This window comes from Apodemus sylvaticus, chromosome 12 (assembly GCF_947179515.1).
Source record: "Apodemus sylvaticus chromosome 12, mApoSyl1.1, whole genome shotgun sequence".
Lineage (NCBI taxonomy): Eukaryota > Metazoa > Chordata > Mammalia > Rodentia > Muridae > Apodemus > Apodemus sylvaticus.
In genome coordinates, this window is record NC_067483.1 from 3,750,302 (window position 1) to 3,822,390 (window position 72,089).

Consider the following 72,089-nt stretch of genomic DNA (forward strand, 5'->3'; position numbering starts at 1 on the left):
TGTCTCAGAGCCATCCAGGATGAGCAACAGCAACAGGAAAACTTTTAGTTAAAGAGTAACTGGCAAGAGCTAGGAATACTCAGCTCATAAATCTTTATTTCAGAGAGATGAAAGACTGGTCAGCTCAGTGTTTTGAAGCACTGAAATGTGTGGGAATGGGGATAGACAGTGAACTCCTACCAATGTATCAATTTTTAGTGTATGCATGATTCCTTGAATTATTTTATGATCTCCAAAGGTGTTGTCTTTGTAAAGTCTTTATCGAATCTATTTTCCTTGGAGGACACTAGAGCCCAGAGGGACAATGGAACTTTCTCAAGATTGTAGATGTGACCCAAGTGTGTGACCCTCTGACTTGCCTCTATGGAGTCTTAATTTTTTTTTTTTTTACTACTGATAATTTTTGAGACAGAATCTCTTGCAGCCTAAACTGACCCTAAATTTGACAATCTAGAACTCCTGATCCTCCTGCCTCCACCTCCCAAATACTGGCATTATAGGTGCATTTCACTGAAAATGTTTATGTAATCTGCGGCACAAACTTAGGGTTGCATGTATTGTAGGAAAGCACTCAGCAAACTGAGTCATATACCCATTCCCACCTTTCTCATTTTGGTTAGTCTCAATTCACATGGGACTGCATCTGTTCTCTATAGAAAGATTTAAAGACAAAGAGGGATAGATGACAAGGCAGCTCTGACAGGGAATTCTCAAAAAATGACATTAATGTTAAACCTGTAGGTGACACTGAGAAACAAGAAAGAGCAGCTTGCTTCACAAAATACCAGAAAGCTTCCCCAAAAGCACAGGAATGATGGATGTATCACCTTGGTGGAGGCAAATGCACACAGTTAACTCAACCTATTACATTCTCTGTGAGGCAAGAGGGAGGAGAAAGGGCATCACCCTTCTTTTTTTCCTCAGCATTCATATGGATGTTATGAAGAAATGAATGGGTGGGCTGGGAGTCTTCTTTCTGCTGAAGTTACTGGTCATGCAACACTGTGTTTAAACAAGGATGGATGGTCATTTAGGAGAAAGGCCTAGGTAGTAAAAGGAGGTGGGGCTCCTATGCTGTCTTCCCCAGAGTGGGTACCTCTTGAAAATTCAGAGCAGGAAAATGTGAGGCAGGAGTGAGGAAGAAATCACTTCCTTTGAACAACACAGTAGACAGGTTTTTGAAACTGGAGGAAGAGTCAAGGATGCTGTTGTTACTGGGAAAGAAGAAAAGTAGCTTTAGCAGGAAGGACTGGCCAAGAAACACTTTGTATGTACTTATAAAGCATGTGTACATATGTGTGTAAATGCATGTGAAGGCAGAACACATCCACATGATAGGTTCCTCAGGTGCTGCTTCAATACTTTTGTTATTTAAGGTAGCCTTTCACTAGCTTTGAACTCACCAGGAAGTCCAGATTGATTGGGCTGTAAGCATGGGTTGTCTATTTCTCTTTCCTCAGAGCTATCCTTACAAATATGTACCTAGGTTTTTATATGTAAATTCCAGAGACCAAACTTTATTCATAAACCTGTACTACACTGAATAATCTGTGTCTGTAACCTAGAGGGATTTTTGAGAATCAAGTACACTTCTATCCAAGCTTGGTACAAAAATAGTGAGAAATATATATTATTGACTTTTCTGTGTGCCCAGTCGGCCTCCTTCCCTAACTCAAGAATGGTGGTGTTAGCAAAGGCACTGAGTACAAAAGATTATATTTTGTTCCTTGGTAACCAGGATAGGTTTCCTTCCATCATCTCCAGCTATCAGGGGAGCCAACTAAGTCTTGCTGTGTTTCTCAACTACTTCTTGTCCTCCTGGAAGCTGAACTTACCCATGTTTTCCTGCTGGCATGACACTCATTTCTCTTGGTTCTTCTGAAGTCATTCATGAACATGTATAGAAAATCCTTTGAGTGCTTTGTATTATAGAATTTACAGAGCAATTGCTGTAAAGACAAGTCATCTTGTAGAAATTTGTATTTTAATTACTATTTCAAAAAACATTTCTCCTTAAGAAAATTTATCATTTTACTTGTTTGTGGACTTGGAACAAACCAGTTATCAAGACACTGATGTGGCAGGGTTCTGGACATCTGTGGTCTCTGTTTGGCCTATCTTATCTTTCAACATTCTGGTGGCTTGGTGCCTGCCAATGGTTCATTTGAGAAGGGTTGAAAAATTCCTAATGTGTTTCTTAAAAGAATAATATGTTAGAGTTGTTAGCTAATTGATGGCTGAATACAAAAGGGTTCTCTAAAAATTTGAAGGTATTTGAAGGCGCTATTTGAGCCTTTCCATTTTTTGTAGTTTTTGAATATCATTGAAATGCACATAAATATATATGTTATAAATATTTATGTTTATTACAATAGTCTCATCATCCTAAATAAGAAAAGAAGAAATCAATTGCATATTTATACTTCAAAGCCTGTTTGATTTTAAAAGAAAGCCTTATTGTAACATAATCATGCTTTTCTATGGACAAATTGCCTATGGCTGCTCTTGTACTGTACTGGCCTTGCTGAATAATTAATGCCCAAGATTATATGGCTTACAAAGGAGAAAATACCAGTATACATTCACATTTTATTTTAAAGGGATGAGTTTTTATTCTATTATCTAGTTTGGAGATGACTTTTATTTATTTTTTTAGTGTCTTCAATAATTTTTTCTTTTTTTATTGAATATAATCTTCATTTACATTTCAAATGTTTTCTGGTTTTCCCTCTCCCTTAAAACCCCCAACACTTCTTCCCACCCACTGCCTCCAAACATATGTCCCTCCACAGACTTAGTTCCACCTACCCACTCCCTCAATTTCCCTTTGTTGGGGCTTTTATTGAGCCTTCACTGGAACAAGGACCACACCTACCACTGAGGCCCAACAATGTATTCCTCTGCCACATTGTTGACAGGAACCATGTGTACCCCTTGGTTAATGGTTTAGTTCCTAGAAATCTTAAGGCATCTGGGTGACCAACATCTTTGTTCTTCTCATGGAGCTTTAAACCCCTTCAGCTCCTCCAAACTACCCTCCAACTCCTCCATTGGGCACCTCATACCAAGTCCAATGGTTGCCTGCTAGTATCTGCCTCTTTATGTGTAAGGCTTTGTCAGAGACCCTCCAGGGACAACCCTGACATGCTCCTTTTGGTATGCACTTCCTGTCGTCCATAATAGAGTTCGGGTTCAGTGACTGTTTATAGATGAATCCTCGAGTAGGGCAGTCTCTGTGTGGCATTTCATTCAATCTCTGCTCCATACTTTGTCTCCAAAACTGCTCCTGTGAGTATGTTGTTCCTTTTTTCAGAGGACCCAAAGCACCCACACTTCTTGAGCTTCCTGTAGTCTGTGAATTGTAACTAGTTTATTTTGAGCTTTGGAATAACATCCACTTATCAGCGAGTACATACCATGTGTTCTTTTATGATTTGGTTACCTCGCTCAGGATGACACTTTCTAATTTCATCCATTTGCCTAAGAATGTTGTGAATTCATTGTTTTTTTTTATTCTATATATTTTTTTATTTACATTTCAAATGATTTCCCCTTTTCTTGCCCCCCAATCCCTGAAAGTAACATAAGTCCCCTTCCATCCCCCTGTTCTTCCATCTACCCCTTCCCACTTCCCTGTTCTGGTTTTGCCCTATACTGCTACACTGAGTCTTTCCAGATCAGGGGCCACTCCTCTGTTCTTCTTGTACCTCATTTGATGTGTGGATTATGTTTTGGGTATTCCAATTTTCTATGCTAATATCCACTTATTAGTGAGTGCATATCATGAATGATCTTTTGAGACTGGGTTACCTCACTTAGTATGTTCTCCAACTCCATCCATTTGTCTAAGAATTTCATGAATTCATTGTTTCTAATGGCTGAATAGTACTCCATTGTGTATATATATCACATTTTTTTGCATCCATTCCTCCATTGAGGGATACCTGGGTTCTTTCCAGCTTCTGGCTATTATAAACAGGGCTGCTATGAACATAGTGGAGCACATATCCTTATTACATGCTGGGGAATCCTCTGGGTATATGCCCAGGAGTGGTATAGCAGGATCCTCCGGAAGTGACATGCCCAGTTTTCTGAGGAACAGCCAGACTGATTTCCAGAGTGGTTGTACCAATTTGCAACCCCACCAGCAGTGGAGGAGTGTTCTTCTTTTTCCACATCCTCACCAACACCTGCTGTCTTCTGACTTTTTTTTAAAGATTTATTTATTATATGTAAGTACACTATAGTTGTCTTCAGACACCATAAGAGGGCATCAGATCCTTTTATGGATGGTTGTGAGCCATCATGTGGATGCTGGAATTTGAACTCATAACCTTTGGAAGAACAGTCAGTGCTCTTACCCGCTGAGCCATCTCTCCAGCCCCTGTCTTCTGAATTTTTAACCTTAGCCATTCTGACTGGTATAAGGTGAAGTCTCAGGGTTGTTTGGGTTTGCATTTCTATAATGACTAATGAAGTTGAGCATTTTTTAAGATGCTTCTCAGCCATCCAAAGTTCTTCAGGTAAAAATTCTTTGTTCACCTCTGTACCCCATTTTTAATAGGGTTATTTGTTTTTCTAGGGTCTAACTTCTTTAGTTCTTTGTATGTATTGGATGTTAGCCCTCTATCTGATGTAGGGTTGGTGAAGATCTTTTCCAAACTTGTTGGTTGCCGATTTGTCAGTTCGATGGTGTCCTTTGCCTTACAGAAACTGTAATTTTATGAGGTCCCATTTGTCAATTCTTGATCTTAGAGCATACACTATTGGTGTTCTAGTCAGTATGTTTCTCCTGTACTGATGTCCTCAAGGGTTCTTCCCCAGTTTCTTTTCTATTAGCTTCAGAATGTCTGACTTTGTATGAAGGTCCTTGATCCATTTGGAGTTGAGCTTAGTACAAGGAGACAAGGATGGATCAATTTGCATTCTTCTGCATGCTGACCTCCAGTTGAACTCCATGGTATAAGTGCATACCATGATTGATCTTTTTAGAATGGGTTACCTCACATTGTATGATGTTCTCCAGCTCCATCAATTTGTCTAAGAATTTTATGAATTCATTTTTTCTAATAGCAGAATAGTACTCCATTGTGTATATATATATATATATATATATATATATATATATATATATATATATATATATATATATATATCCCAGTTTCTGTATCCATTCCTTTGCTGAAGGACATCTGGTTTCTTTTCAGCTTCTGGCTATTATAAATAAGGGTGCTATGAACAAAGTGGATCATGAGTCCTTTTTACATGTTGGTGCATCTTCTGGGTATAAGCCCAGGAGTGGTATAGTTGGGTCCACAGGTAGTACTATGTCTAGTTTTTTGATTTCCAGAGTGGTTTTACCAGCTTGCAATCCCACCAACAATGGAAAAGTATTATTCTTTAACCACATCCTCTTCAGCATTTGTTGTCTGCTGAGTTTTTCATCTTGGTCATTCTGACCAGGGTGAGGTGGAGTTTCAGTGTTGTTTTCAGTAACGTTTCCCTGATAACTAAGGATGCTGAACATTTCTTTAGGTGCTTCAGAGTCCTTCGAGTTTCCTCAGTTGAGAACTCCCTGTTTATTTCTGTACTCCATTTTTTAGTAGGGATATTTGACTCTGGAGTCTACCTTCTTGAGTTCTTTGTATATATTGGCTATTAGCCATCTATCACATGTAGGACTGGTAAAGATCTTTCCTTTCCATTTTTTCCATTTTTTTTTTAAAAAAATTCTATATTCTTTGTTTACATTCCAATTGATTTTCCCTTTTCCTGTTCCCTCCTCCACATAAGTCCAATAATCCCTCTTCCCTCTGCCTTTCCCCAATTAACACCCTCCCAAATCTCTGTCCTGGTAATCCCGTACATTGCTGCATCAAGCTTTTCTAGGACCAGGGGCCTCTCTTTCCTTCTCCTTGGGAATCATTTGATATGAGAATTGTGCATTGGGTATTCAGGGCTTCTGGGCTAATATCCACTTATCAGTGACTGGATTCCATTTGTGTTCTTTTGTGATTGGGTTACCTCACTTAGGATGATATTTTCCAGATCCAACCATTTTCCTAAGAATTTCACGAATTCATTGTTTTTAATTTGCTGAGTAGTATTCCATTGTGTAAATATAGCACATTTTTTTGTTTCCACTCTTCCATTGAGGGAAAACTGAGTTCTTTTCAGCTTCTGGCTATTATAAATAGGGCTGCTATGAACATAGTGGAGCATGTGTCCTTATTGCATGCCAGGAAATTCATTGGGTATATGCTCAGGAGTGGTATAGCAGGGTCTTCGGGAAGTGTCATGCCCTGTTTTCTGAGGAACCACCAGACTGATTTTCAAAGTGGTTGTACATCTTGCAATACCACTAGCAGTGGAGGAGTGTTCCTCTATCTCCACATCCTTGCCAACACCTGCTCTCTCCTGAGTTTTTATCCTCAGCTATTCTGACTGGTGTGAGGTGAAATGTTAGGGCTGTTTTGATTTGCATTTCCCTAATGACTAAGGATGTAGAACATTTCTTAAGATGCTTCACAGCCGTCTGAAGTTCTTCAGGTGAAAATTCTTTGTTTTGTTCTCTACCCCATTTTTAATAGGGTTATTTTGCTCTCTGGAGTCTACCTTCTTGATTTCTTTGTGTATATTGGATATTAGCTCTCTGTTGGATGTAGAGTTGGTGACGATCTTTTCCCAATTTGTTGGTTGCCATTTTGTCCTATTTACAGTGTCCTTGGCCTTACAGAAACTTTGTAATTTTATGAGGTCCCATTTGTCAATTCTTGATCTTAGAGCAAAAGCGACTGATGTTCTGATCAGGAAATTTTCACCTGTGCCCATGTGTTCAATGCTTTTCTGCAGTTTCTTTTCTATTAGTTTCAATGTATCTGGTTTTATGTGGAGGTCCTTGATCCACTTGAAGTTCAGCTTAGTACAAGGATAGATTTGAATTCTTCTGCATGCTGAACTCCAGTTGAATGAGCACCATTTGTTGAAAAGGCTATCTTTTTTCCACTGGATAGTTTTAGCTCCTTTGTCAAAGATCAAATTAACATACTTTTGTTGGTTCATTTCTGGGTCTTCAATTCTATTCCATTTATCTTTCTGCCTATCACTGTATCAATACCATGCAGTTTTTAACATTATTACTTTGTAGTACTGCTTGAGGTCCAGGATACTGATTCCCTAAGACGTTCTTTAATTGTTTAGAGTAGTTTTAGCTATTCTGGGTTTTTTGTTATTCCAGATGTATTTGAGACATGCCCTTTCTACGTCTATGAAGAACTGACTTGGAATTTTGATGGGGATTGCATTAAATCTGTATATTTCTATGGCAAGATGGACATTTTTAATATATTAATTCTGCCAATCCAAGTGCATGCAAGATCTTTAAATTTGCTGAGGGTTTTTGCATTTGGAGCATAGATGTTAAGAATTAAGAGTTCTTCTTGGTCAATGTTTCCTTTTACCAGTAAAAACTGTCCTTCCATGTTTCTTTTGATGACTTAAGTTGAAAGTCAATTTTATCTGATATTAGCATGGCTACTCCGGCTAGTTTCTTAAGACAATTTGCTTGTAAAATTGTTCCCCCGCCTTTTACTCTGATGTAGTGTTTGTCTTTGACACGGACATGTGTTTCCTGTATGCAGCAAAGTGTAGGGTCCTGTTTACATATCCAGTCTGTTAGTATAAATATTTTTATTGGGGAATTGAGTTCATTGATGTCAGGAGATATGGATTATTACTTCCTGTTCTTTTTATGTTCTTTTTATGTATGAGTGGTTATCTTCTTTTGGGTTTGATGAAAAAAGTTTACTGTCTTGCGTTTTCCAGGGTATAGTTTCCCTCCTTGTTTTGTTATTTTTCACCTATTATCCTCTGTAAGGTTGGGTTTGTGGAAATATATTATGTAAATTTGGTTTTATCATGGAATATCTTGGTTTCTCCATATATGGTGATTGAGAGTTTTGCTGGGTATAGTAGTCTTGGCTGGTATTTGTGTTCTCTTAGAGTCTGTATGAGATATGCTCAGGATCTTCTAGCTTTCATGGTCACTTGTGAGAAGTCAGGTATAATTCTGATAGGTCTTCCTTTATATATCACTTGGCCTTTTTCTCATACTGATTTTAATATTCTTTCTTTGTTTAGTATATTTGGGCTTTTATTTTTTTATGTGATGGGAGGTATTTTTATTCTGTTCCAGTCTGTTTGGAGTTGTGTAGCCTTCTTGTATCATGAGCATCTCTCTTTCTTTAGGTTAGGAAAGTTTTCTTCCCTAATTTTGTTGATGATATTTGCTGGCCCTTTAAATTGTAATTCTTCACTCTCATCTATACCTATAATTCTTAGGTTTGGTATTTTCACTTTGTCCTGGATTTCCTGGATGTTTTGAGTTACAAGATTTTTGCATTTTGCATTTTCTTTGACTGTTGAGTCAATGCTTTCTATGGTATCTTCGACATCTGAGATTCTTTCTTGTAATTCTTGTATTCTATTTTTGATATTTGTGTTTATGACCCCTGGTTTCTTCCCAAGGTTTTCTATTTCCAAAGTTGTCTCCCTTTGTGATTTCTTAGTTGTTTCTACTTCTGGTTTTAGATCCTGAATGATTTTGCTCAGTTCCTTCACTTATTTGCATATGTTTTCCTGAAATTTAATTTCCTGAATCTCTTTAAGAGATTTTTTGTTTCCTCTTTCATGACTTCTGCCTGTTGACCCAAATTCTCCTGTATTTCTTCAAGTGATTTTTGTGTTTCCTCTTCATTGGCTTTTATCTGTTGACACATATTCTCCTAAATTTCTTTAAATAATTTTTGTGCTTCCTTTATAAGGACTTGTACCTTTTTTTCATGTTCTCCAGTATTTCTTTAAGAGATTTATTTACATCCTTCTTGTACTCTAATACCCTCATGATATGTGATTATAAATCCAAATCTTGTTGTTTGTTTTTTTTTTGTTTGTTTTTTTTTTTTTTTTTTTTTGATGTTTTGGGATATCCAGAATTTGCTGTTGTTGGAAAATTGGGTTCAGCTGCTGCCATATTGCCTTGATTTCTGTTAGCAAAGTTCCTACTTTTGCCTTTTGCCATCTGGTTATCTCTAGCATTAGTTGGTCCTCTTGTCACTGGCTGCTGCTTAAACATCCTGTGAGCCTGTATGGCTATTTTCACACCTTTGGATGGCTGGATTCCCCTGGCAAAAATTGAAGATGGGCTGTCCTACTCTTGGGAGCTGTTGGAGCCCTGGTGCACCTTGCCCCTAGCAATGTTATGCTAGGGTTGTCTCTGTGTACCTGGTGTTGCCTGTCTGGTCTATCCAGGAGCAAATATGTCAGAGGCTGTGGGCACCTCTTCCAAGTGCAGATCACTCTGCAGGGCAAACATTCCATAGAGCCACCCAGGCCTTGGTGGGCTCTGTCCTGAGTGATGTTGCACTCAGGATATCTCTGTGTACCTTGTGTTACCTGTCTGGTCTATCTGGGAACAAAGATCGATCTTTTCTTTCTTAACTCTGACCAGTGTGTGTGTGTGTGTGTGTGTGTGAACTTCCCCAGTCATCGGCAATTCTGGCTTTGGTCTATGCAACAGGCTCTACCTGCCCAATTACAATAAGTGATTCATGTTTAATCTAATTTTCTCTAAGATCTTTCTATCACTCTGTGCAGAAGATAACATTTTTTAACTTTAGTGCAACATGGAAAAGGCATGTTATTACTCTACATGTAGGTTTTAGTGGCTTCCAAATTCTTGCTGTTATATACTATACTGGAATGGAGGATTCTAAATATTGACTATTATGCACATATTTCAAGAGTGCATGAGGCACAATACAGATGGGAAGTTGAAGGTTAAAAGGATTATCTGTCTTAGGCTTAGATAGAATAGAATAGAATAGATATTTGACGTCTAGGAATAAAGGTACCAATTTCTCAAAATTAAAGAAATAAAGTTAGCAAAAAACAGAATTCTGTGGAATGGAGTTATGGTTTAGGGCTAAAGAATGTGACTCTTTCAGAGGATATTCATTTGGGTTGCTAGCAGCTGCCTGCAACTCTAGTCTGATCTAAACAAGCGATCTGGTTATCTTTTTTACTTTGGATGACACCAAAACTCACATTCACAGGTGAACAAATGCACATAATACTAATAATGCTAATGATGATGATGGTGACAACAATGAAAATATTATTTTTTTAAACAGAATTCTCAATAACTCATATTTTTGTCAATATGGTCTTCAATAGCCAATTCTCAGAGAAGGGAGACAAAAAACCAGCTGGAAATTTGAATTGAGAGAATTTGAGTGCCAAAGTAGTGTACATATCACTGCACATAGAGAAAGGAATGTTATGCTCTTCACTATTACACCACTGTTATCTTTCCATTAAATAAAAAATAAATAAATTTTTATAAACATGGTGTCTCTACATATCATTGATGTACTCAATATAGACCAGATTGACCTGGAATTTACTCCACAGAGTAGATAAGTTCTTCATGGAAAAGAAAGAGTTCACCTGGTCTGGAAGGATCTGAACTATTAGACAAAGAGAGATTGCTCTGGGAGGTGACATAGGTTGAGTCTGATTTTCTGTAGCTCTCTCCCATCTACCTGATCAAAGCAAGGCACAACATATCTTTTTTTTTTTTTTTAGAAAAGAGTTTATTTTGTTTATGAGCAGTTTCTCTTTATATATGCCTGTGCTCAATGTTCATGCATTAAAGTGGAAGCTATGAAAAGGTACCGGATCTTATGGAACTAGAGTCCATATGTGGGAATCAACCTGGGTCCTCTGGTAGAACATCCAGAGATGTGAACTACTTTGTCACCTCCCCAACTCTAAACTTAATCTCTTTAAACAGATTAAGCTATGAAGCACATCACATCAATATATAGATTTGAGTGTGGCCATGGATATGCTACGATCTGGCTATAGTTTGGAGGAATATTTCATTATTGCAGAGGAAAGAATATAGCAATGTAGAAAAACCAACTTTTTGCTAATCTGCTAACCCATAAGCTACTTGCTCCATGAAACAATCAGGATTTGTGCCTTTTTCATTGTCTGTAATTGGACAAAATGTAAAGGAGAATTTGGAAGAGCATACTGAGGAAAAAGTCATTCCCATTTGTAAAATAGAGTTAGGGATGGAGTGATTGCTATTAATAAAAAAAATTGCCTTAAAAATCTGAGGACCTGAGTTATTTTACCAGAACCCATGCAAAAATTTGGGATGTGGTGACATAGGCTTGTAGTCCCAGTTATGGAGAACAGAAGCAAGGTATGTCCCAGGGTCTGCATAAATATCTACCTTAGTATGCTTGGTTAGTTCCTTAGTATGCTTGGTTAGTTCCAGGCCAAGGAGAGAACCTTCTCAATAGATAAAGATTATTCACCACCCTAGCTAAAAGCCTTTGACCTAACATGATGACATCTTGAGTGATATGCTAGTACATTAATTGTACAAATATTGTGGAAATAACCAACTGCAGTCTGATTGGATTTAAGGCCCAATCCATGAGATGAAACCCATGCATGACACTTCTCATGTAGAAAAGAACATGAGAATAGATAGACCATGTACCAAGGGTAAAACCATCTATCTTCTAGGGAACACAGAAACAAGATGACACCTAATGACATATCATATATACCAACATATCATATAATGACATATCATATAATACTAACATATCAGTGTCTGACGTAGCTACTATCAGAAAGTAGCTCTGACAGAAAATGGGAACTAATTAGGAAAGTCATAACTTTGCAATATACAGGAAAAAAAACTCAGTAGGATGACATAAGTTGGATATCTTCATAAAACCTTTCTTCTCAGGGTTGAGGAAACTATGTGGAAAAGGAAGTGAAAAGATTTTAAGAGCCAAGAGGAGATGGAAACTCTTGCTTTCAGACACAGAATGACCAACACAGATATAAACTCACAGAGATTGTGGCTGCTTGCCTAAGACCTGCACCAGAAAATACTATAGCATTTAGAGAGAAAAATATACATGACTTATGTCCATAACCAATAATCTGTATACAATTTACAATGACACACAAAGAAAAAAATAGTTTCTCTAAGGAAGTCTTAATGGATATATAAATCATGGTAAGGGCAGGCCCAATGTCCAGAAAACATGGCTATTACAAAATTACTTCAAAGAAATATTTTGGATTTTGTGTTTGTTTAGTATTGAGTTTGTTTGATTTGCTTGCTTGTTTTGTTTTGTTTTTTATCTCATTGTTTTTTTTTTTTCTTTTAAAGACTTATTGCAATATACAGAAAAAAACCTCAGTAGATTGTTTTTGGTCCTTGGATTTTATATTATCAATTCTGGATGCTTGATTTTTACAGGTTAATTTTTCTTCTTCTTCTCTCTGCATATCTTCTTCATTTGTTTCATTTCCCTTTTTTGTTTGCTAGTTTGTTCATTTTATTTTATTTTTTAAATTGCCTGTTTCTTTGATTAAGAGAAAGAAAGAAGGGAGTAAAAAGACACAGAGTTGGAATAAAGGGGGATGAGGAAAGGAAATCATGCTCAGAAAATATTGTATGAAAATCATTTTTAATAATAATAATAATAATAATAATAATGTAGTTGTCACCCCTGGAATGACACCTGAACATTTCTCTGGCTTCCAAGTGCAAACATGCACATCTGTTTACATATATGAATACAAAGACACACAAAGACAAACACAGAGAGAGAGAGAGAGAGAGAGAGAGAGAGACAGAGAGACAGAGAGAGACAGAGAGAGACAGAGACAGGGACAGAGACAGAGAATGATAGAGAATGTCAAAAACAAAAACAAAAACAAAAACAAAAACAAAAACAAAAACAAAAACAAAAGAAACCATTTATTTTGGACTACCTGTAAGGGGTCACCACAGTAGAGAAAGTGAATGGGCATGTACAGAGTAGAAAATTTGTTTTGTGTAGGAAAAAAGATCTGATTGACTGGGTGTAGAATACTTAAGACAACAAAGTGCACAGAAAACATTCTGAGTAAAAGTGTTCTTGGCATGAATAGGCCAAGTGATCAGACATAGCAGGCAGCTGCAGGAGGATAGAGAATCTGTTTACATATCAGTGTCAATTCTTATTGTTCTGTGATCTTAGAGCTTTTGGGTTTGTGGCTGGTGAATGGGCTACTTTATTCTCATCCTAGATTGTATATTCAGTCATTATTGAAAAGGTGTGTGTGTGTGTGTGTGTGTGTGTGTGTGTGTGTGTTTGTATACCTGTACACACGTGTACAGGTATACATGCATATATGTACAAATACTTATGTGTATATGGAGGCTAATACTTGATGTCAGTTGTCTTCCTCTCAGTATTCACATGATATTTCCATGATAGGGTCTATTTCTCTTTGTGTGGCTCACAGATTTTTTTCACATTGTCTGAGCAGAAAGCCCTAGTGACCTTGTTGTCTCTGCCTCAGAGATTCTAGAAGTACAAACTTGTGCAATTGTGCTTGGGTTTTTAAAACATGGACCCTAGGGTGATTCAATTGTAATCCTCATCTTTGCATATCAAGCATTTACCTACTGATCCTGCTATAAACAGTTATTTGTATTGTTCTTTAAACTTTTGGGAAAACACTCCCTCCAAATATGGCTGTAGAGATCTGCCTGGTTAGAAATCTGGCTCACTGTTGGTTGCAAGATGGATGTGGGCATCTAGGGAAAGAGACCTGTTTTGTATCAGAACCAGCTGAAGAATAGCTAAGGTCCTGTCCCAGTACCACCTGCATATAGTTATTACAAATTATCTTATATTTTCTTTCAAACACGTATGTTCAGAATCAGTGGTAGCCATGATCAGATACATTCAACATTACTCAGTTGAATTGTGTCCTCTGTTCACCCACAGATGCACCTAATGAGTGCCTTTTTCCTTACAAATGTACCAGCTCTATAGTATACTCATCTTCATTGGCTGTCTAGTATCTCAGAGACAGATTTGTTATAGGTACTATATTGCTAATTTGATTTCTAAGCTTGAAATGGTTCATAAGATGTAAATACATCTCACATATTGTTCTCCAACAGTTGAAAGCTCCCCTCCAGGTATTCTCCACTTCTTGAACTTTCAGCAATCATTCAGAAAAAGGCAGTCACATTAATATTACTCATTCTAAGTATACTGGGTGTAAACATCAGGACTCTATTCATTTAGACATGTTACAACAAGAATGTTGGGACAGGATTTCATCATGTTAAGCACTCATGACATTTGAAGTCAAGGCAGAAGTGTAAATTTTATTAATTAACTCTATTTAGTCCTCTCATCCTGCTCTTCAGTCCTCTGATTCAACAGTCCAGAAAATGGCAAATGAACACAATTGCAAGCAATTATGAGTTTTTCCATTTAAGAGATAAATGGAACCAATGTTTCTATTTTAAGAGGGTTTTGAATTTAGGTTATGTCTATACATCACCATATTAATACAGAGGAGTCAGGTTTCATTAAGTGCCAGTAAAGTTTCATTGTATAAAAATCTGGGGCCAGTGGTCTGTGCTCATTGTCAGGACAGGTTCATAAATATGTCAGTAGTGAGCACAGCTTTAAAATCATAGACCTACCTTTTCAAACTTTAATTATTAACACATATGTGTATGTGGTGTATATGTGTGTGGTCACATCAACATGTACATGTTTGGAGGCCAGAGTTTCATTTCCAGTGACTTTACTTGTCCTTTCGATTTTTTATACTGTAATTAGGGAATAATAGTTCCACTAGACTCAGTAGCAGTTCTCTTTGAGGATACCCTTTCTCCATTTCCAGTAGGTTTAGTATCCAAGGTAGACTTTGATACCCACCTACCATTTACCTGAGGTCTGGGGATCTTAATTCCTCCTAACTCTGATTCTTAGGATTGGGTCTGATTTTATATTGTGCTGGGAAAACACAAAGAGGAAAATATCATAGTTTATACCCTCATCGAATGAACTGTAAACTCAATGAGGTAAATTTGTGTAGGTGGCTTAATACAATAGAACTTTTAGTCTTTCATGTTTTCTCTGTCCAGAAAAGTCTCGGGGATGGATTCTTAATGGTAAGAATTAAATCATTGATAGGTGGTTTGTCCACCAGCCAGCCATGTGTGTGGCCTGCCTGGAGAGAAGCAGAAGGAGAGAAGCCCTGCGGCCATATTCGCCGCTTGCCAGGACAGAAAAGGGTCACTAGGTTCTGTATCACCCTGAACTTTAGATCTATGGTGGTGCAAACCACCAGGGGTCTGCCTGCTGCCAAAGATCTGAGTACATAGGCAGTTTGTCTGCCAGACCACCAGGCTTGGGGCCTGTGACCTGCCTGGAGAGAAGCAAAAGAAGAGAAGTCCCACGGCTATATATACTGCCTGCCAGGACAGAAATGGATCACTAAGTACTGTATCACCCTGAGCTTTAGATTGCTGGTGGTGCAAACCGCCAGGGGTCTGCCTACACCAAAGAACTGAGCACATAGGTGGTTTGTCAGCAAGCCTATGGTCATGTGGCCTGTGTCCTGCCCAGAGAGCAGTAGAAGGAGAGAAGCCCTGTGGTCATATTTGCTGCCTGCAGGGACAGGAAAGGGTCACTAGGTACTGCATCACCCTGAGTTTTAGATTTCTAGTGCTGCAAACCGCCAGGGGTCTGCCTGTGCCAAAGAACTGAGCACATAGGTGGTTTGTCTGCCAGCCAGCCAGGCGTGGGGCCTGTGTCCTTCCTAGAGAGCAGCAGAAGGAGAGAAGCCTCACAGCCACAGTCTCTCCCTGATGGGACTATTCATAAAAGAAACTTTACTAAAGCTCAAAGCACAAATTGCACCTAACACAATAATTGTGGGTGACTTCAACACTCCACTCTTACCAATGGACCAATCAGGAAAACAGAAATAAACAGGAAGAGAATGGACTTAATTGAAGCTTTGGACCAATTGGATTTAACAGATATATATAGAACTTTTCATCCCAAAGCAAAAGAATATGCCTTTTTCTCAGCACCTCATGGTACCTTCTCCAAAATCGATCATATAGTAGGTCACAAGACAGAACTCAACATATATAAGAAGATTGAAATAATCCCATGCCTCCTATCAGATCAATACGGAGCAAAAGTGGTCTTTAATAACAATAAAAACAACAGAAATCCCACATACACATGAAAACTGAACAATACTCTAATCAATGATACCTTGGTCAAGGAAGAAATAAAGAAAGAAATCAAAGATTTCTTAGAATTTAATGAAAATGAAGGCACAACATACACAAATCTATGGGACACAATGAAACAAGAGGAAAACTCATAGCTTTGAGTGCCTCCAAAAAGAATTCGAGAGAGCATACACTAGAAGATTAACGGAACAACTGAAAGCCCTGGAACGAGAAGAAGCTAATTCACCCAGAAGTATAAAACAGGAAATCACCAAATTCAGGGCTGAAATCAATCAAGTAGAAACCAAGAGAACCATACAAAGAATCAACAAAACCAAAAGCTGGTTCTTTGAAAAAATCAACAAGATAGATAAAGCCTTAGCTAGACTAACCAAAGGGCACAGAGAAAGTATCCAAATTAACATAATTAGAAATGAAAACGGAGAAATTACAACAGAAACCAAGGAAATTCAAAAAATCATCAGATCCTAGTACAAAATGTTGTACTCAACACAACTGGAGAATCTGGAGGAAATGGCAGTTTCTTAGACAGATTCCAATTACAAAAATTAAACCAGGTTCAAATAGACCATCTAAACAGACCCATTACACCTAAAGAAATAGAAGGGGTCATAGATAGCCTTCTGACCAAAAAAAAGCACATGACCAGATGGTTTCAGTGCAGAATTCTATCAGACCTTCAAAGAAGACTTAACACCAATGCTCTTCAAACTATTCCACCAAATAGAAACAGAAAGAAGACTACCCAACTCCTTCTACAAAGCCACTCTTAACACTGATACCACAACCACACAAAGATCTAACTAAGAAAGAGAATTTCAGGTCAATTTCCCTTATGAATATCAATGCGAAAATACTCAATTAAATTCTTACCCACCGAATCCAAGAACACATCAAAACGATCATCCACCATGATCAAGTAGGCTTCATCCCAGGGATGTAGGGATGGTTCAATATAAGGAAATCCATCAATGCAATCCACTGCATAAACAAACTCAAAGGAAAAAAAAACACATGATAAAAGCATTTGACAAAATTCAGCACCCTTTCATGCTAAAAGTCTTGGAAAGGACAGAAATTCAAGGCCCATATCTCAACATAGTAAAAGCAATATACAGCAAACCAGTAGCCAACATCAAACTAAAAGAAGAGAAACTTGAAGCAATCCCACTAAAATCAGGGACTAGACAAGGCTGCCCCATCTCTCCATATCTTTTCAATATAGTTCTTGAAGTACTAACTAGAGCAATTAGACAACATAAGGAGGCCAAAGGGATACAAATTGGAAAGGAAGACGACAAACTATCACTATTTGCAGATGATATGATCGTATACTTAAGTGACCCCAAAAACTCTACTAGAGAATTCCTACAGCTGATAAACAACTTCAGCAAAATGGCTGGCTACAAAATCAATGCAAGCAAATCAATACCCTTTATATACTCAAAGGATAAGCAGACTGAGAAAGAAATTATGGAAATGACACCATTCACAATAGCCACAAACAGCATAAAGTATCTTGGGGTATCTAACCAAACAAGTGAAAGACCTATATGACAAGAACTTCAGATCTCTGAAGAAGGAAATCAAAGAAGATCTCAGAAAATGGAAACATCTTCCATGCTTGTGGATTGACAGGATTAACATAGATAAAATTGCCATCTTGCCATAGGCAATCTACAGATTCAATGCTATCCCAATCAAAATCCTAACCCAGTTCTTCCTAGAGCTAGAAATTCTTAACATCATCTGGAATAATAAAAAAAAAAAAAAAACCCAGGACAGCTAAAAATATTCTCAACAGTAAATGAACTTCACGGGGATTCAGTATCCCAGACCTCAAACTTTATTACAGAGCAATAGTAATAAAAACTGCATGGTATTGGAGCAATGTCAGGCAAGCGGATCAATGGAATAGGATTGAAGACCCAGAAATGAACCAACACACCTATGGTTACTTGATCTTCGACAAAGGAGCTGAAAGCATCCAGAGGAAAAAAGATAGTCTTTTCAACAAATGGTGCTGGTTCAACTGGAGGTCAGCATGCAGAAGAATGTGAATCAAGTTATTCTTATCTCCTTGTACCAAGCTCAAATCCAAATGGATCCAGGACCTCAACATAAAACCTGACACACTGAAACTAATAAAAAACTAATAGAAACTAATAGAAACTGATAGAAAAGAAACTGGGGACTTGAGGACATGGACACCGGGAAAGTTCCTGAATAGAACACCAATAGCTTATGCTCTAAAAACAAGAATTGACAAATGGGACCTCATAAAACTACAAAGTTTCTGTAAGGCAATGGATACTGTCAAACGGACAAAACATCAACCAACAGATTGAGAAAGGATCTCCACCAACCCTAAATCAGACAGAAGGCTAATATCTAATATATACAAAGAAGTCAAGAAGTTACCAGAGAACCAAATAACCCCATTAACATGTGGGGTATGGAGCTAAATAAAGAATTTTCACATGAAGAACTTCGGAGGGCTGAGAAACACCTTAAGAAATGTTCAACATCATTAATCATTAGGGAAATGCAAATCAAAACAACCTTGAGATTTCGCCTCACACTAGTCAGAATGACTAAGTTAAAAAACTCAGGAGGCAGCAGGTGTTAGCGATGATGTGGAGAAAGAGGAACACTCCTCCACTGCTGGTGGGATTGCAAGATGGTGCAACCACTTTGGAAATCAGTCTCGCAGTTCCTCAGAAAACTGAGCATGACACTTCCTGAGGACCCTACTATACCACTCCTGGGCATTTACCCAGAGGATTCTTCAGCATGCAATAAGGATACATGCTCCACTATGTTCATAGCAGCCCTTTTATAATAGCGAGAAGCTGGAAAGAACCCAGGTGTCCTTCAACGGAGGAATGGATACAAAAAATGTGGTAAATTTACACAATGGAGTACTATTCAGCCATTAGAAACAATGAATTCGTGAAATTCTTAGACAAATGGATGGAGCTTGAGAACTTCATACTAAGTGAGGTAACACAGTCTCAAAAGATCAATCATGGTATGCACTCACTGATAAGTGGATATTAGCTTAGAAAATTTGAATACCCAAGACATAATCCACATATTAAATGATGTCCAAAAAGAATGGAGGAGTGGCCCCTGGTTCTGGAAAGACTCAATGCAACAGTATAGGGGAATACAAGAACAAGGAAGTGGGAAGTCGTAGATATAGGAACAGGAGGAGGGAAGAGGGCTTATGGGACTTGTGGGGAGTGGGGACTCAGAAGAGGGGAAATCATTCGAAATGTAAATAAAAAATATATCAATAAAGAAAAAATTTAGAAAAAAGAAGGAAAGAAATCATTATGGTCTATTTTCAGTGCAGGACATATTAGTTAGACTTAGGTGCATCTCTAATGTGGTTCAATATTTTAATACAAGGCTCTCCTAGCCCCAGATTCACACATACTCTACAAAGTCAAATAAAGTATTGAGCCACATATAACCATGCCTGTTCTATTGCTTTTGTACAGCATGAATGATGTCATCCTCAACATGATAGTCTATGCCCTCAAACTCTCAGCCATAAGATTCCCAGCCAAGCAGGAATCATTTTAGATTATCTTGAGTTAAAAGTTACCATCTGTGTGGTTGAGCCCACTTACAGAAATAGCCAAGTAGCAAAAATTTCCAAATTAAAGTTTTCCTGTTATCTTCTTTCTCTCAAAAAAGAAAAGGATGAAAAAAGAAAAGGATGATAAACAAACAAGTACACAAATTAAAAAATAAATAAATAAAAAGTAAAGGAAAGAGAAGCCAAGATCTGGATGTGAAATGGATAGTTCACCAATATTACCTTTCTAAATGTTGGTGAAGTCTATTTTTTGAGAAGCACCAATCTTTGCAAATATGGAGCCTGAAGGAAGTCTTAATACCTGTGACAGAAGTCAACAAGTGTTCAGGTCAAGAGAAAATAATGCACATTGAACAGAAATATGGAAATTGTGCTGGCCTATCTAAGAAGGGTATGATTTTTCTCTTCAATGTCCTACAAATATATATATATATATATATGAACAAACTCAGGGGTTGGATGCACTTGAACTAAGGAGGGCTTTAGAGGCATGATGGAAGTGGAACATATCTGGAACTTTCCTGTTACTGTGACAAAATAAATGATAACAGAACATTAAGGAAGGAAAGTTTATTTTTTGCTGAGAGTTTGATAGCACAGCATATAATGGTAGAAATAACATTATTTGGGTTATACAGAAGGGATAGGACAGGAATAGTTATATGTGGCTCAATACTTTCTTTGATTTTGCAGGGAGTATATGAATCTGGTGTCAGGAGAGCCTTGTATAAAAATAAACATATAAAATAGTTATATGTGGCTCAATACTTTCTTTGATTTTGCAGGAAGTATATGAATCTGGTGTCAGGAGAGCCTTGTATAAAAATTTCCAACCACTTAGAGGCATCCATTTCTTAACAATACCTTTTCCTTGGTGGAGCATCCAGTTTTCCCCAGGAGTGTGTCAAGAAACAAGGAGAGATGAATTCTGGTATTAGATCACTTCCTAATTTTACACAATTCAGGACCCCAGCTCACAGTGCTGTTGGCTGTTATGGTAGATCTTCCTACTCTATTTCTCCTAATTTAAAAAATTCCTTCTCTCTCATATGCACACCCAGAACTATGTTTACACGGTGATTCTAAACCTTGTCCACAGGACAGTATAGAGGCAGGAGCAAAAAAATGTCTGGTCATGCTTTATTCACAGTCAGGAAGCAGAGAGAGAGTGAGGACTGATGCGGTCAGCTCACTTTACCTTTATTTACTCAGGGACCCCAATCTATGGCATAGTTACGTTGTCTTCTTGAAAGAGTCTGTCAGAAGACTCCCACTCAATAAGGCCCCAGAGACTCGAATCACTGCAATCTGTAAGAGGTTTATTGTTCCATTGTACACTGGGGTCCCTCAGCATGCAGGCAAGAGGAGACCCTGAGTTCACAAAGCACACTGGTTTTATGGAAATTTTGGCAGGGAATTCAGTGGTTGCCTGAATTAGACACAGCAACTGGTTACCCTGGGCAACATTTAAAATTATTGGTCAACTCGAATGGGGAGGTTGTCTCTGTCATTTGGCCCAGTCCTGCCCACATTGAAGTATTTGTGGTATTTCCTGGCATTGCCTGAGTCACTGCCCTTTCTGACCTCACCTTAGGCAGGATGGTTCTCTTTAGGTCATTTCCTTATATATCCTCCCCAGGCAGTACTGGGCAGAATGCAAAGTTTCAGTCCAGCTTTGAGCTCCAATTCTGCGTTGAGGGGAGCTGGCCTGCTATTTCTGACAGGGTTCCTACATTCTCACCTCCATTAATCCAATCTAGAAACTTTCTCATAGACATGCTCAGAGGCTTGCCTTGCAGGTTTCAGATTTTAGATCCATTCAATCTTACAATCAAAATTAAAAAGTAAATTTAAAGTACTCAAAGTTTATAATTGTTCTAAGATTGTGTGAAAATGAGCAAACAAGTCCTCTTGGTACCTATCCACATTAATGGAGATACATGAACTGGAGTTTCATGTTATGCAGAAGGGATACAACAGGGTTGGTGGCTCAATAATTTTCATTGACTTTGCTGGGAAGTGTGAATCTGGGGACAGGATCAATTTATATTAGAATATACAACCAAATAAAAGTATTGCTTTCTCAGTGGCACCTTTTTCTTGGGGGGAATCTCCATGTTGTGCCATTGTTAGTAGTTTGAGAGTATATACAGTTCATTTTCATGAGAGCAAAGGACTCCTTCTCTGTCTCCCTCCTCTAATCCCTTTGAAGAAAGCAAGCATAGAAAATAGCTCAGAAATTTTGGACTCCACTTGGCATGGACTATACATGGCCTTTCCTAACAATACACCTAAGAACCATTCGGCAAACCATAACTTTCACTTTTATCAGGATACACCTGTTTTAAACAATAAAAATACCTCATTATTTAACCAACTCTTGAAAGTGTCCTCTTATTATTCAGACAATTCAGGATCAACTTTGAAACCAAGAAAGATGGTACAATCTGGCCAGGGTTGGGTTTGTTTGCATGTACAATAGGGCAAACTGTGTAGCACTCAGGGAGATTCCACTATTTATTGGGTTATACTACTGCATCATTGGGTAGACATATGAATAATAGCAGATGCAATGTGGGAAGGATAAACTCCATAAAGAAATGTTTATATTAATTGAGAACTGTAAGTCAAAATGGAGAGTGACCCAAACTATTCTCCTTATCAACCAAATGTTTCTTTCTCTTAATTGCCATAAAGGGAAGATTCCAACAGTATCAGGGATCTTACATACTTTCACTGACAAAGCCTTTGATTTTGAAAGTGTTTGCTGAGTGTACTGCTGAGTTGTTGAATGAACACTCTTTCTTACAAATTTGTGTGTACATTTATTTCATTCTTAGATAAGAAAGACACCATGAACAATGAAGATTCCAGCCTAGACCCTGAGCACAAGTAAAACTTGCTAGTTATCATAATTTATCTGTTAGAAATCTGTCTAAACTCCACCCCACAATTACCTGGCAACATCCATGTATGCTCCACCCCACCATTACCTGGCAACAGCCCAGTAGGACTGGCCTACTATAAAGGGGGATGCTCACCCCTTCCTCTCTCTCCTAGCTATTACTTCCCTTATCTTTCTCTTACCTCTCTCACTCTTAGATTCTCTCTTGTCCCTCTTGGGCTCTCTTCCCCTCCTCCATCTCACCATGTGGTCACTGCAGGCCTCTGCTTCTTTACTCTCTTCTTCTCTCTGTCTCCACTACCCCTTTAACTCGTATCCCATGCCCTGAATAAACTTTATTCTATTCTCTTCCGGTGTATGTGTCTAGTCCCACAGGGGAAGGGATGGCTAGGCATGGGTCCCTGGGGCACACCCTTCCTGCACACTGCCATATACCTTATTCTCTAAACTCTTTCTCTTTTTATGATCACAAGAGTATCCCTCTACAGTGCTTTTTCCAAATCTGCCCCAGCTCTCTTCCCTGCTACTTCTGACTCACTTCCCTAAAATGAAATCAAACATCTCTTTTTCAGGAATTTTCTACAGCACTCCTATTCAATTGGATCCTTGTGAGTTACATTATCAAGCCCTTTTCTTGTCTCTTGGTTGTTCCTTTGACCACAACTTCATTAGAAGGGAACCCACAGCTGTTGCTTAAATCATGAATATTTCTCTTTAAGTGTGAATAGCTCTCTTTATATATTCTCTTGGTCCTGACAGAAGTTCAGGGAAGAAGTTTGGTGGAGGTCAGTCTTCCCAATAGCTAGTTGATAGGGTAGAATTTAGTATTCTGTCAGTTTGGTGGGGAACCTTTGAGACTCTTATCTGTGCATGAGAGGGTATTACAAAGGTATTTACTCTAAACTGATACATTTTCTATTGGAGCAAGATGACTTCAGTCTCCAGAAGGAAACCTAGGATGCTTAGGAAGGAAACAAAAAAATCAAACCTTCTATGTTCCAGGAAGTTCCTAAAATATGTAACTTTTATAAGATTAAAAAGGCAATAAAGACTGATGGGAAGAGAGGGCTCTCATCCCTGATTTGCTTGTTATTAATGTTGGACACCTCAGGGATACACTTTTAATGAGTTGACTCCCAAGCTTCACTGGGCTCTTCTGCAGCACAGCTGCATTTGATCTACTGTCCTCTTGTAGGTAACCCCATTTTACTCACTGGTTCACTAAAATAGAATCATTTTGGCATGTCTGCTTTTAGTGCTCTATCTTGATAAACATTTGTTTGTGCCTTGCCAGGGGAAAAGATAGAGAATAGAAGTGAAGGTAGCAAGAAGGCAGGGGAGAAGTGAGCATTTATGATGCAGGTGCGCAAAGTAGCATAGCCCCTTGGTTAAGTGCTGGGCTTTAAAGGGCCCTCTGGGGTATTCCATTTTCTAAGAAGGCACTAAGCTATGCAGATCATTATGCTCAGACCATCAGCTGATGACAGGTGAGTCTAAGAAAGCTGTGCCAAAGGTAAAGTGTAAGAGGACTTTTGAGAGCTGAGGGCTGGTTGCTTTGCTTACAGTCACCCACTAGCTGGACACATAAGTACTCATTCAAGAAGGTGTGTGAGTAGTAATCTTCCATCTCCTATTGACCTACTATAGCTTAAGTGTGGTTTCTCCCCTCTCACACTCATGTTAATATTTAATCCATGTAATGGGATATTAAGAAAAGGTAATTGGAGATTTTTCCTCAGGAATGGATTAATCTATTCATTCAGTTAATAGATTGACACACTTTCTTAGAAAGATCAGGGATAAAAATAATATAACTAAACATAATAAAAGCTAAATCCAGCAGTCCAATAGCCAACATCAAAATAAATAGAAAGATGCTTAAAGCATCGTTAAAGCATGCTTTAAAGCAACCCCACTACAATTGGGAACAAGAGAAAGATGTCTACATTATTTTATTTATTTATTTATTTATTTATTTATTTATTTATTTCCTTATTTATTCAATATAGTTCTTAAAATTCTAGAGCAATAAGATAACTAAAGAACATTAATGCAATACAAATTTGAAAGGAACAAATCAAATTATAACTACTTGTAGATGATATGATAGTATACATAAGTTACCCCAAGAGTTCTACCAGAGAATTTCTTAAGCTTAAAACACCTTTAGAAAAGTGGCTGGGTGCAAAATTAACTTTAAAAAATCAGTATTCCTCCTTTATAAGAATAATATTAAAAGGGCACTAAAGAAATTAGAGAAACAATGTGCTTTACAATAACAATGAATAATTTAAAATATCTTGGTGTAACTCTAACCAAGCAAGTGAAGTACCTGTATTACAAGAACCTCATATCTTTGAAGAAAGAAATTTAAGAAGGTATCAAAAGATTGAAAGATCTCCCATGCTCAAGGATTTGTAGTATCAACATAATAAAAATTACCATCTTACCTAAAGCAATATGCAGATTCAATGTAATTCCCATTAAAATCACAAATATGTTCTTTAGAGCTTGAAAAAATAATTCTCACCTTCATGTAGAAGAACCAAACACACACACACACACACAAACACACACACACACACACACACACACACACACACACACAGAGAGAGAGAGAGAGAGAGAGAGAGAGAGAGAGAGAGAGAGAGAGAGAGAGACAGAGAATAGTTAAAAGAATAAACAACCAAAGAACTTATGGACGTATACCATTCCTGACCTCAACGTGTACTACAGAATAATAGCAATATTAATTGCATGGTATTGATATAGGAATAGACAGGTTCATCTATGGAATCAAATAGAAGTCCATAAAATAGATCCACCTATCTATGGACACTTGATTTTTGACAAATAAGATAAAACCATACAACCAAAAAATGGAAGCATCATTAACACACTCTACTGGTATGTCAGGAATGTCTGTATAGAAAAGAATGCTAATGGATCCATATATGTATAATGGTGCACAAAACTCAAGTCCAAGTGAACCAAACACTTTGAGGTAAAATCAGATACATTAAATCTAAAAGATGAGAAAGTCGAATAGCCCTGAACTCATTGGTATAAAAGACAATTCCCTGAACAGAACTCTAATGGATCAAACTCTAAGATTAACACTTGATAAATGAGAAAACATGAAACTGAAAAGTTTCTAGAAGGCAAAGATCACTGTCAACAGGACAAAATGCCAGCCTAGTGTTTAGAAAACAATATTGCCAACTCTAAAGTCCCAAAATCTTAATATCCCAAATTTATAAAGAATACAACAACAAACAAAATAACTCAATTTAAAGGTGGCTACAGAGTTAAACAGATCATTCTAAACAGAAGAGTTTCAAATGCTGAGAAGCATTTAAGGAAATGATCAATGTCCTTAGTTGTGAGGAAATGAAAATCAAAACAAGTGGAAGATTCCATTTTAAATCTATCACAACAGCTAAGATAAAAAACTCAAGTAATAGTATATACTGTTGGGAATGTAGAATAAGGGGGATACTCATTTTAAGGTGGAAAATTTAAACTTGTACATCACATTGGAAATGATTTTGGCTTATTTTTTTGAAGAAAACTGAAACTAGTTCTACCTTATGACCCAACTATAACAGACCTAAGAATATGCTCAAAATAAGTCCCACTGTATTGCAAGGCACTTGCTTAACTGTCTTCATAGCAGCTAGATATCCCTCAACTGAAATAAAATATATTAAAAAATAATAAAATGTACTATGGCTATATGATGGAATACAATTCAGCTATTAAAAACAAAGGAATCATGAATTTTGCAGGCAAATGAATGGAATTTGAGAATATCATTCTGAGTGTGACAACCCTTAGACAGAAAAACATATATGGTATATACTCATTTATATGTGCAAGATAACCATGTTATAATACACCAGATCCAAAGAAACTAGGTAATGAGGAGATCAAAAGAGAGGATATGAGATTCTCACTCAGAAGCAGAAACTAATTAGTAATTAGAGGTGAATGGAGAGAGGGAACTTGGAAGGAATTGGAGATGAGGAGGGAAATGAAGACATTTATCATGTGTAGAAAGTTGGGGGACAAAAGAAGGAAATGAATGAGGGTGGGAATCAGCAGGGGTAGGCATCTCTGGTGATTAGATGAGATCATGGGATCAGAGAAAATATGAGGGTTACCTTAACTTAGATTCTTACAAGAGGGTGTTATAGAGTATGAAGTGGCCACCTCCTATAGCCAGGCAGTTCTTCCAGATGAGGAAGAAAGTCATCAATCTATTCACAAAGCACTCAACCCAAAATTGTCTTGCCTACAAAATATGCAGGGATAAAGATGTAGCAGAGACTGGGGAAAAACTACCCATTGACTGCCCCAACTTGAGACCCATCCCATTTGAGAAAACCAGCCCATCACAGTATTAATGATAATCTGCTATTTCTGTAGGTAAGGACCTAACATAACAGCCTGCTGAGAGACAGATGCAGAGACCCACAGCCAAAATTTGAGGCAGAGCCTGGAGAGACTTTTGGAAGGGTGGGCTACAGAATCAAGCAAGCTGGAGGGGTCCAGAACAATACAAGAAGAGCCAAATAGTCAAATAACCTGGGACCATGGTGACTTCCAGAGGCCGGGCCCTTAACTAGAGAGTACATAGGAGTAGGGATTAGAACCCTGTCACGTTTGTAGCAAATGTGCAACTTGGTCTTCATGTGAGTACACTAAGGAGTGGAGCTGGGCTGTGCAAGTCTCTGTTCTCTGCCATTGCATCCCCTTCACAACAACTTGAATTGCCTGGTTGGGTCCCAATAGGAGAGACTGTGCATATACCTGATGGGAATAGATGCCTCAGATTTGGAAAGTATCCAAGGGGGCCCTGCTTCTCTGAGTTAAAGGGAAGGGAACAAATGTGGAGTGGTTAGTAAGGGTGGGACTGGGAAGAGAGAAGAGATGGAGATTGTGATCAGGATGTACAGGGAATGAAAAAATAAGCAAATTAACAAGTTTGCTTGAAAGTTGTTCTTCTGTAAAAGCAAGTTTTGGAGCCAAGAAGATGACCCCAAGGAAAAAAGCATATGATGACAGGACTGAAAACTTCAATTTGATCCCTGGCACCCACATACCTTCCTCCTTGTCACCACTGTGCATTTTGCATAACTGTCCCCTTGCCTTGAAAATAGAGATTATTAAAGAAATAAGAGATCACCCCTTCACACTAACATTGAAGATGTCTGACATTTTATTTATCCAGAAAATGCATCTACAGAGGCTGTTGGCCAATGCAAGGGTGGTTTTCCACAGAGATCTATGGAGCCGCCAGATGGAAGGGTTCATTTGAAGGGGAGAGAACTCAAGCAGGGTGGAGTAAATGCTCTGCTGCTGTAGCTGCCTCCACCTCCATCTCCACTGCTGCAGCTTCAGTTGCTTCAAGATGCTGCTCAGGCTGCCCCTGTACCTCTGTGCTGAGTCAGGCTGGGCTGAGCCAGAGCCAGCTGACTAGTTCGAAAGGAGTGCAGGGGAGCTTCTGGTGGCATTTTTGTGAGAGCAGATCTCTTCCTCAAGGGGCATTGTTATAGCTCTTATGACAGAAGCTCTCAGGCTTCAGAGTAATTCTCACAACTTTAGTCCTTCTGGATACATTCTTATATACAATTTTAGAGTGAGTCGGGGTCTGATAGTAGGTACTTCCTATTGGCTTGGTTTTAGAGCTTGGAAATATATTACCTATATATGGGAGGGCTTGATGTGTGGCTCCCATGTAACTGATGGCCACAAACCTTTCTATGAGGGGCTGGGGAGGGCTGTAGATATGTAAGAGGAGTCACATGCCCAGGAACAGGCAAAATGCTTACCAGAATCACCTGTGTTTCTAGTGTCAGCTCAACTGGGGGTCTGGACACCTCTCACAGTGCACTGCTCCATAAGAGGTGGGGCATCAGGTTCAGAATTGGTGAGAATGTTTCGTTAAAATCAGAGAAGGAAATATAGAAAACAGTGATTCCCACATCCCCCAGCAAATAATAATTCATTGTTCATTTGATTATTTTGAGGAGAAAGGTTGAAAATGTTGGTTATTGGGTTTTTCTGTTTCCTTCCTTCCTTCCTTCCTTCCTTCCTTCCTTCCTTCCTTCCTTCCTTCCTTCCTTCCTTCCTTCCTTCCAAACAAAAATTTTTACTTTCTCTATACCTTTTATTTTTGGTTATAAACACCAAAGAAATAAGAAGTTAAAGTCAAATTCATAGAAATTTTGTAATGACTGAGCTGTGAAAAAGGAAGCTGAGTGCTTGCTTCAGAATGTTTTTTATCCCCCAAAGCAAATGGAATGACAGACACTGATATATGTTCTTGTTTGTGCATATGTGGGAACAAAAGGTGATATTGATTATATTTTTCAATTGCTTGCCAATTTGGCCAGTGTGTACAAGGGACTGAATTGCCTCTGCCTCCTGAATGCTGAGACTTTAGATGTGTACTGCTTCTTCCCTCTCTGCTTCTTCCCTGCCCCGTTCTTCACCTGGGAGCTAAGGATTTGAGCTTAGGTCCTCAGGTATGTATGATAAACACTTTACTTATGGAGCATTCTGCCCAAACCTTGTTGCCAGGTTTTGCCTTCCTGATATCAGACCAAATTGAATAGAAGAAGCTGCTCTGGGATAACACAAGTTGGTTATCCTGGGGAACAGTGGCTTTCAATTTCCAGGGACAGTGACATACTTGTTGTTTATTCTTCCTGCTGTAATAATGAGTTTTCAGAAAGTGTGTGTTTTGGGCAAGATGGGAAGTGTCAGGACATGTTTAATGAGGACCAAGTACTGTTATGTATGAGGTTCCACTTCAATATAATCAATATCAGGAAAAGCCAAGGTTAACTTTTGCGTTGATGCTGAGATGGTTTATGTGGGGTTGATATCAGGTGACTATGGGAGGTACCATAGTGTGATCAGTAAGGACTGTGCTGAAGATGAGAACCCAGATCCTGAGCAACTAGGGAACTAGGGACTGCTGAAGAGAGGATGCTGGACTTGATCAATTTTGCTATGTTTGGAGAAACTTGGGGACAGATGGAGACTGAATTGAGACCACAGCTAGGCCAACAACAAGATTAGAAGTCTTTCAAAAATAGCACAGTTCCTGTTTTGTTGGATAAAGAGAGGGAATCTGAGTGATATGGCTTGGTTTGTAGAGTTCTGGCCCACCAAGCACTAAATCCTGGATTCCAGGCGTATAACCATGTAAAACAGACTTGGTAGTATACTACTGTAATCTTAGTACTCAGGATGTGAATGCAAAGGCTCAGATATTAAACTATATATTTATCTACACAGAAAGTCCAAGACCAGCTTGTGACACTTGAAACCCCATTTAATTTTTTGTTTTGTTTTTTTAAAGGAGATTGGGGAGCTTAGACGGGTTGTCCATTCATATTATCTTTTGGGGTTTAGGAATGTACTTATGAATTCAAGTGACCTTTGCTTTGTGTATATTCTATTTGACAAGTTCTCCAGAGGTTTTCATGTTGAAACAAAGGCCAGCCTGTGATACTTGTGAAGTATGACCTCACAATTTTTGTTTGTTTGTTTTCAAGACTGGGTTTCTCTATATAGCCTTGGATGTCCTAGAATTCACTCTGTAGACTAGACTGGAAACAAACTCAGAAATCTACCTGCCTCTGCCTTCCAAGTCCTGGGTTAAATCATGCAGCACCACTGCTCAGCTCTGGCTTTGGAACTTTTACAAGCATTATTGATGTTATGAGAGCTGCTAATGTATCCAGGCTGGAGGACATAGTGCTTGGAGTTGTTCCCTAGAGGAACACAAGGTCTCTGTTTTTTACTGTCATTGTCTTTCTTTCTGTCTCTCTCTGTCTCTCTGTCTCTGTGTCTCTCTCTGCCTTTCTCTGTCTGTCTCTGTCTCTGTCTCTCTGTCTCTCTTTGTGTCTCTCTGTGTCTCTCTGTCTCTGTCTCTCTGTCTCTGTCTCTGTCTTTCTCTCTGTCTCTGTCTTTCTCTCTGTCTTTCTGTCTCTGTCTGTCTGTCTGTCTGTCTGTCTGTCTGTCTCTCTCTCTCTCTCTCTCACTCTCTCTTCCTGTTCCTGTTTGACATGAGGTGAATAGTTTTCCTCTGTAACATTTCCCATGACATAAAGTAAATAAGGAGCCAGAAGAGAGAGAAGAGGAGATTTTGAAACCAAAGCCCTTATAATATCCCCTGTTAATATTGTTTGCTCATAATTGTAAATTCATGGTGATATAAAGCAAATTATACAAGACTGGAGACACCATATAGACCCCTTGGTAACATTGTTAGGACTTTCCGAACAAAACAATTGCAGCTAACACTGAGTAGATATGGAACAGTCTATTGTGCAGGGCATCCCTCTGATCACTCTGTGCAGTTGCTGGGAGAAACCTGCAAGTGGGCTAAGATGTTGTTATACTATTTCTGCAGTGATAACAGTAAAGAAGAAACCCATCAAGATTGATTGCAGCTCAACTGCATACAGCTTCATGAATTTCAGCATCAAATTTACCTACATTGAGTTCCTTAAGTTCCAGCCTTACACAGAACTCTGACCAGCCACCTCCTCACTACAAACACGTAAAGTTAGAATGGCTCCAGAGAAGGCCCATGTGGAGTGAACCGAAAATATCTTTGTAGCTTCCCGCAAAAGCAAAAGTCAGTCTTCATGGTGACATATCTAGTTGTCTAATAGTATGAGCAGGAGCAACATGTGCTGCTGGCAGTAAGAGACGTTAAAGGTTACACATAGGTTACGCAAGAGCAAGTTAATTTAGGAAAATGTAACGATTTTTGTGCACAAATATATTTTAATTATAAAAATTACAGCAGCATTAAGGGTTGTGGATTTGCTGGACTTTTCCTGGAAAGGATATAAAGTGCAGAGCTTTGCCTGCTGCCAGGGTCAGCCATGTGCCTAGTCCCACAATGGTAAGTGAATGTCCCTCGATGTGACTTCATATGGTCCTTGGTTTTATCTCACAGCCAACCAGGCTAAGCAGCAGTGACACACAAGCCTTTAATTAAAGAGCAACAGTCAGGAATTTGATCTTAGTTCATAAGATTAATTTAAGAGAGCTGTTTCTTGGGGCAGGATATTATGCATTCCAGACTCATCTTAAAATTGCTATATACCTGAAGACTACCTTGAACTTCTAAACCTCCTATCTACACTTTCCAAGTATGGGTATCATAGGTGTGAATCACTGGGTGAGATGTGTGATGTCTGAGAATCATCCCTGGGGTTTCATGCATGCAGGCAAGCACTTGCTAAACTGAGCCACACACCAGCCCCAATATGTCCCAGTTTGATCAAGCTCAATTCAAGTGGGAATGACTATGTCTTCTATAGAAAGTTTTAAGGACAACAAGAGATAGATGACTGACAGGATTTCTCAAAGAAAGGGCACCAAAATGAAGAGCAAGTGACATTCCACAACCAAAAAAAAAGCATATTACTTCACAAATACCCCAGGAGCCTTCATGTATGGTAGAGGACTTTCACAGGTAATTTACATCAGGTGTTAGTCTACCCTGCCCCTTTCATTAGCATAGAAACTTTCACTTGCCAAGGACTTAACTAGAAGTCTATGTTGATTGGACAGTGAGGTCTTGGAATGTCTGTTTTGTCTCCATGATCCTGGGCTTACAGATATGTGCCTAAGTGGAAAAGTGAAAGTCATATTGGTTCTAGATTGAGATAAGACTCAAAGAACCAGAGACTCTAAAGGTACTGTAGGCTATTTGTTTGTTCCTAGGTACTAGACCTATGTCATTATCCAAATTCTCTCAGAGATTTTGTGGTTCTCAGTCATGTAAGCGTAATACCCCAAGCTCCTCCACATGCAAAAGATGTGAACAGTGGTCACTAGGCTTAAGAAAGATCCCCATTTTAAGGAGGTACCTAGTGGTATGGAGTGCTTAGTCAAAAAGCTCTCCTTCTTAGACTTTCCTCTCTGCAAAAGGTATTTAACCCCAGGCTCACCCAAACAAATGTGGTATAGTTTTACACATCCACTCTCTGCCATGACAATGAATTCCTTGAAACCATGAACTGTCCTTTTCACCAGGATCTACCATTGGGAGCCAAAGAGATGGCCTTTGCCTACAGAGTCAATATATAATCTCCTGTAGAAGGCCTCTCTGCACTTCGAGCCATGACTGCCACCAAGCCAAGCTCAAGCCTGCTTTCCCATCCCTGAGGTGAAACAGTATCCTGAGGTTTCCCTATGGCCCAACTCCTGCACAGCAACAGTGATTGGTAAGCATGGTCACTTCCCAGATCCTGCTGCAATGCAGATGCCAGGACCTGTAACCCTACAGACCTAGATTTTTAAAATGTGCATTCTGGGTTCGGTAACAGGAGCCTGATATAGCTGTCTCTTGAGAGGTTCTGCCAGTGCCTGACAAATACAGACTGGGATGCTCTCAGCCAACCATTGGACTGAGCACAGGATCCCCAAAGGAGGAGCTAGAGAAAGAACCCAAAGAGCTGAAGGGCTATGTAGCCCCACAGGAGGAACAAAAATATGCACCAATCAGCTCCCCCAGAGTTCCCATGGGCTAAACCAACAAACAAAGAATACACATGGAGGGACACATGGCTGCCTCTGCATATGTAGCAGAGGATGGCCTGGTCCAACATCAATGAGAACAGAGGTCCTTTGTCCTGTGAAGGCTTGCTGCCCCAGTGTAGGGGAACACCAGGACAGGGAAGTAGGAGTGGGTTAGTTAGTGAGCAGGGGGTATAGGATAGGGGATTTAGAGAGAGGAAATGAGGAAAGGGGAAGACATTTGAAATATAAATAAATAAAATATCTAATAAAAAATGTGCATCCTGGAGAGCTAATTTTATTTATGAACCTGCACTATACTATATGAGCTGTATCCATAGTCCAAGAGGGACTTTGTCAAGAACACTTCTGTCCAATTTTGGTACAAAAGTACTGATAAATATACATTTTTGAGCTTTCTGTGTCTGCAGCAGGGTCAGTAAAGGCACTGAATACAAAAGGCAGCATTTTGCATCTTAGTTAGCAGGCTAGGATTCCTTCATGCAGAGAGCCAGCTCCAGCACTCCAGGAATCCTGCTAATGTTTTCCAGTCAATTCTTGTACTCCAGGAAACTCCACAGAATCCTTGATCCAGGATTCGCTGCACTGTAGGCTCTCCTTTTATTTTCTTAGTTCTTCCTCATCCATGCCCATCTATAGATATTCCTTGAGGAGAAGTCTTTCTCAAGATTTTTTTCTTTTTCTTTTAAAATTATTTTTTTCTTTTTCTTTGTTTGTTTTTATTCATTGTATATTTTATTTACATTTCAAATGATTTCCCATTTTCAGGGTCCCCACTCCCCCAAGTCCCATAATCCCTCTTCCCTCCCCTTGATCCTCCATCTACTCCTTTCCACTTCCCCGCTCTGGTATTCCCCTATAATGTTGCACTGAGTCTTTCCAGAACCAGGGGCCACTCCTCCATTCTTTTTGGACATCATTTAATATGTGGAATATTTCTTGAGTATTCCAAGTTTCGAGGTTAATATCCACTTATCAGTGAGTGCATACCATGATTGATCTTTTGAGACTGTGTTACCTCACTTAGTATGAAGTTCTACAACTCCATCCATTTTTCTAAGAATTTCATGAATTCATTGTTTCTACTGGCTGAATAGTACTCCATTGTGTAAATATACCACATTTTTTTGTATCCATTCCTCCGTTGAGGGACAAATGGGCTCTTTCCAGCTTCTGGCTACTACACATAGGGCTGCTATGAACATAGTGAAGCATGTGTCCTCATTGAATGCTAGGGAATCCTCTGGGTAGAGCCCAGGAGTGGTATAGGAGGGTTCGTCGGAACTGTCATACCCAGTTTTCTGAGGAATCTCCAGACTGATTTCCAAAGTGGTTGTACCAACTTACAACCCCATCAGCAGTGGAGGAGTGTTCCTTTTTCTCCACATCCTCATCAGTACCTGCTGTCTCGTGAGTTTTTGACCTTAGCCATTCTGACTGGTGTGAGGTGAAATCTCAGGGTTGTTTTGATTTGCATTTCCCTATTGATTAATGATGCTGAACATTTCTTAAGGTGTTTCTCAGCCCTCTGAAGTTCTTCATGTGAAAATTCTTTGTTTTGCTCAGTACCCCATTTTTAATGGGGTTATTTGGTTCTATGGGTTCTACCTTCTTGAGTTCTTTGTATATATTAGATATTAGCCCTCTCTCAGATTTAGGGTTGGTGAAGATCCTTTACCAATCTGTTGGGTGATGTTTTGTCCTTTTGACAGTGTCCTTTGCCTTACAGAAACTTTGTAGTTTTATGAGGTCCCATTTGTCAATTCTTGATCTTAGAGCATAAGCTATTTGTTTTCTATTCAGGAATTTTTCCCTTGTGCCCATGTCCTCAAGGGTCTTCCCCAGTTTCTTTTCTATTAGTTTCAGTGTGTCATGTTTTACGTGGAGGTCATGGATCCATTTGGAGCTGATCTTAGTACAAGGAGATAAGAATGGCTTGATACACATTATTCTGCATGCTGACCTCCAATTGAACCAGCACCATTTGTTGAAAAGACTATCTTTTTTCCATTGGATACTTTCAGCTCCTTTGTTGAAGATCAAGTGTTCATAGGTGTGTGGGTTCATTTCTGGGTTTTAAATCCTATTCCATTGATCTGCTTGCCTGACATTGTACCAATACCATGCAGTTTTTATCACTATTGCTCTGTAGTAAAGTTTTAGTTCTGGGATACTGAATCCCCCTGGAGTTCTTTTACTGTTGAGGATAGTTTTAGCTTACCGGGTTTTTTTTTTTTTTTTTTTTTTGTTGTTGTTGTTGTTTCAGATGAATTTGAGCATTGCTCTTTCTAGCTCTATGAAGAACTGGGTTGATATTTTGATGGGGATTGCATTGAATTTGTAGATTGCCTTTGGCAAGATGGCCATTTTAACTTTATTAATCCTGCCAATCCATGAGCATGGAAGATTTTTCCATTTTCTGAGACCTTCTTCAATTTTTTTCTTCAGAGATCTGAAGTTCTTGTCATATAGGTCTTTCACTTGCTTGGTTAGAGTCACCCAAAGATACTTTATGCTGTGTGTGGCTATTGTGAAGGGTGTCATTTCCCTAATTTCTTTCTCAGTCTGATTATCCTTTGAGTATATAAAGGCTATTGATTTGCTTGCATTGATGTTGTAGCCAGCCACTTTGCTGAAGTTGTTTATCAGCTGTAGGAATTCTCTAGTAGAGTTTATTTGGTCACTTAAGTATACTATCGTATCATCTGCAAATAGTGATAGTTTGACATCTTCCTTTCCAATTTGTATCCCTTTGACCTCCTTATGTTGTCTAATTGCTCTAGCTATGATTTCAAGAACTATATTGAAAAGATATGGAAAGAGGTGGCAGCCTTGTCTAGTCCCTGATTTTAGTGTGATTGCTTCACGTTTCTCTCCATTTAGTGTGATGTTGGCTATCGGTTTGCTGTATATTGCTTTTACTCTGTTGAGATATGGGACTTGAAATCCTGTCCTTTCCAAGACTTTTAGGATGAAAGGATGCTGAATTTTGTCAAATGCTTTTTGACCATCTAATGAAATGATGATGTGGTTTTTTTCTTTGAGCTTGTTTATGTAGTGGATTGTATTGGTGGATTTCCTTATACTGAACCATTTCTTCATCTCTGGGATGAAGCCTACTTGATCATGGTGGATGATCGTTTTGATGTGTTCTTGGATTCAATGGGCAAGAATTTTATTGAGTATTTTTACATCGATATTCATAAGGAAAATTGACCTGAAATTCTCTTTCTTGGTTGGACCTTTGTGTGGTTTTGGTATCAGCATTATTGTGGCTTCATAGAAGGAGTTGGGTAGTGTTCCTTCTGTTTCTATTGGGTGGAATAGTTTGATGCGTATTGGGGTTAAGTCTTCTTTGAAGGTCTGATAGAATTCTGCACTGAAACCATCTGGTCCTGTGCTTTTTTTGGTCGGAAGGCTATCTATGACCCCTTCTATTTCTTTAGGGGTAATGTGTCAGTTTAGATGATCTATTTGATTGTGGTTTAATTTTGGTATTTGGTATCTGTCTAAGAAATTGTCCATTTCCTTCAGATACTCCTGTTGTACTGAGTACAGGCTTTTGTAGTAGGATATAATGATATTTTGAATTTCCTTGGTTTTTTGTTGTAATATCTCCCTTTTCATTTCTAATTTTGTTAATTTGGATACTTTCTCTGTGCCCTTTGGTTAGTCTGGCTAAGGGTTTATGTATTTTGTTGACTTTTTCAAAGAACCAGCTCCTGGTTTTGTTGATTATTTGTATGGTTCTCTTGGTTTTTACTTGATGGATTTCAGCCCTGAGTTTGATGGTTTCCTGTCTTCTCCTCTTTCTGGGTGAATTAGCTTCTTTTTTGTTCCAGGGCTTTCAGTTGTTCCCTTAATCTTCTAGAGTATGCTCTCTCGAATTTCTCTTTGGAGGCACTCAAAGCTATGAATTTTCCTCTTAGGACTGCTTTCCTTGTGTCCCATAGATTTGGGTATGTTGTGCCTTCATTTTCATTAAATTCTAAAAAAAAAATCTTCGATTTCTTTCTTTATTTCTTCTTTGACCAAGGAATCATTCAGTAGAGTATTGTTTAGTTTTCATGTGTATGTTGGCTTTCTGTTGTTTTTCTTGTTATTAAATACCACTTTTGCTCCATAGTGATCTGATAGGAGGCATGGGATTATTTCAGTCTTCTTATATTTGTTGAGGTCTGTCTTGTGACCAACTATATGGTCAATTTTGGAGAAGGTACCATTAGGTGCTGAGAAAAAGGTATATTCTTTTGCTTTGTGATGAAAAGTTCTATATGTATATATATATATATATATATATATATATATATATATATATATATATATATATATATATATCTGTTAAATCCAATTGGTCCAAAGCTTCAATTAGTTTCACTGTCCCCCTGTTTAGTTTCTGTTCTCCTGATCAGTCCATTGAGGAAAGTGCAGAGTTGAAGTCACCCACAATTAAGGTGTTAGTTGCAATATGTGCTTTGAGCTTTAGTAAAGTTTATTTTATGAATGAGGGCACCCTTGTATTTGGAGCATAGATGTTCAGGATTGAGAGGTTTTCTTGTTGGATTTTCCTTTGACCAGCAAGAAGCGATCTTCCATGTCTCTTCTGATGACATTAGGTAGAAAGTCAATTTTATCTGATATTAGAATGGCAACTCTGGCTTGTTTCCTGAGATTTGCTTGTAGAATTGTCTTCCAGCCTTTTACTCTAAGGAAGTTTTTGTCTTTGACACTGAGGTGTGTTTCCTGTATGCAGCAAAATGTAGGGACCTGTTTACATAACCAGTCTGTTAGTCTATGTCTTTTTATTGGGGGAATTAAGTTCATTGATATGAAGAGATATTAAGGAGTAGTAGTTATTGCTTCCTAGCATTTCTGATGTAAATTTATACTTGTGTGGCTATCTTCTTTTGGGTTTGATTAAAGAAGCTTAATATCCTGCTTTTTCCAAGGTATAGTTTCCCTCGTTGTAATGGTGTTTCCCCCTATTATCCTTTGTACGGCTGGGTTTGTGGAAATATATTGTGTAAATTTGTTTTTGTCATGGAATATCTTGGCTTCTCCATCTACAGTGATTGAGAGTTTCACTTGGTATAGTAGTCTTAGCTGGCTTTGTGTTCTCTTAGAGTCTGCATGAGCTTTGCCCAGGGTCTTCTAGCTTTCATGGTCTCTGATGAGAAGTCTGGTGTAATTCTGATAGGTTTTCCTTTATATGTTACTTGCCCTTTTTCTCTTACTGCCCTAAGTATTCTCTCTTTGTTTAGTACATTTGGGGTTTTGATTACTATGTGATGGGAGGTAGTTCTATTCTGTTCCAGTCTGTTTGAAGTTCTGTAGGCTTCTTGTATATTCATGGGCATCTCTCTCTTTAGGTTAGGGAAGTTTTCTTCCATGATTTTGTTGAAGATATTTGCTGGCCCTTTAAGTTGTAAATCTTCACTGTCATCAATGACTATAATCCTTAGATTCGGCTTTCCCATTATGTCCTGGATTTCCTGGATGTTTTAGGTTACAACCTTTTTGCCTTTTGCATTTTATTTGACTGTTGTGTCCATGGTTTCTATGGTATCTTCTGCAGCTGAGATTCTTTCTTCTATCTCTTGTATTCTGTTGTTGATATTTGCATCTATGGTCCCTGATGTCTTCCCAAGGTCTTCTATCTCCAACATTGTCTCCTTTGTGCTTTCTTTGTTGTTTCTACTTCTGTTTTGAGATCCTGGAAGTTTTTGCTCAGTTCCATCTTTAGCTTGTTTGTGTTTTCCTCTAAATCTTTGAGAGATTTTTGTTTTTCCTCTTTCATGACTTCTGCCTGTTGATCAAAGTTCTCCTATATTTTTTAAGTGAGTTTTGCATTTCCTCTTTATTGGCTACAAACTTCTGACCCATATTGTCCTGAATTTCTTTAAGTGATTTTTGTGTTTCCCTTGTAAGAACTTCTAGCTCTTAATCATTTTCTCCTGTATTTCCTTAAGAGATTTATTTATGTCCTTCATGTGTTACTCTAATAGCATCTTTACCTGTGCTTTTAAATCCAACTCTTGTTTTACTGGTGTGTTGGGGTATCCAGGACTTGCTATTGTTGGAGAACTGGGTTCAGATGCTGCCATAATGCCTTGGTTTCTGTTGGTAATGGTCCTACGCTTGCCTTTAGCCATCTAGTTGTCACAGTGTTAGAAGGTCTTATTGTCACTGGCTGGTGCTTCAACCTATTCTGGACCTTTATGATTGGTTTTATTTCCACAAAACTGGATGACTGGTTTTCCTCTGCCACAGATTACTGATATCCTGCCTTCTTTTTTTGTGCCTTTGGATCCCTGCTCAGTCTTGCATCAAAAAAATGTTATACTTGGGTTGTCCAGGTGAACCAGGTGTTATCAGACTGCTCTGTTATGGAGCAAAGATGGTGGGGGGGGGGCCACTCCCTCTGTTGATTCTCACATAGGATACAGGCTCCACGACAAACTGGCTTGCAGATAAACCACCTATGTTCTCAGGTCCTGAGTGCAGGCAGACCACTGGAGATTTTCACCCCTAGATATCTTAAGTTCAGGATAATACAGTATCTATTGATGTTTTTCTGCCCTGGCAGGCCACAAAGATGGCCACAGGGAATTGATCCCTCTGCTGTTCTCCACGCAGGTTACAGGCGGGATGACCTACCAGATGGGGAATGAACCACCTGTGTGCTCAGGTCCTGGGTGCAGGCAGACCTCTGGAAGTTTGCATCCCCAGAGATCTTAAACTCGGGGTCATACAGTACCTAGTAATGTTTTTCTGCCCCAGCAGGCAGCGAATATGGCTGCTGGGATTCTCTTTTTCTGCCGATCTCCAGGCAGGATACAGGCCCCACAACCACCATACTGGAAGACGAACTGCCTATGTGCTCATTTCTTGGGTGCAGGCAGACCCCTGGCAGTTTGCACCCACAGAGATCTAAAGATCAGGGTGATACAGTACTTAGTGATGGTCTTCTGCTCCTGCAGGCAGCGAATATGGCCACGGGGATTCTCTCCTTCTACTGCTCTCTAGGCAGGACACATGCACCATGCCTAGATGTCTGGCAGATGAACTGCCTATGTGCTCAGTTCCTTAGTGCAGACAGACCCTGGTGGTTTGCACTCCCAGAGATCTAGAACTCAGGGTGATACAGTACCTAGTGATGCTCTTCTGCCCTGGCAGGCAGGAAATACGGCTGCGGGGATTCTCTCCCTCTGCTGGTCTTCAAGCAGGACACAGGCCCCGTGCCCGGAGGTCTGGCAGATGAACCGCCTACATTCTCATTTCCCAAGTGCAGGCAGACCCCTGGCAGTTTGCAACCCCAGGGATATAAATCTTGGGGTGATACAGTACCTAGTGAGGCTCTTCTGCTCTGGCAGGAAGCGAATATGGCCACACAACTTTTATATTTGTAGAAACTGCTGAACAAATGTTTAAAGACAAGCCTTCTTGGAGAAATTTGGTTTTTAATCCCTCTGCTAAAAAATTCATATGCTTAAAAAATTGTTCTTGTTTGTAGTCTTGGAGAAAACCAGTTATCAAGTTATTAGTTTGGCAGAGGTGTCACTATACTTGGTATCTGAGAGGGATCAGCTTTTGTGATGCTGTAGGATGTGTTTCTCTTCAAATTGTTCATTTGTGATATGGTGGGGAATTCTTACTTAATGCTGTTCTTAGAAGAATAATGTTATCTAATCGAAGGCTGAAAAAGCAAAACAGCTGCCAATTGTTTGCCAATGAAAGTGGCAAAATTATTCATTTTTGTAGTCTATATATATATATATATATATATATATATATTATTAATATTTTCTATATTCTTTGTTTAATATTCCAAATGCCCTCCTCCCCATATGTCTTATAAGCCTTCTTCTTTCTACCCATTCTCCCCCATTCTCCAATCACCTCCCTCCTTTTTCTCTGTCCTGGTACTACCCTACAATGCTAGATCAAGCCTTTCCAAGATCAGGACCCTCTCCTTACTTCTTCATGTGAGTCATTTGTTATGTTAATTGTGCATTGGGTATTCAGAGCTTCTGTCTTAATTAATATCCACTTATCAGAGATTACATTCCATGTATATTCATTTGTGATTGAATTTTCTCACTTATGGTGATATTTTCCAGTTCCAACCATTTGCCTAAAAATTCATGAATTCATTGTTTTTAATTGCTGAGTAGTACGCAATGTGTAAATATACCACATTTTCTGTATCCTTTCCTCCACTGAGGGACATGTGAGCTCTTTTCAGCTTCTGGCTATTATAAATAAGGCTGCTCTGACCATAGTGGATCATGTGTACTTACTGCATGCTGGGAATTCCTTTGGGTATATGCCCAGGAGAAATATAGCAGGGGTTCTCCGGAAGTGTCATGTCCAGTTTTCTTAGGATCTGCCAGAATGATTTCCATAGTTGTTGTCCGATCTCATAATCCAACCAGTAGTGGAGAAGTGTTCCTCTTTCTCCACATCCTTGTCAATACCTGCTGTCTCCTGAGTTTTTAACCTTAGCCATTCTGACTGGTGTGAGGTGAAATCTCAGGGTTGTTTTGATTGGCATTTCCCTAATGACTAATGATGTTTAGTATTTCTTAAAGTGCTTCTCAGCCATCTGAATTTTTCACTTGAAAATTCTTTTTTTAGATCTGTACCTCACTTTTTAATAGTGTTATTTGGTTCCCTGGGGTCTAAGTTTTTGAGTTCTTTGTGTACATTGGATATTAGCCCTCAATTGGATGTAGGGTTGATGAAGATTTTTCCCATTTGTTGGTTGCTGGTTTGCCCTTTTGACGGAGTTCTTTGCATTACAGAAAGTTTGTGGTTTTATGAGGTCCCATTCGTCAATTATTGATCTTAGAGCATATGATATTGGTGTTCTATTCAGAAACTTTTCCCCTGTACCCATGTCCTCAAGGGTTTCACCAGTTTCTTTTCTATTAGTTCAGGGTGTCTGGTTTTATGTGGAGGTCCTTGATCCACTTGGAGTTGAGCTTAGTACAAGGAGATAAGAATGGATTGTTTGACATTCTTCTGAATGCTGACCTCCAGTTGAACCAGCACCATTTATTCAAAAGGCTCTCTTTTTTCCACTGGATATTTTCCTCTCCTTTGTCAAAGATCAAGTGACCATAGGTGTGTGGATTCATTTCTGGATCTTCAATTCTGTTCCATTGGTCCACTTGCGTGTCACTGTGCCAATACCATGCAATTTTTAACACTATTGCTTTGTAGTATTGCTTGAGGTCTGGGATACTGATTCCCCCAGAAGTTCTTTTATTGTTGAGAATAGTTTTAGCTATCCTGGGTTTTTTGTTATTCCAGATGAATTTGAGAATTGCTTTTTCTAACTCTCTGAAGAACTTAGTTAGTGTTTTGATAGGGATTGCATTGAATCTCTATATTGCATTTGTCGAGATGGCCATTTTAGCTATGTTAATCCTACCAATCGATGAGCATGGACGGTTTTTCCATTTTCTGAGGTTTCTTTGATTTCCTTCTTCTGAAACCTGACATTTTTGTTGTATACATCTTTCAGTTGTTTGGTTAGAGTCACACTAAGATACTTTATATTGTTTATGGCTATTGTGATTGGTATCATATCTCTAATTATTTTCTCAGCCTGCTTATCCTTTGAGTATAGGAAGGCAACAGATTTGCTTGAGTTGATTTTATAACCAGCCACTTTGCTGAAGTTGTTTATCAGCTGTAGGAGTTCTCTCGTGGAGTTTTTGAATCATTTAAGTATAACCTGACTGCCTCCAAAAAGAAAATGGAGAGAATATACACTAGCAGCTTAAGGACACACCTGAAAGCCCTGAAACAAAAAGAAGCTAATTCACCCAAGAGGGGTAGAAGGCAGGAAATCATCAAACTCAGAGTTGAAGTCAATCAAGTAGATTCAAAAAGAACCATAGAAAGAATCAACATAACCCGGAGCTGGTTCTTTGAGAAAATGAACAAGATAGGTAAACCATTAGCCAGACTAACCAAAGGGCACAGAGACAGTATCCAGATTAACAAAATTAGAAATGAAAAAGGAGATATATTAACAGAAACTGAGGAAATTCAAAAAATCATCAGATCCTACTACAAAAGCCTATACTCAACACAACTGGAGAATCTGGAGGAAATGGAGAGTTTCCTAGGAACATACCAAACACCAAAATTAAATCAGGATCAAATAGAACATCTAAACAGCACCATAATCCTTAAGGAAATAAAAGGGTTCATAGAAAGTCTCCCAACCAAAAAAAGCATGGGACTAGATGGCTTCAGTGCAGAATTTTATCAGACCTTCAAAGAAGATCTAACACTAATGCTCTTCAAACTGTTCCACAAAATAGAAAAAGAAGGAACACTACCCAACTCATTCTATGAAGCTACAATTACGCTGATACCTAAATCACACAAAGATCCAACAAAGAAAGAGAACTTCAGACCAATTTTCCTTATGAATATCTATGCAAAAATACTAAATAAAATTTTTGCCAACCGAATCCAAGAACACATCAAAACGATCATCCACCATGATCAAGTAGGCTTCATCCCAGGGATCCAGGGATGGTTCAATATAAAGAAACCCATCAATTCAATCCACTACACAAACAAACTCAAAGAAAAAAGCATATGATCATTTCATTAGATGCTAAAAATATGTTGGACACAATTCAGCTTCCTTTCATGCTAAAAGTCTTGGAAAGAACAGGAATTCAAGGCCCATACCTATACATCAGTAAAGCAATATACAGCAAACCAGTAGCCAACATCAAACTAAACGGAGAGAAACTTATAGCAATCCCACTAAAATCAGGGACTTGACAAGGCTGTCCTCTCTCTCCATATCTTTTCAATATAGTACTTGAAGATCTAGCTAGAGCAATTAGACAACATAAGGATGTCAAATGGATACAAATTGGAAAGGAAGAAATCAAATTATCAGTATTTGCAGATGATATGATAGTATACATTTTTGTAGTCTTAATGACCTTTGAAAAGCACATATGTACATATTATGGATATTTTTAAATATTGCAAGAGGATTATCTTCCTTAATAAAAATTGATGAAAACACTTGCATATATATACTTCAATACATGTTTGTTCTTAAATAAAACTTTACTGTAACACAATCATGCTTTTGCTTGTACATATTGCCTATGTCTGTGGTTATACATTATTCTCAAATCTGAATAATAACTTCCAGATATTACATGGCTAACACAGGTTTAAATGCTTTTATTTAATCATTCTTTATTTTAAAGTGATGTCTTTTTATTCTATTATCTAGTCTGAACTTGACTTTCTAGACTTCAGTCACATTTTTCCTCAGTTTCCCAAATAGCTGTGACTACAGATATTTGCCTAAGACCAGGATTCACCTGGTCTTAATAAATGTTTCCTGACTCTTGTCTCCTAACCCATTTTTCTCTAAAGTCTTTCTGTATGTCTAGACTGACACACTTTTCATCACCTTTAGCATAGCATGAAAGAATTATGTGATTATTCCACAGGTTGGATTTGGATTTTCCATCTTCTTGGGACTGAAATGGAAATTGTAATCAAGAACTTTTTGTATACATGCAAGAAGTCTGAAAGGCTGACATCATGAAGGGGAGTTATAGGGTAAAGGATCTGCTTAGATAGAATTAACTCTATAGATATCAAATATACTTGGCAGCCAGGGATAAATATACCAATTTATCTCAAGTAGAAATAAAACCAACAACAAAAAACAAGCTAGCATAGATCTCTCAGGAATAGATAGATGGTTCAGGGGAAAAGAATACTGCTTCTGCAGAGTTCCTAGATTTGATTGATTCATAGCTTTCTGTAGCTCCAAACTGTTTTGATCAGGTGATCTGATGCCATTTTTGGCCTCTGAAGGCACCTAAAGCCACATGCACATCTACATACATAAACACAATGATGATGATGATGATGATGATGATGATGATGATGATGATAAAAATACCAAAATATCAGTATTAGGAATAAAGTTTTAATAAAACACAGAAGTCTCATTATTCTGTACTTTCGCATTTCTTTTGTTAACTTTTCCCTCAGTTTTCAAAGAAGGAAGATACAAAAGCAGGTAGGAAATGAAATTCAGAAGATTTGTGAGCCAAAGTAGTACACATGTGACAGAACTTAAGAGAAGGAATATGTGATATGTCTTTTACTATTACATTACTGTCATCTCTTACCCCATTCCACTTATGTGTATGTATGTATGTATGTATGTATGTATGTATGTATGTTTGTATGTATGTATGTGTTTGTGTGTATATATATATATATATACATATATATATATATATATATATATTGATAAACTAATATATTCATTTTTATGTGGAGTTACTCAATATACCATGAATGTATTGGACTCACTAGAATCCACTCCGCAGTGTGTAGAAAAATTACCAGTATAATAAGGACTTCACTTGTCCTGGAAGAGAAGATGCTCTGGAAGGTAACATTGGTAGAAGCTGCTTTCTCTTCTTGTCTCTCTCATGTGTGTTAACTGTAATTCAATATACATCTCTTCTGGACAATCGTTTACTTGTAGGGGTAGTTTGTCTGTCTGTCTGTCTGTCTGTCTCTCCATATTTCATGTTCATGTATTACATGTTGAAGCCATTAAAATGTGCTGTATCCAGCGAATCTGGAGTCAATAAATGGTTATGAGCTGCAAATTAACCCTGGTCCTCTAAGAGAGCAGTCACTGCTGTTAACCACTTAGACATCAGTGGGACTCCGGTCCCATGTTGCATCTCATAAGCTGCCAAATGCTTCTCATCAAATGTCATGTACTGGCTAGAGCTGGGTGTGATATTACATTATTGCAGCAAAGAAGTCACAGCAATAGAGGAAAAGCCATGGTTGGCTAAACTGAAAACCCATAAGGTAAATTCCCCATGAAACAATTAGGATTTGCCTCCTTATTGTGTGAAGTTGGACAAAATGTCAAGGAGGATGGAGCACCACTAGGAAAATGACATTAACATTTGTTAAAATACAAACAGGACTGAAGTGAAAGCTATTTGTAAAACACTTGCCTTGAAAACATGCAGACCTGAATTAATTACGTAGAACTCAAGTAAGAAAGTTGGGTATGGTGACATACACTTGTCATCCCACTGATGTGGAGGCAGAGGCAGGGTGTGATCTGGGGCTGGCTAAATATCCACCTTGTTGACTTGTTTAATTCCAGGGTCAATGAGAGATTCTGCCTCAAAGGAAGGTGATTGCTCATCAACCCAGTTACAAACCTTTGATCTAACATGAAGACCTACCTGAATTACATGGAAGAACAATAATGATACAAGTGTGGGAGCATCCAACTACTGTCTGATTGGGTGTAAGACCCACACCATAAGATAAAACCAATGCCTGACACTTCTTAGGTAACAAGAAACCTTAGAATAGACAGTCAGTAGACCCAAGGTAAAACCAAATATTAGTATTCTGCTAAAGCACATGACAGTAAAATGATCCCTAATGACATTCTTCTATGCCTGTAGATCAGTGTCTCACTCAGCCACTATCAGACAAGCTATGGCCTACAATGTATGTGAACTAATATGGAGAACCCTAACTGGTCAGTATGCAAAGAGAGACTAAATGGAATGACCTAAATTGGATGCCTTTGTGAATCCTCTCACCTCAGCGCTCAGGGAACAATGTGAAACAGGAAATGGAAAGGTTATAATAGCCAAAGGATCTCATGTCTCTGTCTTTCAGATACAAAATTATCAACATACACGTGAATTGACACAGACTGAGGCAGCTTGCATAATACCTGCACAGATCCAAACCAGAGAAGGTTCAACCATTGTGTTGGGGAAGTAGACAAGATTTTCCACCCTGAATCGAGAAACTAACTCCAATTGTCAAATTGTCAAAGGAAAACTTAATTCCTCCAAAGGAATCTATCTGGGTATACAACCCATGATAAAGGGGAGGTCCTGTATTCAGCAACACATCTTCAAAACAAAATGTATGAACTCAAAGGAAATAATAAAGATTTTTTTCTTCATGTTACTTTAAAAAAATTACTGATGTTTGATTTTATATTATTGATTCTAGTCTTGTGTTTCTATGGATTTTTTTCTTCTCTGTGTGTATGTTCTTTGTTTGTTTTCCTTTTTTGTTGCTAGTTTTTCCATTTTTTAAGAAGGTAAAGAATGAGAGAAGATAGGTGATAGAATCTGAGAGAAAATAAAAAAAAGGAAATCATGTTTAGAAAATATTGTATGAAAATTATATTTTCATAATAATTTAAAAAAATAATTTAGTTGCCATGAATAGAATGACAACAGAGTATGTCTCTGGCCTCCACATGCAAATATATATGTCTTCATTTGTAGACCCTTAAAAGCACATGCAACATACACAGACACAGAGACACACACACATACACACACACACACACACACACACAGAGAGAGAGAGAGAGAGAGAGAGAGAGAGAGAGAGAGAAGGAGAGAGGGAGAGAGAGAGATGGAGGGGGTGCTTTACTCAGGACTAGCCCTGAAGGGACCACTGTAGTACAGGAAGCCTGGGTTCAACTATATAGCTGCAAGTACAGAGAACAAAATGAGTTCTGGGTAGGAAACGAGGTCTGCATGAGTAGATGGGTGTGTACCTAAGACAGCAGAGAGAATAAACTTAGGCTAGTTGACCAAAAATCTCTGGGAGGCTGGAAAGGGATAGAGAGCATGATCACATATTTAGTGGCAACTGGGCTGTGATCTCATAACTTCCATGTTGATGACAGGTTGTCTCCTCCCCCCCAGGACAGTCAACATAGTCCCTGGACCACCTAGGAGAGCATGAGAGACAAGAGACACAAGAAGGAACAGCAAGTCTGATTCTGATAAAGCTGTCAAACTTTATTGTTTTACACACCACAATATAAAGGAGAGCAAGCAGAATGTAGGAAGGGGGTATAAGGGGGAAAATATTGTCTCTGAGGAACGGTCTCTCAGGGGGCAAGCACTGTCTCTAAACATTGTCTCTAGGAAGTAGTTGCTCAGAATTTTCTCTCAGAATCTCATGACAAAGCTGGCTTGGGCTTCAAGGAAGCTGGCAATCTAAAATGATCACAAGGAGGTGAAGTGGAAAGAGATTTTTATAATAACCTAACTGCAGATGAGCTCTGTTTTTTCTAAACAACATAAGCTCTATATATGTTGACAAACTTGATATTTGCAAACCTGAAAGCTAATATTTCTTCTTCTAAAGGCAGGCTTGAGCATGTGAGAGGGCTGGAGGGAGGAGGTTTGGAGATCTAAGTGAGAATGGCTCCTGACAACAGGTGAATGGGCCTGAAGACCCAAAGGTGAGGATTTTACAGAGCATCAAAGGCAAAGGGCATCTTCCAGTGACTTTTGCTGAGATGAAATATGAGCAGATGATGAAATTGCTACCTCTATGGACAGTACCGTGGATTGTAGTTGAGCATTATGACATAGGAGATTAGGTATTGAAACTCTATTCTAGATGCAGTAGGAGCATCTGGTCTAAATGAATACTAGGATTTCTGAACCAGGCCACAGATGTTCACTGTTCTCTGCAAAGGAAAAATTCTTACTGTACGCAGAGACTTTAATGGTAGTCATTTAGCATCCTATGCCATCACGGTGGAATCAAACTTTAACATAGAAGATGAGCACTTCTAGGATATAATCAGTCTACTTCTCATCCTAGGTGGTATATTCAATCATTTCTGACAAATTGTGCATGGTGTGTGTGTGTGTGTGTGTGTGTGTGTGTGTGTGTGTGTGTGTTCTACAGGTATGCATATACACATGTTTATGGGTGTTTGGAGGCTAAGGGTTGATGTCAGTTGTCTTTGAAAGTCTTTCTTCACTTGTTAAATCTGAGATAGGGTCTCTCTGTCTGTGTGTGGCCTAGATAGCTTCCTGTCTCTGCCTCCTGAGTTGCAGCATTACAAGTTTCTTCAACTGTGCCTAGAGCTTTAGAACATGGGCTCTAGGGGGAATCAACTGAGATCCTGATGTTTGTATAGCAAGCATTTTGCCCACCAAGCCTGCCTTTCAGATTTGTAGGAAGGCACTCCCTTCAAGTATGGCTTTAGAGAGCTGCATAGATAGAAGTTTGCCTCATTTTCGAGTACAAGGTAGAAGTGGGAAGTTAGGGAAGCAGAACTACTTTGTATCAAAACCAGCTAAGGAATAGCTAAGGCACCACCTGATTGAGGGTATAACAAGTGATCTGAAATCTGCATTCAAAAACCCATGTCTGAGAAATAGTGGTAGCCATGGTCAGATACATACTAATAAAGTTGAATTATGTCCTGTGTGCACCTGCAAACAAACCCACTGAGAGCTTCTTCCTAAAGATATACCAACTCTAAAGTGTACATATCTTCATTGTGCTGTGTCTCCAGAAACAGATGTATTAAGGGTTGTAGCTTGCTATTTTGACATTTATGCTTGAAAACCTCAACTTTATATTAATATGTAAGCATGTATCATTTGCTTTTATATAACAGGTGACAGTTCCCAACCAGTGATTCTGCCCTTGTCAAGTCTTCAGCAAGTCATTCAGGGGAAGGCAGCTAAGTTCTCTGGAGATAAACTTAGGAGCTTTATTTAGATAAAATCTGTTACAGATTAGGCATTCAAATATGAGACATAATGTTGGAATTTTAAGTACTGATAACATTTTAAAACAAGACAGGAGAGTGACTTTTATTAACTAACAATGTTTCCTCCTGCCCTTCTGTCTACCACCCCCTACCAGCTGTTAAACACTTCAGAAAATAGCAAATGAAGATTACAAGCAATTATGAGTTTTCTTCTTTGAGAGACAGATGGTACCAGGGTTTTGATTTCAGGAGCCTTTTGAATTTATCTTTTAGCTATACAATGACAAATTATTGCAGAAGAGCCTTATGTTTTATTTAATGCCAGTGAGATTTCATTGTAGAATATGTATTCAGTGGTGAGTTGTCTATGACAAGTTCATAGATAGGTCATCAGTGAGCACAGTGATAAACTCATATTCTCAGTATTTTAAAATTATTTTTTGACATGTGTGTGTGTGGTATGCATGCATGTATGCATTTATGTGTGCATGCATGGGATGAATATAAAGAGTATATGTGTGCAGCCCCATCTCTTTCCCAGTTTCTTCCACCTATTATAATGAATTGAGAGTATGACAGTTTCACTAGAGTGACTAGAAACTTGCTTGAGGGATCTCCTGTCTCCACCTTCAGTGTGGTTAGGATTAGAGGGAAGCTTACACATCCATCTAGAATTTAACTGCGATCAAGGGATCGTAACTGATACTAACTGTGCTTCTTATGATTTGATTCGACATTGTGTTGCACTATTAAAATCCCGAGATGAAGATAACCTTGTTTATGCCCTGGTTTAATGAACTGTGAATACAATGGGGAAGATTGGGTGAGTTTGGCTTAATACAATAGTACTTCAGGCTTTTATGTTTTCTCTTTCCTGAGAAAAGTTAGGGAAAGATTATTAGCCATAAGAAGTAAATCATTAAGGTCTGTTTTCAGTGGGAGGCACACTAGTTAGACTTAGAGGTAATCTAGGAATCCCATCCAAACAGGAAATTCAAGGTCCTGTCTTCGTCAGCAAGCAACTGTTGCCTGCTTGCCCTGGCACTTTAATTTATCTTGGGGGTAAAAGTTACAGTGTGACTAAGCCCATAAATCTAGAAAGGAATCTCAAGTGCCTGGAAACAAATTAGATAAGGCTCTTCATGCGGAATGAACAGGATTAGGAATTTAGGCAAAGGGAGCAATACTATATCCTGTGGTAGTTGTATCTTCCTGAACTACTTAGGCAATGAGGAGTAAGGGCAATGGGGAATTTTAACCAGGGATATAAACACATTATGCCAAATGATTACGTCATTTATTTTCTCAGTTCTGAAGTATTGTAAAATAAAATTGCCCTATTTTCCCTACTATCTAGACTCTACTACAGAGTGAGGATATTGCTTGCCACATAGTGCTGTCTGGTTATCTTTTTTTTTTTTTTCAGTATAGTCCTTGACTGTTGATACCTTAGAATAAGAGATCATGGACAATGTGTAATCTTTCCCTGAAGGACCTGATAGGACTTTTGTATCAACAGACCTAGAGAGAGTCCACCAAGCCTGGGTTTTTAACATTGTCTCAGAGCTTGTAGCTCCCAGCCAAAGTACACACTTTAGGATCCATTGCCTTGGAGGTTGTATCTTGTTTCTTTATAAATATTACATCTGTCAGTAATAAAAATGATGGTTTAGGTAGGAAATGGGAGGTAGGACATCAGGGAATTAGAAAAGGTTCTTGGATAGTGCCAGGTGGGAGATTTGCCCATGAAGATGTGCCACGGGAGACAAATGGTACCTGAGCACAGGTACCTGAGTCATGTGGCAGAATGTAGAATATAATGTGTGGGCTATCTTAAGATGTGATCTAGTCAGATAAGAGCCTAACTATTTGGTGCAGGTGTTTGTAAATATATTTTGAGTCTGAATCTTATTTTTGGAAGCATGGGACTTTGATGAAAAATCACTAAACTTTTACAAAGACTTTTAGTCGTCTGAATTCATTATGTCAACTGAGAGACATTATTGTTTGAAAAAAAATCTAAATGTACATACACAGGTGTATTGTGGTGTGTGTGTGTGTGTGTGTGTGTGTGTGTGTGTGTGTGTAGACCAGAGGAAAGCTTTTGGTGTTGAGACTTAGATGCACTTTGTATTTTTTATGGCATAGTTTCTCAGTGGCCTGGAAATCACCCTGGAATCAAGCCTGGTTGCCTGGTTGAACAGTGAACTTCACAAAAACTTGACTCTCTCTCACATGACTGAGATCCTCAACAATCCCAGATCTCTCTCTCTCTCTCTCTCTCTCTCTCTCTCTCTCTCTCTCTCTCTCTCTCTCTCTCTCTCTCTCTGCCTCTGTTTATGTATGTGTGATGTATTGGCATGAAATGTTGAGCATGTAGAGTCAGGGTCAGGGTATAACCTTTAATAACATTCTAATTTTTTTTTTTTTTGAGATAAGGTTCCTTTGGTCAAATACAGCATAATACATTCTAAAAAAACTTAATGATTTTCTGAGATTCTTTTGTTTCCACCTCCCATCTCATAGCTCATAGCTTGAGCACTAGATTTACAAACTCTTGCTTTTGTGTACAGCTTCTAAATTGCTGCTAGAGCCCTAAATTCCTGCTCTCATGCTTGTACGATAGCAATTGTGTCCAGTGAATAAGTTCCTGAACCAGTACAGTTTTTAAAAAAAATGTTCTGATGATTGAAGCATGTAAGGCAAGCACATCATTGACTAAACTCTATGGCTCAATACCCAATCAAGTAATTTTAAGAAACAGAAAACTTATGAGCACTTTCAAGCAGAAAAAATAGTGATGGAGTTGAGATAGAAATAAATCAGTTCAGCTCATAAGTGAGAGTTATGTGACAGCCCATGTGCAGTTCCCTGGGCTGGAACAAACAAGATTCCTTTTGTTTTTTCTTTTCTATACTCTTTGTTTACATTCTAAAAGTTTTCCCCTTTCCCAGTGCCCACCCCCCGATATCTCCCATAAGTCCTCTTCTCTCCATCCATTCTCCTATCTTCCCCCTCCCTTTTCTCTGTCCTAGTACTCTCCTACAATGCTGGATCAAGCCTCTCCAGGATTAGAGCCCTCTTCTTCCTTCTTCATGGGAATCATTTGATATGCTAATTGTATATTCAGTTTTCAGAGCTTCAGGGCTAATTAATATCCACATATCAATGATTGCATTCCATTTGTATTCTTTTGTGATTGTGTTACCTCGCTTAGGATGGTATTTTCCAGTTCTATCCATTTGCCTAAAAAAATCATGAATTCATTGTTTTTAATTGCTGAATAGTACTCCATTGTGTATATATACCACATTTTCTGTATCCATTCCTCCATTGAGGGATATATGGTTTCTTACCACCTTCTGGCTATTATAAATAAGGTTGCTATGAACATAGTGGACCATGTGTCCTTATTGCATGCTGGGGAATCCTATGGGTATATGCCCAGAAGAGGTATAGCAGAGTCCTCTGGAAGTGTCATGTCCACTTTTCTTAGGAACCGCCAGAGTGATTTCCATAATGGTTGTACCATCTTACAATCCCACCAGCAGTGGAGGAGTGTTCCTCCTTCTCCACATCCTTGCCAACACCTGCTGTCTCCTAAGTTTATAACCTTAGCCATTCAGACTGGTGTGAGGTGAAATCTCAGAGTTGTTTTGATTTGCATTTCCCTAATGGCTAATGATGTTGCACTTCTGAGCCATCTGCATTTCTTCAGGTACAGACATTTAGTTCTGTACCTCACTTTTTAATAGTGTTATTTGGTTCCCAGCAGTCTAACTTCTTGAGTTCTTTTTATATATTGGATATTAGCCTTCTATCAGATGTAGGATTGGTGAAGAACTTTTACCAATTTGTTGATTGCTGTTTTGTCCTTTTGACAGTGTTCTTTGCCTTACAGAAACTTTGTAATATTTTGAGATACCATTTTTCAATTATTGATCTTAGAGCATAAGCTATTGGTGTTCTGTTCAGGAATTTTCCCCCTGTGCCTATGTCCTCAAGGGTTTTCCCCAGTTTCTTTTCTATTAGTTTTAGTGTGTCTGGTTTTATGTGGAGGTCCTTGATACACTTGGAGTTGAGCTTAGTATAAGGAGATAATAATGGATCAATCCACATTCTCCTGCATGCTGACCTCCATTTGAACCAGCACCATATGTTGAAAAGGCTATCTTTTTTCTACTGGATGTTTTCCCCTCCTTTGTTGAAGAACAAGTGACCAAAGGTTTGGGGATTCATTTATGGGTCTTCAATTCTAATCCATCGGTCCACTTGACTGTCCCTGTGCCAGTATTATGCAGTTTTTAACACTATTGCTCTGTAGTATTCCTTGACATCTGGGATACTAATTCCCCAAGAAGTTATTTTACTGTTGAGAATAGTTTTAGCTATCCTGGGTTTTTTTTGTTATTCCAGATGAATATGAGAATTGCTTTATCTGACTCTGTGAAGAACTCAGTTGGGATTCTGATGGGGATTACATTAAATCTGTATATTGCTTTTGGCAAGATGGCCATTTTAAGTATATTAATCCTGCCAATCAATGAGCATGGCAGATTTGTCGATTTTCTGAGGTCTTCTTCTATTTCCTTCTTCTGAGGACTGAAGTTCTTGTCGTATAGATCTTTTACTTGTTTGGTTAGAATCACACCAAGATACTTTATATTGTTTGTGGCTATTGTGAAGGGTGTCATTTCCATAATTTCTTTCTCAGTCTGCTTATCCTTTGAGTATATAAAGGCTATTGATTTGCTTGCATTGATTTTGTAGCCAGCCAGTTTGCTGAAGTTGTTTATCAGCTGTAGGAGTTCTCTAGTAGAATTTTTGGGGTCACTTAAGTATACGATCATATCATCTGCAAATAGTGATAGTTTGACTTCTTCCTTTGCAATTTGTATCCCTTTGACCTCCTTATGTTGTCTAACTGCTCTAGCTAGAACATCAAGTACTATATTGAAAAGATATGGAGAGAGAGGGAAGTCTTGTCTAGTCCCTGATTTTAGTGGGATTGATGGATTAAAGTTTAAAGATTAAACTTTAAAGATAAAAGATTAGAGTTTCTCTCCATTTAGTTTGATACTGGCTACCAGTTTGCTATATATTGCTTTATATATGTTTAGGTATGGACCTTGAATTCCTGTTTTTTCCAAGACTTTTAGCATGAAAGGATGCTGAATTTTGTCAAATGCTTTTTCAGCATCTAATGAAATGACCATAGGATTGTTTTCTTTGAGTTTGTTTATGTAGTGGATTGCATTGATGAATTTCCTTATATTGAACCATCCCTGCATCCCTGGGATAAAGCCCACTTGATCGTGGTGGATGATCGTTTTTATGTGTTCTTGGATTTGGTTAGCAAGAATTTTATTGAGTATTTTTGCATTGATATTCATAAGGGAAATTGGCCTGAAGTTCTCTTTTTTGTTGGATCTTTTTGTGGTTTTGGTATCAGTGTAATTGTGGCTTCATAGAACAAGTTGGGTAGTGTTCCTTCTGTTTCTATTTTGTGGAAGAGTTTGAACAGTATTGGTGTTAGATCTTCTTTGAATGTCTGATAAAATTCTGCACTGATGCCATCTTTTCAGTGGCTTTTTTGGTTGGGAGACTTTCTATGACCCCGTTTATTTCTTTAGGAGTTATAGGACTGTTTAGATGATCTATTTGTTCCTGATTTAATTTTGGTGTTTGGTATGTGTCTAGGAAACTGTCCATATTCTCCAGATTCTCCAGTTGTGTTGAGTATAGGCTCTGCTAGTAAGATCTAATGATTTTTTTGAATTTCCTCAGTTTCTGTTGTTATATCTCCCTTTTCATTTGTAATGTTGTTAATCTGGATACCGTCTCTGTGCCCTTTGGTTAGTCTGGCTAAGGGTTTCTCTATCTTGTTGATTTTCTCAAAGAACCAGCTCCTGGTTTTGTTGATTCTTTGTATGGTTCTCTTTGTTTCTACTTGATTGATTTCAGCCCTGAGTTTGATGATTTCCTGCCTTCTACTCCTACTGGGTGAATTTGCTTCTTTTTGCTACAGGACTTTCAGGTGTGTCATTGAACTGCTAGTGTATGCACTGTCAATTTTCTTTTTGGAGGCCCTCAGGGCTATAAGTTTTCCCCTTAGCAATGCTTTCATTGTGTCCCATAGATTTGGTTATATTGTGTCTCCGCTTTCATTAAATTCTAAAAAGGCTTTGATTTCTCTCTTTATTTCTTCCTTGACAAAGTTATCATTGAGTAGAGTATTGTTCAGTTTCCATGTGTATGTGGGCTTTCTGTTGTTTTTGTTGCTATGGAAAACCACTTTTACTCCATAGTGATCTGATAGGAGGCATGGAATTAGTTCGATCTTGTTATATTTGTTGAGGTCTGTCTTGTGACCAATTATATGGTCGATTTTAGAGAAGGTACCAGGATGTGCTGAGAAAAAGGTATGTTCTTTTGCTTTTGGGTGAAATGTTCTCTCTCTCTCTCTCTCTCTCTCTCTCTATATATATATATATATATATATATATATATATATACACACACACACACACACACACACACACACACACACATATATATATATATACACACACATGTATTAAATCTAATTGGTTAAAGCTTCAATTAGTTTCACTGTGTCCCTGTTTAGTTTCTGTTTTCCTGATCAGTCCATTGAGGAAAGTGCAGTGTTGAACTCCCCCACAATTAAGGTGTTGGGTGCAATGTGTGCTTTGAGCTTTAGTAAAGTTTCTTTTATGAATGAGGTTGCCTTTGCATTTGGAGCATAGATCTTCAGGATTGAGAGTTCTTCTTGGTGTGGTTTTCCTTTGACCAGCAGGAATTTTCCCTCAGTGTCTCTTTTGATGACTTTAGGTTCAAAGGCAATTTTATCTGATGTTAGAATGGCTATTCCGGCTTGTTTTCTGAGACCATTTGCTTGTAAAATTGCCTTCCAGCCTTTTATTCTAAGGCTTTGACACTGAGGTGTGTATCCTGTATGCAGCAAAATGTAGGATCCTGTTTACACATCATGTCCGTTTGTCTATGTCTTTTTATTGGGGAATTGAGTCCATTGATGTTAAGAAATATTAAGGAATAGTGATTATTTTTCCTGTCATTTTTGATGCTATCTTTTATATTTTATTGGTTATATTCTTTTGGGTTTGATGAAAGTAGGTTACTATCTTGCATTTTACACGGCGAAATTTCCCTCCTTGTATTGGTGTTTTCCTCCAATTATACTTTGTATGGCTGGGTTTGTGTTAAGATATTGGGTAAACTTGATTTTGTCATAGATATCTTGGTTTCTCCATCTATGGTGATTGAGAGTTTTACTGTGTATAGTAGTTTGGTTGACATTTGTGTTCTCTTAGAGTCTGCATGAGATCTGCCAAGGACCTTCTAGCTTTCATAGTCTCTGGTGAGAAGTCTGGTGTGATTCTGATAGGTCTTCCTTTATATATTACTTTGCCTCTTTTTCTTACTTCCTTTAATATTCTTTGTTTAGTACATATTGGGTTTTGATTATTATGTGACAGGATGTATTTCTGTTCTGGTCCAGTCTGTTTGGAATTCTGTAGGCTTCTTGTATATTCATGTTCATCTCTCTCTTTAGGTTAGGGAAGTTTTCTTCCATAATTTTATTGAAGATATTGCTGGCCCTTTAAGTTGTAAATCTTCACTCTCATCTATGCCTATAATCCTTAGGTTTGGCCTTCTCATTGTGTCCTGGATTTCCTGGATGTTTTGGGTAACAAGCTTTTTGCATTTCACATTTTCTTTGACTGTTGAGTCCATGGTTTCTATGGTATCTTCAGCAGCTGAGATTCTTTCTTCTATCTCTTGTATTCTGTTGCTGATATTTGCATCTATGGCCCCAGGTTTCTTCCCAAGGTTTTCTATCTCCAAAGTTGTCTTCCTTTGTGATATCTTAGTTGTTTTTTACTTCTTTTTTTAGATCCTGGATGTTTTTGCTCACTTCCTTCACTTACTTGCTTGTGTTTCCCTGTAATTCTTTGAGAGATTTTTGTGTTTCCTCTTTCATGACTCTTGCCTGTTGATCAAAATTGTCCTGTATTTTTTTTTAAGTGATTTTTGCATTTCCTCCTATTGGGTACTATCGTTTGACCCATATTGTCCTGAATTTCTTTAAGTGATTTTTGTGTTTTCCTTGTAAGGGATTCTAGCTCTTGATCATTTTTTCCCTGAATTTCTTTAAGAGATTTATTTATGTCCTTCATGTGTTCTTGTAACAGCATCATGTCCAGTGATTTTAAATCCAAATCTTCTTTTTCTGGTGTGGTTGTGTATCCAGGACTTGCTGTTAATGGAGAATTGGATTCAACAGCTGCCATATTGCCTTAATTTCTGTTAGTAACGTTCCTACATTTGCCTTTTGTCATCTAGATCTCACTGGCATAATTGGTTTTGTTGTCAATGCAGGACTCAGCAGTGTAAGCTGCCTCCTTGCAGCCAGTATCTGGATGCACTGCTGGCCTCTGCACTGCTTGGGGACTGGGTGCATGAGCCAGGCTGCTCCCAATCCAGAGGTGGTGACTGGAAGGCTCCTGCCATAGGCCTCTGGATGGATCTTCTGTTCTGCCAGGTCAGACGGACTCACCAGAGCAAGCTGCCTCCCTGAGGCTGCCCTCCAGATGCACCGCTGGCCCTCTGCACTGCTTGGGGACAGGGCACGTGGCCCAGGCTGCTACTGAACCAGAGGTGGTGACCGGAAGGCTCCTGCCAGAGGCCTCTGGATGGATCCTCTGCTCTGCCAGGTCAGAGGGACTTCCCAGAGCAAGCTGCTCCCTGTGGCCAGCCTTCGGATGTATCACTTGCCCTCTGCACTCCCAACCGGGTTTCTACACAGGGCCACTTATCTCCTGTTATACCTCTAGTGTTAATGGTGTTTTCCACATTTCTCTTGAGAAATAACCCTGTTTTTCACTTAACTGTTCTTTCTCCAGTGTATAGATATTTTGTCCCAAGCATACTACATAAATAAGACAAAGTGGTATTTTGGCTTCACAGTCACAGGCAGAAATACAGCAATAAATACAGAGAACACCATGTGGAAACATTTAAATTAATTCTGTTATGAATGAATTTACTGCGGTGTGTATGTGTTCATACCATGTGCATTGATAAAAATGTAGGATTTCTGAATCTCTCCAGAGTCCATTTCCTTATGTTTTGAAGCCTGGCACTCCTGCAATCAACCTAAGTTTCTTATGGATGTATATTCCACATTAAGAACTTTTTAAAAGTTAAGAAAAAGAAAGGTTGTATGATGTTTTATGTCTATGTGCATGCATTCGTGTGTGTGTGTGTGTGTGTGTGTGTGTGTGTGTGTGTACGTGTGTATGAAGAGAAAGGAGGACAAATTTGTGTGTTGCTTCTTACATCCCATTACCTTTATCTGAGGCAGAATATTGGTCTGCCATTCATCAAGTAGGTTAGGCTTGCTGAACAGTGAACCTGCAGTATCTGCCTGTCTTTGGATTCTCAGTGCTAGGATTAAAAGTGTGTGCCACAATGGCCAGCAATTCTTTTACACGAATTCTGGGGAAGTGTACTGAGGTTTCATGGCAAGATCCCATCCCCATTTTTGTATCTCAAAAAGAGCAGTGTAAATGTACTTGTAAGTCATAATGTGTGTGTAGATCAGAGAACAACTTACGTAATTTTTTTCATTTTACTACATTGGTCCTGGGAACTGAACTCAGGTTATCATTCTTGTTGATAAGTATCACTCTGCCTTCTTTTCATTTTTTCTGTGAATATATTCTTAGAAGTTGGCAACCTGAATATGCTGTCTTCTAAATCCTGAGAAGACACAGCCCTCTCCACTGCTCATACCACGTATGACTTCACTACTTTTGTCACTGCCTGTTTAATGATCTATCTTTACTTATTCATTTTTAAGTTTTTATCACTTAAATATTTTTCCAGGATTCAATGGATATAATATTATACTTGTAAATATTGAAAATATTCCATTAAAAACAATGAAAATATTTTTTACTCTTGATGGATTTTCACTTCTTAGGAGTTTCAGTAATAAATGAGGTAGTTAAGTCAGATACATGCACACACACACACACACACACACACAGTGGGTGGGAGTAAGATATTGACATGCTCCAACGTGAGGTATATCTTTGTATAAAAACTTGAAAAATGTATAGTTCTTCATGGATTCTCTATCTTAGTTCTTCCATCAGAGTGAAGGTTGAAAAGAAGGACCACAACTGGCAAAAGTACAAAGAAATGAGAGTGAAATGCTCAGCCACAAAAGGAAAATCTCTGACAAATCTCTTCAAACCCAAATCTCAAGAACCATCATGAAAGGGGCATAAAGATGCCAAAACTAAAGTTCAGGGAGGACCAGAGGTGTACAACATCTTCTGGTGATTGGGTCTAATGAGTTTATGGCAATTACAAAGCCAGGTGATATTCTGTCAGAGCCAAAGTCATGAGCCCTAACCCTCATAATGAGATTTAGGCAAATGGTAGCTCTGAGGAGAATGTTTCCATAAAGGGAGAGGCTCTTGGTGAACTATATGATTTGGCCCCACAACTATGAGAATAAAAGTAACATAAATTAGAAACAGGAAGTTATTTACAAAAGAAAAAAGAGAAAAAGACAAAGGAGGACTTGATATTTGGGCCGGACATGAGAGATGGGAAGAGTTGATCTGGGAGGAGTTAGAGGGATGAGTGTTGATAAATACAATAAAGAGCCATTGTATGCATCTATGAAATTCTCAAAAATTATTAAAAGTACTAAATTTAAGTAATAAATAAGTGAATAAAAATCAGAAGATGGATCAAATAGTGTGAGAATATGTATGTATTCCATATCTATAACACAATATTCAAGATGTTAAACTCAAAGTAAATTCACATTATGATGTGTGACTCATGAAATCAAGAAAGACAGAGAGGAAGATGCTGGGAATATGCTTCTCAGAGGCAAGCCTCTGATTACTGCTGAACTCCAATCCTCCATTAACCCTTAGCATTTGTCTATGAACCCTAGTTTTTGTGCTATGGACTGTTACCACTTGTCTGGGTTCTTCCAAGTGGGTTGCAAGGAAGAGAACATACAAGTGAAGAGTCACAGAAAGTAGAAATGGACATTTATTGAAGGAGAAAGGTACCATTTAGGGAAGTCTTGGTTCTCCAGAGTTCTCTGTACCCCTAGTACATTCTGATGTGGTCTTCTATTATTATTCTGGGTTCTCATTTGTTTTGATACCTCCCCTTTTTTCCTTTCTCAATTCCTAGCCAATATAGTCATTAGTCCAGAGGACAGATCCAAGGCTTGTGAGGTGGTATCTCTCTTTAAAATGAGAGTGTTTTATCTCTTTATAAACCAGTAGCTGTGTAGAGATATTAACTCTTTCCTTCCTATGTCTTCCCTGTTAGTTCTCTTCTAACTTTTTCTAAAGTCACTTCCTCCTAATAGTACCATAGGCTGGTTATCATAAGGACACTTATTGAAACCATTGAAGTGATATTTTTCTAAACATTGCCAGAGTTGGGGTACCTCTTCATGGATTAGAAGTAGAAACTCTTAAGATGAGTGTTATTGCTATGTGTTGGCTGCTAGCCTGTGATAGACAAAAAAATACAATTTAATTCATAAATCATCTTTCAACTCCACTGTCATTGCATATCTTGAATTAACTAAGAATTGGTTCATGGTTGAACAATATAGTTGAGGCACTGATTATGTGTCTTAGTTTCATTTCCTGTTGTTCTGATAAAATATCCAACCAAAAGTAATCAAAAGATAAAGGGTTCATTTGGATACAATTTTCAGGTAATAGTCCATCATTGTTAGGGAAATCAAAGCAGCAGGACATTGAAATAACTGGTTAAATAACACCCACACTCAAGATCAAATAATAACATATTTAATACATGACGCATATGGTTTATTATTTTATTCTGTCCAGGACCCTGTCCATGAAATGGTACGACCTACATTTACAGTGGGTAGTGTCACCTCAAATTACTCAGTTAAGAAAATCTCTCATTGTCATGCCCATAGGCCAACTCTATCTACACAGATCCTCACTGTGATCCCCCAGGTGATCCTTCATTGTCAAGTTGCTAATATTGGCCAACCATTACAGTATTTAACTTTAAATATAAAAACAACCCACAGTTGGTGGTTAAAATAATAGCCACCTGGAATGAGCTGACCGTTCACAGCTGGCACCAGTTTATTGACCTTTTATATGTTGGCTTCAAATAAGCCTTACGGAAGTGTCTTACAGGTATCACTAATGGTTTTACTCCAAGAAAGATGAATACTTGTCAGATATTAGGGCTTTAAAATCAATAATCACAAGGCAGACATTTCTACATATTTCTCTCATGATAATTTGACAATTCCTTGGTTGATAAGGACAAGGGCAGGGCAACAATAGATTATAGTAGTTGATCTGGGAGCCTCAGCTCCCTAATTGCTGCCATTTGCCCTACCCCCTGGAAGGTAATGACACTTTTACAAGAAAGTTGGGCATATGTGGTGGTAACACATTGGTGGTTCTTAGTATTTATGTAGGAAGGTGACAGAACGTTTTTGAATTTTTTTAGCAATGTGCGTTTAAAAACAAAAAAAACTCTTTTAAAAAAATGAACCATGTCCTTTTAAGCTAATGAGATGTTTTCCTGTATATTTTCCTGTTCCAAATTAAATGAAATTTGATTTTAAAATCTAGGTATTTAATTGCAGTCTCTTAAAAGCCACCAGGCTAAAATAGATCTGTTTACATAATGGCTTTACTTTCTTTTTTTTTTTTTGTTTTGTTTTGTTTTGTTTTTTTATTCGATATAATTTATTTACATTTCTAATGATTTCCCCTTTTCTAGCCCCCCCACTCCCCGAAAGTCCCGTAAGCCCCCTTCTCTTCCCCTGTCCTCCCTCCCACCCCTTCCCACTTCCCCATTCTGGTTTTGCCGAATACTGTTTCACTGAGTCTTTCCAGAACCAGGGACCGCTCCTCTTTTCTTCTTGTATCTCATTTGATGTGTGGATTATGTTTTGGGTATTCCAGTTTTCTAGGTTAATAACCACTTATTAGTGAGTGCATACCATGATTCACCTTTTGAGTCTGGGTTACCTCACTTAGTATGATGTTCTCTAGCTCCATCCATTTGCCTAAGAATTTCATGAATTCGTTGTTTCTAATGGCTGAATAGTACTCCATTGTATAGATATGCCACATTTTTTGCATCCACTCTTCTGTTGAGGGATACCTGGGTTCTTTCCAGCATCTGGCAATTATAAATTGGGCTGCTATGAACATAGTAGAGCATGTATCCTTATTACATGGTGGGGAATCCTCTGGGTATATGCCCAGGAGTGGTATAGCAGGATCTTCTGGAAGTGAGGTGCCCAGTATTTGGAGGAACCGCCAGACTGATTTCCAGAGTGGTTGTACCAATTTGCAACCCCACCAGCAGTGGAGGAGTGTTCCTCTTTCTCCACACCCTCTCCAACACCTGCTGTCTCCTGATTTTTTTAATCTTATGGCTTTACTTTCAATTAGTAGAAAGTAAGACAGTTCCTTGACTTCCACTATTGAGTCAAAAAAGCCAGGTCTCTGCTCTCTCTCTCTCTCTCTCTCTCTCTCTCTCTCTCTTCTCAACTATTTTTCTTAATAAAGTTCATTTCTATTTTCAAGTTTTAAAGAGAATTCCAGCCTTTCCTTTATGGCTTGAATCATGTTGTGTCTGATATAATCTGTTGCTGTTTTCTTATGTTCTTCTACCTTAAGGCCTAGTAATGGCTTCCATGTTCCTAAGACCCAATCTTTCAACAAGATTTATTTTTTCAAGGTAATTTTGTCAATTCTTTCCCAAATATAATCACCTTTATGCTATTCCTATGTGTTTTTTGACAATGTTATGAATATCTACACACAAACCTGGCTTTTGGTAAACTATAACCTACTTAAGGATGAGGAAATTATTCATATTTAAAAAAATATGTATGCATTTATTTTTTAATTATTAATGCTCTATCTGTATATATACCTGCATAACAGAAGAGGATATCAGATCACACTATAGATGGCTATAAGCTACCATATGGTTAGAGAAAATTGAATCCAAGAAGTCTGGAAGAGCAGCCAGTGCTCTTAAACTGTTGAGCCATATTTCCAGCTCCTATCTATACATATATCTGTTGCCGAAGAGAAGTGATTAAGACATGGAAATCATTCCTAGGTGACCTCAGAAAGCTCAGTTTTTTCAGAACAGCCCACTTTCCCTTCTCTCTATAGACATATATGTCAAAATGTTTTACCTATATCTTGGTGACAGCCGATTGGAATGAGATTGGCTATGGCGATTTCCCCAACAAAACATTCAGGACAACTTTAAGCTTTGCTGGCTTTATGGCAATTTTCTCCTCCAAAAGGAGCTTATTATGATCTGTGTTTAAAGGTGTATACTTTGACAATATAGAGAAAGCTAATGGGTAATAATAAAGGTGAAGCAGAGGTACCATTCCCTTAAGTTGAAGACAACATGTGGTGTAGAGTCTCTCAATCTACTTAGGTACCAGTGATAAGTGGCATGCATGGAGATTGTTGCTGTTTGCTTAGAGTACATTTACTAGGCCAAGATCATTAAAGAAAGCTTTTAAAATCTCAGATTTCTGTTTATCTCTTTCTCTCTCTCTCTCTTTCTCTCTCTCTCTCTCTCTCTCTCCTTCTCTCTGCAATATGTTTATAAGTGATGTGTGTATTTGTGATGTGTGTGTTTTTGATATATATATATATATATATATATATATATATATATATATATATATATATATATATCCTTAACACTATATAGTGTGTGTGTGTGTGTGTGTGTGTGTATGTGTGTGATTGTGTGTCATGAGAGTTGTAAGGTCAGAGGCAACCTCAGTTGAAAATCAACTTTCTAGTTTGGAACAGGATCTCTTAACTGTCACTGTGTATGCCTGGCTAGTTGCCCTGAGACTTTTGGGAAATCTTCTATGCCTGTTTTTTATCTTGTCACAGAAATGCTGGGATTACAGACATGCTTTCACAGGTTTTTTTTTTTTTTACATGGGTTGAACAAATCTGAAACTCAGATCCTCACATTTTCATGAAAAGCACTTTAACCACTGAACTGCTTATCCAGTCAGAAATAAAACCTTTCTTGCTATTTACAATCTCCTCATGCATTAGTTCTCAATGAATTATCTTTATCTTGTTTGGGAGTTTGGGAGCAAGTTAAGGATGGGTTTGGAGCTTTACTCATTTCCCCATTTGCCCTGATTTTTCTTCATGTACTTAGTAGCTCAACAAATGTTGTGAAATTGCTGTTAAAACTGATTTTGTCTACTTCAGACCTTTTATATCTTATACCATTAGGACCAAGTTGACAACAACATCTTCTTACTAATGAACCTGGGTAATAGAAATATAGAATTGTAGTCCAACCACTTTAAGCTTCTCCCTGACTACCTTGCAAATAACTGAGACTTAGATTATTTTATTTGGTTTTGACAATTACTTTAAGGTAATCCCTAACCTAATATGTTAAGTGCTTGCTTTGCTACCTCCTCAGCATTATAGCAGCTATTTTCTGCTTCTCCTGGACACAGGCGCGTGGTCCATCTCTTCTCATGGCAGCTTCCTCCTCTTCCCTGGTTCTATCTCCTTCATATCTAGGTCTCTCTTCATTTCTCTCTCTGCTCCAACCCCTAAACTGGTAAATCAAATCTCACCTACCTCTAATCTCTCCAGTAATTGGCTGTAGCAAATTTTACATAACCATTTTAAATCAAGAGATAATGTCTGCACAAGTGCTTATAAAAATGAGAATTCATTCAAAAGCCTAGACTGTCAGATAAACAAAAACAGAGAATGTAATTGCAAAGCCCAAATCTCAGAGAAGAATGTGACTATCTTTATACAGAAAACTAATAAAAGTTGGTAAAAAAAAAAAAAAGTTATTGTGTTGCTAGTGAGAGGGTTCAGTTGCCAAAAATGCTTTTTGCACAAGAATGAGGAACTGAGTTCAGTTAAAGAACCCACATAAAAATCTAGATGTAATAACTGAACCATTTAAATCTAGTGTTCCTATAAGCATATGCGAAAGAAGAAAAGTTGGGGGCCAGCTGGCCTAGTGTATACAGCATGGAAACGAGAAAGAAATTGTTTCAAAATAATGTGCATTTGAATACAAATGCCTGAAGTTTTATTGCCCTCCTCGCTTACACCCATATCCACACATGGTGGTGGGAAGGGGCAAGAGTTATTATATAGGCAGAATTAGTAAGATGTCTGTTTTTCTAAAATTCCCCAAGATTAATGGTAATGCTATTATCTTGTAAATCAAGAATTGGAACTGTCTGGGACTTTTTACCTTTCCAGTACTTTATACCAACAGGCAAACTCATATAGTTTCTAAAAAACTGAGAAATAGCTTATTCTTTAGAGTTCTTTAATCCTTTTTGTAGCAACATTTCATAGGATCTGTGTTTCATCTTCAAACTGTCATGGGCTCTCTCAGGTTGAAGTCAGGACTTAAACACAAGAAGAGAAACACAAAGCAGACCATGACCTTGCAGCAGTGATCCATAGAGCATACAACATCTGACAATAAATTCTGAGCCCAGCGTGCCTGAAGGGGTATCTCTGAGGTGTTGATGCTCTATTGATTGTTAAGTTGAAAGAGTTAGTTCACAATCACTTCCATTGACAAAGATTCTTATGGATCATTAACTGGATTATATGAAACAGTTCATTAAAATTCTTTCTCATCCCTGCATTTGTAAACAGGCTTGGGGGTGTTTATCACATTGTGACTCTAGTAGAAATGTTCCTCTACAGTATACAGATTTTTTTATCACTTTTTTTCTAGTAGAAATATGCAAGAAGTAATTTGCCCCAAGATGCATATGTACAAAAATTAAATACAAAATATGAATTGCAGGCTTGGAAAATCCCCCTTGCCCAACCACCCCTCATATCATATTTATGACTATCTGGCTATAGAGATATTTTCAATAGCACATTTGTTCAGAGCTCTTGCTATATTAATTGTAAGCATAAATTCTCATGCTTCTTAGCAGGCTTATGTCCTATAATTGCTTGTATTTACATATAATCAGAACAAGAGAGTTTACATCCATTTTAAAAACTATGTACTTCCTCTTGTTCAATTTTTTTTTAATTTTCTGAAGGTTTAATTCTTATTTATTTTTGTTTATATTTACAAGTATATGCCAGAAGTGTGTTTATGCGTCCTATATATGTGTGTATGCCTCTGGATGCCAGTTAGTTCTGAACCTTCTGGAACCAGACCAACAGGCAGATGTAAGCTCTTTGATGTGTGCTGTGGGAAACAAATCTGGGTCTTCTGAAAAACAAACAAACAAACAAACAAACAAACCAAAAAAAAAAAAAACAGTTAACATCCTTTAACCACTGAGCCAGTTCTTCAGCTCCTCCTTTTCTTTTTATTAATACATAAACATTGAGCACTATATTCCTTCAAAACTTCCATTTTAAGATGGACCAAGAATGCAAAACTAAAAGAGTAGGAAGCAGACAGTGGGTAGATGTTTTCCTTCCCTCTTCAGGATCCCTTGACAGTATTATCTTAGGAAAGTCTTTTTCTGTAAAGATCCACATGACAAATATCTGTGGGAAGTAGAGCTTCTGAACCTGTACACTCTTGCTATTGTGTCCTCAAAGAAGCAACAGGAAAAGTTTCATCTAAAAAGATTTTATTCAATAAAACTTTATGTGAATTTCATACACTGTGCATGTGAGTGGGAGTGTGTGTATTTGTGAATATGTGTATGTGTATATCTCTCTGTCTGTATGTCTGTCTGTCTATCTCTTTGAAGGCCTGAGGACAGCTCTAGATATTTTGGATATCATTTTTTTTTCAGATATTATTTGCCTTTTATTTTGAGACGAGGTCTTTCATTGGCCTGAGGTTCAGGAAGCAGACTAGACTAGTTGGGTATCAAGTTCGTTGAATCCTCCTGCTTCCTCTGTCACCTCATTATTTGAGTGGTTGCTTTCATATATACATTTGATCTGAGCTCTTGTTACATTAGTTTTCTATGAATTTTCAGATTTCTCAGCAAGTTTCTGCCCTATAATTGCTTTCACTTGAATATAAACATTACAGGGCGGGGGGGGGGGGAGATTATAGACTTCTTAAAAGGAAAATCATTCCCATTATTATCTCTGAGATTACAAGCCTATGACACTATGCCTGCTTCTGTTTGAACTTTTTTGTTTGCAAATAAACTCAGGTCTTCATGCTTGCAGGGCATGTGCTTTGCTGACTAATTTCACTCTCTAAACTCCATACACATTTTAAGTGCCATTTAATTCTTCTCCACTTCTTTGCCTCAAATAACTTGTTCTTATTTCTAGGGCTTCTGGGGGAAAAGCTTCACAGAATAACTGTAGGTTGCTGTTTACCATAAATGTAGGCATTTGTTCTTATTTTGTTGTAAATAACAGCCCTGGTAAAGAGGTTCTCAGATGTAGTTCTTAGGATAATGACAGCATTGGTGGAAACATTTTATTGCTGCTGAAGACAAGAGACTTGAAAAGAGATAGTGGAGCAGCTCGTCCAGTGGAAGGGCCATCAGCAGTGGAAACAAAGGGGACAGGGTCCTGGCAGGCCCTGTGCCTGCTACCACTGACCATTGCTGCCCAGCCGGGCTGCAAGCGATGGCAGATTTACAGCGCCTTTCACCACACTGAAGCCACATCCGAACTCTGCCTCCCACCAGTCAGTTACCAGAGACATCCACCATCTTGGCTCTCGTACACTAGAGAGAACTGACAACCCCAGGGTACACAGATTTAGTCTGAGGCCAACATCGCAGGGGTCTAAGTCCAACAGGCATTGGCCTGCACCCAGACCCTGGGCTATCCAGTGGGCCATCTATGTGCCAACACGGCCAGGAGGTGGTTAGCTAGGCAGACTCTCCCGCACTGTCAGGGAGTACGCGCACACCACCATGTGCTACTTGGCTACTGGACAGAACTACTTAACATTCATAGCCCAAGGTGCTAGGTCCTAAGCCTGCCGGGATTTTGCCTAAATTCAGGGCCTGAGCATCTAAGCTAGACTTGTGTGCAACAGCCCAGTTGGGGGAGGGGCTGCACAGGAGAGTGATCAACACTATGATGATGCATAAAAGGTCCCCACAGCATACACCATCAGCACTCCTGTAAAGAACAAATGGGCAACACTGGTTCACAGACACAATCTGGGACAAAGCACAATAGGGATCCAAGGGCACCCAAGAGGAGGGCAGCACATCAGCAATCTGTGACAGGGGAAACACAGCCATCCAGTGTTGCAGAAATAGCCTCATAGGAGTCTCAAACATCAGCCAGAGACAAGACCAACTAACAACAGAGATAATAGGAGGGCAAAGGGCAAATGTAAGAATGCTACTGAAAGAAATCTAGGCAATATGGCAGCGTCTGAACCAAACTCTCCAACATCAGCAAGTCCTGGATATGCCAACACTCCAGAAAAACAAGATTTGGATTTAAAATCACTGTTCATGATGCTGCTGGAAGAACACAAGAAGGACATAAATGAATCTCTTAAAGAAATACAGGGGAACACGAATAAACTAGAAACCAGAATAAAGGAAACACAAAAATTACTTAAAGAAATTCAGGAGAACAAGGCTCAAGAGATAGAACCCAATAAAGAAGAAACACAAAAAAAAAAAAAAAAAATTAAAGAAATGCAGGAGAAAGTGAGTCAATTGGCAGGAGTCATGAAAGAGGGAACACAAAAATCTTGTAATGAATTAAAGGAAAACACAAATAAATCAATAAAGGAGCTGAACAAAGCCATCCTGAATCTAAAAACAGAAGTAGAAACAACTAAAAAATCACAAAGGGAAACAGCTTTGGAGATAGAAAACCTTGGGAAGAAATCAGGGGCCATAGGTGCAACTATCAACAACAGAATACAAGAGATGGAAGAAAGAATCTCAGATGCTGAAGATACCAAAGAAACCAATGACTCAACAGTCAAAGAAAATGCAAAATGCAAAAAGCTTGTATCACAGAACATCCATGAAATCCAGAACACAATGAGAAGACCAAGTTAAGGATTATAGGTATAGATGAGAGTGAAGATTTACAGCTGAAAGGGCCAGCAAATATCTTCAACAAAATTATGAAAGAAAACTTCCCTAACTTAAAGAGAAGGATGCCCATGAATATACACAAAACCTACAGAACTCCAAACAGACTGGACCTGAGCAGAAATACCTCTTGTCACATAATAATCAACACCCAAAATGTACTAAACAAAGAAAAAATATTAAAGGCAGTAAGAGAAAAAGGCCAAGTAACATATAAAGGAAGACCTATCAGAATCACACCAGACTTCTCACCAGAGAACATGAAAGCTAGAAGATCCTGGGCAGATCTCATGCAGACTCTAAGAGAACACAAATGTTAGCCAAGACTACTAATCTCAGCAAAACTTTAAATCACCATAGATGGAGAAAGCAAGATATTCCATGACAAAACCAAATTTACACAATATCTTTCCACAAACCCAACTCTACAAATAATAATAGGAGGAAAACTCCAATACAAGGAGGGAAACTACACCCTGGAAAAAGCAAGATAGTAACCTTTCATCAAACCCAAAAGAAGTTAACCAATCAAATTTAAAAAATAACGTCAAAATGAAAGGAAGTAACAATCACTATTACTTATCTCTTAACATCAATGGACTCAATGCCCCAATAAAAAGACATAGACTAACTGACTGGATACGTAAACAGGACCCTACATTTTGCTGCTTACAGGAAACACATCTCAGGGTCAAAGACAAACACTGCCTTAGAGTAAAAGTCTGGAAGACAATTTTACAAGCAAATGGTCTCAGGAAACAAGCTGGAGTAGCTATTTTAATATCAGATAAAATTGACTTTCAACCCAAAGTCATCAAAAGAGACTCTGAGGGACACATCTTGCTGGTCAAAGGAAAAATACAACACGAAGAACTCTCAATCCTGAACATCTATGCTCCAAATGCAAGGGCACCCTCTTCCTTAAAAGAAACTTTATTAAAGCTCAAAGCACACATTGCACCTAACACAATAATTGTGGGTGACTTCATCACTGCACTTTCCTCAATGGACTGATCAGGAAAACAGAAACTAAACAGGGACACAATGAAACTAATTGAAGCTTTGGACCAATTAGATTTAACAGATATATATATAACATTCTATCCTAAAGCAAAAGAATATACCTTTTTCTCAGCACCACATGGTACCTTCTCCAAAATCGACCATATAATTGGTAACAAGACAGACCTCAACAAATATAAGAAGATCGAACTAATCCCATGCCTCCTATCAGATCACTATGGAGTAAAAGTGGTCTTCAATAGCAACAAAACAACAGAAAACCCACATACACGTGGAAACTGAACAATATTCTACTCAATGATAACTTGGTCAAGGAGAAATAAAGAAAGAAATTAAAGACTTTTTAGAACACAATGAAAATGAAGACACAACATACCCAAATCTATGGGACACAATGAAAGTAGTGCTAAGAGGAAAACTCATAGCCCTGATTGCCTCCAAAAAGAAAATTGACAGTGCTTTTTTTTAGTCAGAAGGCTATCTATGACCCCTTCTATTTCTTTAGGGGTTCTGTGTCTGTTTAGATGGTCTATTTGATCCTCGTTTAATTTTGGTATTTGGTATCTGTCTAAGAAAGTGTCCATTTCATCAAGATTCTCCAATTGTGTTGAGTAGAGACTTTTGTAGTAGGATCTGATGATTTTTTGAATTTCCTTGGTTTCTGTTGTAATATCTCCCTTTTCATTTCTAATTTTGTTAATTTGGATACTTTCTCTTTGCCCTTTCATTAGTCTGATTAAGGGTTTATCTATCTTGTTGATTTTTTCAAAGAACCAGATTTTGGGTTTGTTGATTCTTTGTATGGATCTTTTGGTTTCTACTTGATTTGATTTCAGCCATGAGTTTGATGATATCCTGTCTTCTTCTCCTCCTGGGTGAATTAGCTTCTTTTTGTTCCAGGACTTTCAATTGTTGCATTAATCTTCTAGTGTATGCTCTCTCGAATTTCTTTTTGGTGGCACTCGAAGCTTTGAGTTTTCCTCTTACCCCTGCTTTCATTGTATCCCATAGATTTGCGTATGTTGTGCCTTCATTTTCGTTAAATTCTAAAAA